Source organism: Prorops nasuta, unplaced genomic scaffold (genome assembly GCF_024137725.1).
Source record: "Prorops nasuta isolate Cenicafe-Biocafe unplaced genomic scaffold, Cenicafe_Pnas_1.2 PNAS00034, whole genome shotgun sequence".
NCBI classification, from domain to species: Eukaryota; Metazoa; Arthropoda; class Insecta; order Hymenoptera; family Bethylidae; genus Prorops; species Prorops nasuta.
Genome location: NW_027116831.1, coordinates 662884 through 734972, shown reverse-complemented (window position 1 = coordinate 734972; position 72089 = coordinate 662884). Strand labels below are relative to the sequence as shown.

At 34.4% G+C, this 72089-nt stretch overlaps 6 protein-coding genes across 6 annotated transcripts; 2 read left to right on the top strand and 4 right to left on the bottom strand.

The window, feature by feature from the left end:
- Positions 1-24956: 24956 nt before the first annotated feature.
- Positions 24957-26577, bottom strand: LOC136783625 (uncharacterized). The gene is made up of 4 exons (XM_066743881.1): positions 25429-26577; positions 25266-25319; positions 25075-25192; positions 24957-24995 (listed from the first exon to the last, which is right to left on the bottom strand). The coding sequence occupies exons 1-4, from the start codon at positions 26561-26563 to the stop codon at positions 24974-24976; spliced, it is 1329 nt and encodes a 442-aa protein (XP_066599978.1). The 5' UTR covers positions 26564-26577; the 3' UTR covers positions 24957-24973.
- A 72-nt stretch (positions 26578-26649) lies between these two features.
- Positions 26650-29538, bottom strand: LOC136783592 (uncharacterized protein DDB_G0287625-like). The gene is made up of 6 exons (XM_066743846.1): positions 29526-29538; positions 29185-29483; positions 28550-29069; positions 28213-28329; positions 26824-27411; positions 26650-26732 (listed from the first exon to the last, which is right to left on the bottom strand). The coding sequence occupies exons 1-6, from the start codon at positions 29536-29538 to the stop codon at positions 26650-26652; spliced, it is 1620 nt and encodes a 539-aa protein (XP_066599943.1).
- A 6202-nt stretch (positions 29539-35740) lies between these two features.
- On the top strand, positions 35741-36385 carry LOC136783591 (uncharacterized). The gene has a single exon (XM_066743845.1). It carries the CDS (start codon positions 35741-35743, stop codon positions 36383-36385), a length of 645 nt encoding a protein of 214 aa, XP_066599942.1.
- Positions 36386-45868: 9483 nt separating this feature from the next.
- On the top strand, positions 45869-46780 carry LOC136783590 (uncharacterized). Its single transcript, XM_066743844.1, has one exon. It carries the CDS (start codon positions 45869-45871, stop codon positions 46778-46780), a length of 912 nt encoding a protein of 303 aa, XP_066599941.1.
- Positions 46781-47314: 534 nt separating this feature from the next.
- On the bottom strand, positions 47315-48226 carry LOC136783588 (uncharacterized). Its single transcript, XM_066743843.1, has one exon. The coding sequence runs from the start codon at positions 48224-48226 to the stop codon at positions 47315-47317; it is 912 nt and encodes a 303-aa protein (XP_066599940.1).
- Positions 48227-54920: 6694 nt separating this feature from the next.
- LOC136783587 (protein FAM200A-like) lies at positions 54921-57098 on the bottom strand. The gene has a single exon (XM_066743842.1). It carries the CDS (start codon positions 57096-57098, stop codon positions 54921-54923), a length of 2178 nt encoding a protein of 725 aa, XP_066599939.1.
- Positions 57099-72089: the final 14991 nt, after the last annotated feature.

Sequence of the window (72089 nt, the reverse complement as noted above, 5' to 3'; positions counted from 1 at the left end):
CGTTTTGTAAGAGTATAATATTTAAAAAATTAAATAATTCTTTTAATTTTTCTACAGAATTTAAAGAAAATGTCCACACTTCTCATTATTTGAAACAGCAGCGCTTAACTAATAAAATAATATATATTAATATTGAAAAAATATCACAATCAACACATTAAATTTATTGATATTTGTAATGCATTCTGCATAAATGAACTTCATAATTAATGCCCCGGCTACTTGTTTAATGTTTTCAGTTTCACTATAATAAACGTTTGATTAAATTTTTCATAATTATTAAATATACTTTCAACATACAAAAATAATTAAGTAAAATGTATGTTTTAATTAATTTACATTTTCTGTTTATCAACATTTGACTTTTACCACCATCTGACCTTTCCAGACTTCACTAGTTTCATCAACTACTTGAGTTGATACTGGGGCAAGACTGGACAAGCAATTCGCAAAGCTTTGAATAAGCTACGATCAAGCATATATTCAAAGCTGACATTGTCGTTTTGCATACCACGTTTCTTTTTAGCACCAATTACTCTCAAATTTATGCTGCTAATTCTTGACAAAGGTGACATAGGAGATACATTGGTGAGTCGTCCTTATAACATTTCCTGTGCCAGAGTCCTCAAATGTTCGTTTCGCTAATTTCTATACACTGTTGAAACTGGTCGGGTTTCTGGTGCTGCAAAATGGAGTGGAAACCATTAATTTTTGGACTGAGTTTCAATTGAGAATAAACGTGCATTTTTTCATCCATACCAATGACTAGTATACTGCCTTTGGCCTAGAGTACTAGCATAGGTAACGGAGGAAAACAATCAGCAGGTACTAACTCAATTTTACAGAATTTCATCTAATGAATTTCATCCTTAAATTATGGCTGAGCAATTGGCTACGCTTTTCTGGAAATTGACTTATTCTTACTTTGCCAATCTTGCAATGCTTTCGTCTTTGCCTGTTTCAAGTAGCAGAATGCAGGAGTGAAAAGCCCAATGTTTGAGTCAACTCCAATAATCAGTTTGTGAGCGAACCTTCTTCCTTGGTTTTCTAATTCAATTGTACCAAATGTATTTAAGTCAAAGCACAAGTATTACTATTTGCTATAATACACTGGCACAGTGACTGTACAATACTATATGATAACACTATGAGTAAGCCTGAAGTCAAAATTTTACCATATGAAAATGTTCATAATTTAGTAAATTCAAAAATACCATTGAGTATACTAGTTTTCCTTAATCTTTTCAGATATTCAATTATTTACCATCTTCTCTTAATAATGTAGCCGTTAGACATAAATTACATTAGGGTTAGACAATTGTTAGTACTCGATGGAACATTTTTGCAGGAAATTATATGCACTTTAACCAAAACCATAATACGCCATTGCTGTTCCTGTAACCATTGCATTGTTTGTACAGCCTCCCAAGAACGTTGTTGTGTATGTGTGATCATGGAATATGTTGTAACTAAAATACTATATCCCATTTGTTATCTTTTGCTTAGCTAGTAAACAGATATAACATCCAGCCATCAGCAGTTGACCACATTTGAAATTGCTGCTTCCATTGCTCAACCAAAACTTTATAATTGAATAAAACCAAAACTCTGTTTTCCAGCACTACTTGGTAACACTATCCTCTTTATCTATCTTATTATAAAAAGTAGTAATATTTTCTGGAACTGCAACTGATTCCTCTGTAACTTCAGTAGAACCTTTTGGTGATTGCATTTTTCCAAGAATTGTATAGCATTTGGCACTGGTATGACTTCAAATCAGAGCTGCATACAAGGAATATATTTTATTTATAACCTGAAATAAAATCCCACAAAGTACCACCGAACATTAAAGCTTAATATATTTTTCATTACAGTATTACTTATCTGATAATCTTGCTTACTCCTTCATGTTTCTCCCTTAAATTATCAGTAGTTCTGATTATATTACACTATCATCACAACCGATTGATTGTTATAAAAATGTTAAGGTTATGCCGGTAAACCTTACAATTCAAATGACAGTTAACAGAATCGCCATATTAGTTTAGATTATATCGGTTATTTAGTCGTCAAGTTAGTAAAAATGACGTCATTTTCTTTAGCGGTGAACTTCAGCCCGAGACATACATTCTGGCTGGAGAAGATGACGAAGAAGAATCTTAATTTTTGATATATATATAGCTAACAGAGTATGAGATCTCTGGATAGCGTGAACCGATTTTGATGTTCATGGGCTCAAATAAAAGCTTGTTCCAAACCATTTCGAGAAAAGCTTTACTGAAATGACGACAGTGTAACATTTATGGAGAAAAATTGTTTTTAAAATTGATTTTAAAATTGAGACAGCCAAACTTGCTGTATAAGATACAGTAGTGCCTCAACGGCGGTATAGATACGACTATACCTACTTTTATGTACTTGCCGTCGAGACACTACCGTGTCTCTTGATTACTCGACATACAGGGTATTGAAAGCAACGATAGTCGAGTGTTGGAATCGAACGTTGAAGACCGAAATGTGGAAAGGATTTACGTCGATGGAAATTACAAGTGGAGAGCTATGCTACAACAACTGGTTGACGAATACAATGCAAGAAAACATCGTACTATAGGAATGCGTCCAGTCGATGTGAAACCTGAACATGCTAATAAGCTCATAGCAACAGTATTCAGTAATATAAAGATCGTTGGTCGTGCCAAGTTCAAAGTCGGTGATTTTGTACGATTCAGTAAATATAAGAATGTATTTGCAAAAGGCTACACACCAAATTGGACAACTGAAATATTTGAAATTATAAAAGTGCAGAAAACAAATCCTGTTATATATTTACTAAGGGATTCTAGTGGTACGGATATATATGGCGGATTCTACGAATATGAACTTGTAAAAACTGCTAATCCTAATGTATATCTAGTTGAGAAGGTATTACGTAAGAAGGGCGACAAAGCCTTTGTAAAGTGGTTAGGATTCGATAATACACATAATTCATAGATAAATAAAAACAATATTTTGTAATATACAATTTATTAATAAAGAAGCAATTATTTAATCTTCATTTAAATCTACTTTACTTAATTCTATTTCATTTATCCTATAATGACCCCATGGTAGAGTTGATACAGTACCTTGTACAATATAGCGCTTATCATCATGTGGACTGAGAGTAATTTTTTGCTGTACAATTGAATAAACATTATGCAATTTTGAACGAATTAAATTTTGATTATGGATATGAACAGTAAAATTTTGTAAGCAGTCTTTATAATCTTCAAACGTTATTTTTCTAGCGATAACGCAACTCTTAACGCCCTTAGCTTTTTTAAAAATTTTATCTTGTATTTTAAATGTATACATTTTTGATCTCAGTCCAATAAACTCAGTCATAATTCTCCAGTTATTTTCATCTTTCATCAAACCAGGGCCTTTTTTATTTACTAGAGGTAAATTATACTGGTTAATAGGCGAATAATCACTAGTATCGAATCTTGAAAGATTTTCTCTCATGATCGTGTAAATGTCATCGCATTCGATACTGTATATCAAACTATCTGTATCGGTATACAATGCTCTACATTTAATACCAAACGTTGGAAGCATATATTCATAATGGAATTTGTATAAATATGTTTTTGAAATATCTAGAATACTCATACCTACATATATAGGTTTATCAAATTTCGCCGTTAACTTTTTTAATTCTATCGCAACCAAATTTTCGTTGAATATGGCGCTACTGTGAAAATTTGGTTGGGATATCAATGCTTCTGCTCCATATCTTCCTTCCCACTTACCAACAAGCCTCACATCAACTCTATTTCTTACATTTTCCATCGTCTTACCGAACACTGCATTGTTCATTAGTTTGAAAAGGTTTTTCTCAAACTCATTTTTAGATGCAGCTCGCAAACGTGTGTTTAAGTCTATATATTTGTTTAGCCATGCCGATTGCTGAGATCTTAATCCGCGATGGATACGTTTCAGTACCATTCCATGACGAATACATTGTTGTAAAGCCTGATAATGTATAACATAACGCTCCTTATTTTCGACAGTTGCAAGTAGCTTCTTCTGTCGTGCTCCGGGCGGAGCCTCACGTACCGGACAAAATGGCAAGTCAGAGTGATTATCATGAAGTACGCTTGGATACTCCAAGTCTACCTCTAAATTAAAACCCTCAGATGAATCTATAGGTATGCTAGAGATATCAAAGTTGTTAGTATCTTCAATCCAGCGAAATCCATGAGTAGGTAGAGCTTGACACATTGCCCATCCGTATAGATTATTTACATCATAGTACATTAAATATTTGCTTGGTTTTGTTGAGTCATAATCATTCATATACCGATTGTTTGCTTTTTCATAGCGGTGAGAGCACTGACTCAAACCACCACGTATTCCGCGTTCTACGAAAAGCAACATTTCAACATCAGTGAAAAGTTCCAATTTTATTCTAGTATATTTAAGCATTGCAACCAAGTGAAGCCTGGGAGTGTAAAATAATGTGCAGGATCCAAATTATAATTTTCCATGCAGCTATCGCGAAAATTTTCAAAAACGTCTGTCAGTAATAATACGTCAGTTTTTAAATAGAGATCGCTGTACTCCCCAAGTGTTTGTATTTGAAAATTGATCCAAACCTCCTTAGCATGATTATATGCCTCTTCACTAATATCACTGTCAGTTAATTTATTATAGAATAACTCGCGAGGCGGTAAAGCATTTTCTTCCAGACGATTCAGATTATCTACGTAATCATAAGGAAAAATACCTTTTCTTATTAGTAGATTAAATTGTTCCGTATTTAAATTCGAAAATTCTGACTCTAAGTTTTTCAATTGAGATCTCTCTAAGTATGAGCTCAATTTATCTAAACTTGATGCTAGAAATTTAAATGAATCAATAAATCTGAGCTGAATATTATATTTCTGTATATATTTTGTAAATGAAATATACTTTACCTTATGTACAGGTAGCAGGTATACTGAACCCTCATACATGTTAGCGATTGCATTGAAGATGAAATGTGCATCGTAATTAGATAAATTATGAAAAATTACTGGAATAACGTGCGAATCTTTATAGTTTAAATTACAATTGTTGTGAGCGGGTCCTCTATATTTACCTGTTAAATGATCATGATCGCGAACACGTATTTGATTTGGGAGAAATGGCTTTTTACATATATGACAGTCGGGGTCATTGTTATGACGAAAATTTTCACTAATACTTAGCGTTCTCATAGGCACTACAGTCTTTAGTTTTTCGCTTGCTATGCTAGCAATTTTATCGAGTTCTCGCACAAACCATTCTATACACTCGAGTCCACGATATGATTTATAAGTTTAGAGCGATGAATCACGAACGCTTTTAAAATAATATCCTACACTAAAGGGTAAATGTTTTTGATAAATACTACTACTACCGCTCGTTTCATTCACTTTTTCTAATAAACATTCAATGTCTGCATATACAACGAATGGGGTCTTCTCACTGTTCTTGTCATTTTTAAAGGACACCCAACGGTCCTCTTCAGGTAGCAATATACGGACGTTTATATTGAGCTCACTGCAATCACGTTTATGAGATTGAAGTTTATCCTCATTGAAGAAATAGTGTAAACATCTAAGAGAAATAATCATTTTAGTATATAAACATTAAATAAAATTATATTAAAATATAAACAGTATAACATACCGATTAAAAATAAGATGAGATCGTTTTTTTCGAGTCAGTTGTTTATTTAGCAAGCGAGAAAGATTCGTGATACATAAAAAATGTGCTGCACCTTGATGTTCGAGAAGAAGAAGATTCGCATATCTCGATTTCTCACATTTTGTTAGTTGAAGAGGTGCAATAATTTTATTCTCCTGCCCTTCCTGCTCATCCACCATGGTGAAAACATTAATCGACACATCATTATCTTCTTGAAATTTAGATATCTGTCTTAATGTGGTTGGAAATGTTATACTTTTAACGTTGAAAACAGATTCAAAATGGGGGTATGAAGATTGTCGTTGTGGGTGTTTAGTTGAAATAGCCAGGTAGAGTGCAGCCGTTACAGCCCATGCAAAACATGTATTATCATCACTCTGTATGTTTATCACTACATGTTTGTTCTTAATATATTTTGGAAGGTCGATTATACAGCCTGCATGTAGTGGATTATAATGATTTATATTCACAATTAAATTTAATATTTTTTCCAAAGCCCACGCACTATCACGCTATTGAAATTCACCTAATTTGGTTAAAATTTTATCTATGACGTTTGTTTTATACCAATCACTAAAAGTATCAGTCTTGAATAAAATCACATTTTTTGTGGAAATATGTTTGATATCACTAATTTCCTTGCAAGTAAATTGTCCGTTGAATACCATATTTATCTTAACAGCGCTTACTTTACTGAATACTTTGTTCATGTAAGATTGCAGCATATCTGATGCTGCCAATAGAAATTCATGTGGTTCGATATAATTAGTGTTTACTACCATACCATTACACATTCGACTTTTAAATGATGAATCAAGATCTTTCCAAATAAGCTTTTTCACATTAATGCCCGCTCCAATTGAATTTTTATTTTTTGCCACATGGAGAAGTAACTTTCGAATACATTTTATTTCTGCAAGATTTTTCTGTACAGCATCTGGAGTTGCATTCCGGTTGGATTCTCTCAAATTTCGAATATAATCACGACACTTGCAAACCCACTCGCGATAATCATGCTGAGTTCTTAAATCGGGATTCTTAAGAGCGTGATTTGAAGAGTAATTTTTTTCTCTTGCTGCTCTGATTAATAGGCACTGTATCTGAGCAATTTCCGTAAAAATTTTCTGCCTTGCCCCTATACGTGCATTGTGGCTAGCAACTCTCAATTTTTTAATGTATTCACGACAATCACGTACCCACTCACGATATTCATCCTGACTATTTAAAACTCTATTTATAAGCGACATCGTTGTTCTTTCCGTTTAAATGATCAGCGTGAAACTAATGAAAAATCTTAGATGGAGAGTCCTTCAAATAATCAGTCTCTGAGACACTTCAGTAATATAAATATTTTACGGATCAGGTTGCGCGTTGAAGTAAAAAGAATACATTCAAGTTTAAAATATACATATATTCTAGATTTTTGATTCATACATATATTTCATATAATATACATTTCTCAGTGCGCATATACCCTCATGATTCATGCAAATAGGAAGTTGTGAATTATATAAACCATCTTCTAAATTATAATTTCCCCACACATATTCATCTACATTACAAATTTCTAAATCACAAATACTCCTTGATCAATTTAACTTTTCCACCCCTTTTACAAAAACCGTATCCTCATATACATATTTTTTTATAATATGTTTATATTTATAATATGGTGAAAAACCATCCATGCAATTTAAGCCATGATGATTGAAAAAGATTGAACTGAAAAAGAAATTCCTTATTCATTGAAAATAATAATTCGTTATTGTTTGTTATAAAATATACTTACTCTGTTTTCTTTCTCTCCTTTTCACTTAACCAAGTATGTGGAAAGGGGGGTGAAAATAAAATATGATGCACTTTACTTCTTGTAAAACTGCAAATTCTTTAACTATAAATGTCTTATCCATTAAATGGAATCCTTGAAAATCGACGAACGTTGGGATCATCATGTTAGCGTTTTTAATACTAAATTTATTACACTTTGCCTTTATTTTAAATATATTCTTTTTTTGTTTCTCTAAAGTTTTCCCCTTCTCTTCAAACCAAGTATTTCAATTCTCCCACTATCCTTAACTATTCTCTCTTTGGACCAATGGTGTTTCTAAGAGTGTCTGGTTAGTCACCTCCTACCACAGATCAAATTTTTCACATCCCTTACAACATTTAAAAAATCTTGAGGAGCGTGTAGGGTAGTCTTCAGTTCAGAAAATCTTCAGTTCAAGTTAAGCTAGTGACTCTTAAGCTACTCTGTCACAATGATACGTTTAAACGAAATTACGCATATTATTGACATTGATGGTTTTATGGTCAACAAAAAAATTATCTACAAAGAAATAGCTACAAAAAATTTGGCTAATAATTATACGCATTACGGGGCGTTTAGGATCGGGTGCCTATGAAAAATTAAATTTGAGTGATAAAAAGACAGTGAGTTTTGTGTTTAAAAATATACACGGAATTGAATACGGAAATGTTGATTGTGAAAATACAACCAACATGACGTATTTGATTTTATCAATCAAATCAACAACGACTGTGAACGGCCGATAGTGGCATACAAAGGAGGCCACATTGAACGAGATGTTCTGAATTCACTGGGGATTATCAGTATGAACTTAGAAGCATACAACTGTCCCAAATTCGATGTATTAATAAATGAATATAGAAAGTATACGCAACCATGTAGTTTGCATAAATTATTGTATACGAGAAAGAACAAGCCAATCCACTGTGGGGCCCAAGAAGTGGATATTTTCACAAAGTGGGTGCGGAAACAAATAAAAGGTAAATATTAAAAATTAAGTTCGCAATTTATTTGATATTAATAAATCTTTTATGTTTCAGAAGCTGTTATTAGCTGAATGGATTAAATATTATTGTTTATTAATATTTATATGAGATTAATTTGTATTAGTTTTTATATATATATAAGATTCATGTTCGGTTTTAATTATATGATAAATTTTATTCAAATGTATCTTTCTTTTCCCCTACTCCTATTTCCCTTAATTTATTCTGTGAAAGAAAAAAAGAAAAAAGAAAAATAATGAAAAAAGTACTTTATAATTATTACTAACTCATAAAAGAAAAAATCATCCTATTGCTCAATGTTTATGAAAAAATGTGAAATCATATTAAATGGAGGGTCCACAGTAGGAAAATAGTGGGAGGGTCTATGTTAAGTATGTGGAGGGAGAAAAGCCCCTCCGAGGGCAGGCCTAAGAAAAAATGGTACTCTGTAAGATGGTGAGGACCCCTAGCGGTGTCGCTGCCCCAGTAATTTTCGAGATCGCCACCTAGTGGAGAAAATTGAAACTTTTTCCTCCACTAAATAAAATACAAAAAAGGTCGTATGCAAGATGACCAAATAAGAATATGACCAAATAAGATTATGTCCTAAAAACGCTAAATTCACATTGGTCAAAAGTCGGTATTACAGATTGTCGATAAAATCATCCGAATGGTCAAATTTGAGGAGCTGGCAACGTTGGACTGCATGTGTGCAGTTACTGTCACTAAGTTTGTTTTGACACATGTAGAACCATAACCCCACCATGCATTTTTCCCGGCCTGAAGCAGTTCTTACGTTTCGTGACTGGAAAGAGAGGAGGGGTTTTCTTTAACATAATATTAAGCTGAGGAAACCAATGAACTAGAGTATTTAATGGAACTGTGGTTTCAGGGAATGAGGCAATTTTATTGGAGCATACTAAGTAAACACAAGCTTGATTTGAACTTTTGACTGCAAAACTTATCTACTCAATACTGTTATGTACATAGAATAAACATACATAACTCATTGCTACAATAAGCATTATATAATTAATATTATTAATATTATTATCATTTAAAGATATAATTAATAACTCTAAATCTATCATAATTATATTAAAATATCAATAGCCTCATTGTAAAGGAGAGATACTCCTAAAAGCGACAAATTCCTAAATGTAATACGAAGCGCCAGACGCAGCTCGTTCACACAGTCGCCAAGGCTAAGTCCCGACACGTGGCAAAATGCACTTCGACGGCAGTCGAATGTTCTAGAACAATGACGCATTTGACCATTGGGACCCGCAAATGTTACCATATAAGGTAATGTTTGACGCTGCACTTTGAGGGTAGGAGCCCCAAACGTGCAGCCCCAAAAATCAGTTCGAGTAAAAAGCTAGAAGGAACAAGTCGAGTCTCCTAGGACCTTCAGTCCTCTTATCTCTTAAACTTATCCAGGCAATCCTTTGTCTCTTAAAACTATAATTATCTAGCTCATAGCTCTGGTTATCAATTTGTATAAAGAAGAAACATTGTAAATCAAACGTCAATAAACTTTATTATACAAAAGAATTTCGAGTTTGTCGTGAATCAGCGATAGAACCACAACAAACTGGTGGCAGCGGTGGGATCCGTTGACTGGTGAAGATCAAACCTACATAAATCTTCATCCCAAGGAAAATCAGGAAAATTTATTTCTCCGATCGACCAACCTCTACAAGGACGAATCGACGTGGATGATCATCGATACTCAACGAGACATCCGCCAACTTCGCCTTTCTCAGCAACGGAGCGACAAACCCACAACTTCGAGGTTCACCCCGCATACTACCTCACGACTACAAGAAATCAACGACTGGAAACCAGCAGAACTTGCAGCCAGCCAACCAGTGAAAATGAGCTTTTGGTGAGTACGGTACCAATCATATCAGTAGCAATTTTATTTGTGAACATTGTAACCGCGAGCCCATAGCGTTCGTAGTACTAAATTTTTTCCATGTACCGTAATCCCGATAATTTAGACCGAACTCAATCTGAACCCAGCTTAACTCCCGCGACACATAGTGTACCTCGACCAAATCGTGTTTCAATCTCCCGAGAGATAGACAGTTGCATCTCTCAATTAGGGAATAGAACTTTGCGTACTCTTAGGGAAACCGACGAAGGAACCCCATTTCGAAACGTAAATACGCGAAGACGGAATAGACTAACTATGGCTCACCGTGGCAACGCGAATAACGACGCCCCGGAATTAGATCATAGTTACACCGCGGAACGTCCGCCTGTCAGAATAGAAGACGCACCAACAAACACGATTCCTCTTGACGAAAGCATACCTCCTAGCGCCATAGATGCTGAAATTAGAAGATTACACAACAGCATAAGGCCCCGCGAAATTAGCGCAATTGAAGAAGAAAACGCGAGACTGAGAGACGAACTCTCCAGGCTACGCCAAAATTTTAATAGGTTCCCCGCGAGGACCTCCACGGCAAGACCGGCACAAAGAACATCGTATGTGACTCCCTGCGAAAGACCTCGATACGTGCCAGATCTAGACGATGAGGAAGAAGAAGAACCTCACCACGGATATGCTTCCCTACATGTAACTCTCGGAAGAATCCCAAAATACAAAGGAGACCCAGACGAGCTAGAACCGTTTGTGAATTCTATAGTTATGGCAAATCAAAATCTACACCCGTTAGATAGAGACGAATTTCTACGGCAGGTTAGATTCACAATACTAAAAGGCAAAGCTTATACTGAAACTAAGCACAAAGTAATCGAAAACATCGAACAACTAATACGAGAATTAGAAGAAGCGTTCAAACCCCGACGGTCTACCGCGACCCTCCAAAATAGTTTAAATAGATGCCGACAAGGAAAAGATGAATCGGTACGATCCTATGCTTCCCGACTAGAAGACATATTATCAGGTTTGAAAGAAAGATGCATCACGCCAGCAAATGATCCGGCTAAAAACGAAGCCATAGAAGAATTGTTAACGCAACAAGCGAAGCATCAATTCATAAAAGGATTGAATTTTAAACTCCAAGTTATGGTAGCATCATGCGAGAGCGCAACTTTCAGAGAATCAATTGCTATCGCAATCGATCGCGAATCCTTGACTCGCTCCGACGAAGAGTACAGAACTCAACAGGGCTCGACCCATGGCAGACGTGATAACCAAGGACAACAACGATCCTCCGGACAACGGAATAATTCGCACCTCCATTGCAAACGCTGCGATAGGAAAGGACATGTAGCCGAAAAATGCTACGCGAGACTTAGCAACGCAAAACGGACTCAGAGTCACTCATCTTCTGTTAACAAGGTATCCACCTCTTGCAATTATTGTAAAAAACCAGGACACACTGTCCAAGAGTGCCGCACCCTAAAAGCAAAGCGAGAAAGAGAAGCTCAACAGAATGCAAATAATTCAGAGCAGCCAGTTAATGAAAACTTGAATCGACCAACACCTGTAGGAAATCTAACCGCTAATATGGTATTATGTACTCCCATAAAAAATCTGATCGAAGTACAAGCCGCTGAATTCATACGACCAGCAACCTTACTCTTCGATACTGGAGCCGATGTCTCCATAATTAAAATAAAAGTCCTGCGCAAGGAAACGATAGCTGACAAAACCCCGATTACGCTAACAGGAATAAGTGGAACACCTGTAAAGACGCTTGGATCAGTTTACCTACACGTAAAAGTCGGAAAATACACTATAACCCATAAATTTCAAATAGTACCAGACACCTTTTCGCTAATAGCCGACGGACTAATCGGTATGGATTTCTGGAAAAGAAACAGTTTCCATTATGAAAAGGACGTGTCCTTGACGATGCTGGGACACACCTGGCCAATGAAACAAGTAGTATCACGCACGGTATCACTATAACCGAGATCCCAAACATTAGTAGCCGCGTTAACAGATAGTAAACAAGACGGCATTGTAAACGGACACCAAATACTACCTGGAGTGTATATAGGTAACTGTGCCACTAGGCCAACCAACTCTACCTGCTGCGTCAGCATTTTGAACATCACGGAGAAAGAACTAGAGATACCCTTGCCTACAGTTGTGTTAGAAGATATTCCGAGTCCACCGACTCAGGGCGACGACCCCTCTGTACCCATAACCGTATACGCTGTCGATAACTGCGCCAGCGATCGACTCGCCCGGTTAAAGTCTCAATTAGAACTAAATCATTTAAATCAGGAAGAATTGCGTACTCTAACAGAAATCTGTGAGGAATACAATGATATATTTCACTTAGAAGGTGACAAGCTCCTCACCACTGAAGCGGTAAAACATACCATTACTTTGGTAGAAAATACCAAACCTATCTTTAAAAAAACCTATAGGTTACCTGAAAAGCATAAACAGGAAATTGATAAACAAATTTCTCAGCTAGAAGCTGACGGAATAGTACGGCCGAGCCGAAGCCAGTGGAACGCGCCACTGCTCGTGGTACCCAAGAAACCCGATGCACAAGGAAATATAAAAATGCGCATCGTCGTAGATTTTCGCAAGCTAAACGAAGCTACTATAGGTGATACCTATCCATTGCCAAACATCACCGAAATATTGGACCAACTAGGCCACTCGAAATATTTCACCACCCTTGACCTAGCCTCTGGATTTCACCAGATAGGCATGGCCGAAGAAGACAAGGAAAAAACAGCCTTCTCCACACCCCTAGGGCACTACGAATACAACCGCATGCCCTTTGGATTGAAAAACGCGCCAGCTACTTTCCAACGTTTAATGAACACCGTATTATCCGGACTCCAAGGGATTCAATGTTTCGTTTACCTTGACGACATAGTAATTCACGCCCCTACTCTAATAGAACACAATAAAAGACTGAAACAAGTGTTCATTCGACTGCGTGAAAATACTCTAAAGCTGCAACCGGAAAAATGCCGTTTCCTTCGCAAGGAAACTTGCTACCTGGGTCATATAATTACGGACAAAGGCATCTCTCCAGACCCAACTAAAGTAGAAGCTGTAAAAAATTTTCCAGCACCCAAGAGCGTAAAGGACGTATAATCCTTTTTAGGCCTAGCAGGCTATTACCGAAGGTTCATTGACCATTTTGCTGACCTGTCGAAACCCATGACGAACCTATTAAAGAAAGGAGTGAAGTTCAACTGGACCTCCCTAGAACAATCATCATTTGAAAATCTAAAGGAAAGATTGACTACTGCACCACTTTTACAGTATCCAGACTTTCATCTTCCTTTCATTCTGACCACGGACGCCTCCAATAAAGCAATAGGAGCCGTGTTATCGCAAGGCGAGGTAGGCAAAGACCTCCCCGTTGCTTACGCCAGCAGAACGCTTAACAAGGCCGAAGTAAACTACAGCACCACGGAAAAAGAATTAGCAGCTATAGTTTGGGCTGTACAAAATTTTCGACCTTACTTATATGGTACTAGATTTAACATCATCACCGATCATCAACCACTTACTTGGCTTTTCAATGTAGAAAACCCAGGCTCCAGATTGATGCGTTGGAGATTAAAGTTAGCCGAGTACGATTACGAAATTAGATACAAACCAGGTACTCAGAATACAAACGCAGATGCGCTAAGTCGTATATACGTGACCACGCGCTCCAGAGCACGGCAAGCCGCCCCAAGGCCAACCGACTCAAACGAAGATGCAACCTCAGCTAACTCCGACGCCGAGGAAGAAACAGCTGATGAGAAATCATCGACCTATACTCCCACAATGATAAATCAAATCCTTTACGAGTATCACGATACTCCATTCGGAGGATGTGAAGGCGTAAATAGAACCCTGCAAAGAATTAAAATTAAACACGTATGGCCAAATATGAAAAAGGACATCGAAGAATACATAAAAAAATGTGACAAGTGCCAGCGCAATAAAACAGGCAACGTGAAACGTGCACCAATGCAGATAACAGACACGCCAGTAGAACCCTTCGAAAAGGTCGCCCTAGATATAATAGGACCATACCCTGCGACCAAACAAGGAAACAAGTATGCCCTAACCTTCCAAGACCTTTTTACAAGATACAGCATAGCCTTACCAATTCAAGACCAGTCAGCCTCTACTGTGGCACGGCTATTCGTTGAAAGGATCATTTTTTCTTACGGGTTACCTCAAAAGGTTTTAACTGACCAGGGTACTAACTTTCTAAGTAACCTATTTAAGGACGTCTGTAAGCTATTAAAAATTGACAAAATACAGACCACGGCATACCACCCACAGTCGAATGGTGCGCTAGAAAGGTCGCACCGAACATTGGCGTCGTACTTAAAAAACTTTGTCAACGAAGATTTAGATAACTGGGACGAATGGTTACCCTACGCCATGTTCACCTATAACACTACGCCACACACAGCTACAGGCCGAACGGCTTTTTCACTGCTATTCGGACGCGAGGTTGAATTACCGACCACGCTCAAATATCCGCCGCAACCTACGTATACATTTGAAGATTACTATAACGAGCTCCGCGAAAGAATTCGCTCAACGGGTAACATAATGAAAGACCAATTAATATGGGAAAAGGAAAAATCGAAGATCTATTACGGTCACAATACACAAGAATCAAATTACGAAGTAGGAGACCAAGTACAGTTAAAGCGAGAAATGATTCGCGCTGGAAGACCGAAGAAATTGGAACCCCTATACGACGGTCCTTATACCATAACCGCAAAACTAAGCGAGTTAAATTATGAGTTAGCAGTGGGTAAAAAGAAAATCGTAACCCACGTCAATAGGCTAAAGCCGTATCACGTGTAGTTACCGACTCAACCACCCACACATACCATCCTCTCTCACCTCCTTTTCCCATCACCCTAATCAATTTCCTACTACAATTTACTCTTATAATTACTATTAAAATTAAATCAATTCTATATGCTACTACCACTAGAATTATCTAACCATAATAATAATTTTTATGAATAATCAACCCTAAAATACTTTTTATTATAATTACAAATCTAAACTTAATTCCTTCAAGCAAAAAAAAAATATATATATTTATATGTATATAATTCTCATTTCTACGGTATTTTTATAATTTTTCCCCTTTCATATTATTACTATTATTAATTTTTCTACTCTCCTTCCTTTTCACTTTACCTATCTTTTAACCTAACTAGCGAGAAAAGGTACTAGAAATAAAAATTAAACGAACACATTTTAAATAAATTGGAATTTATTCAAAACCAAAAAGAATCACCACGCCTCCACTCACAATTGTTACAACAATTTTTTTTTAAAGTATATAAACATTTGTTTTATTTTGAATACAAAAATTTTTTTTTAAACTAAATTAAACCGTGGTAACGGAGGACGTCCTTCTCCTCCAACGGCGGACCCGTCCACCCTTCAACCTGCTGGTTGGGATACCCCCAACCACGGTAGGGCTCCACCCCGGTGTACTGGAGCCACCTTATCCCAAACAGGTCGAAGACGACCCAGAAGCTATCCTCCAGGCAGTCATAATCTCACTCGTGATGCATCTGGATGCGGTCCGATTTCCGGCACATCCTCCGGAACTGCACCGCACCCACGTTGAAAATTATGACTAAATAAACAAAAGAAAAGGGATAGAAACAACGAAATTAAAATTAAGTAGAAACAAAAACTAAAACAAAAAAAAGAGAGAGACACTCACCATTATCCAGCCTTAAGAAAAGGCGACGCCCCTGGCCGTCAATCTCCCCTCGGTCATACATATCCTTTCGCTTGTAAATTTGTACAGCCATGTCACTGTCGGTTTCCGGAACTTTGAGAATAGAAATGAAATTCCCCGTACGGAAACCACTAATATATAGTCCATTCCCCACTTCGCGCAAATTCACGCAAAAACGCTGACCCAATGTCTACGAACCAGACGCACCTTCGCGACCGACTAAAATAACTCCCAGTATAAAATAAAACTTGTTAAAATTTTTTCACATTAAAACTCCACAATTAACCACACTTGCCCTTTATTATAGGTGCATGCTGACCCTTATGGTCATAACGATCCACGGAAGCTCCCAGCAAGTCCAAAACATTCCCATCAAAGGTGAACCGGGACTATTTTATGAAAAATTCGGCACGGTCAATTTTTATAAAGAAAAATGGAAATTAGTAATAATCACCGATATAATAGAATATCGTCAAAGACTCGCGCAACTAAACAAATTCCTATATGACCAAACCCTTTGCTACAAACAAGAAGGAAGAAAAATCTGTAAACACCCCGTCTTTGATACCGTCTACAAGCTAGAGACAGCCGAAAAGAACCTAGATGAAATAGATGAAATAACGTTACATCAAGAGAGAAACAGACGAGGACTAGCAAACGGAGTAGGGTCAATCGGAAAAATTTTATTCGGAATAATGGACAGTAACGACGAAGAAGAAATAAATAAACATCTACAAAGCCAAGATCAAACAGTAGAGACCAACAGAATAGCACTCTTAAAACAAATACAAATTATCGACCAAACTATAGAAACTTATAATAACACGATACAAAAAATAGATGCGAACGAAAAAATGCTGATGAAAACAGTACGTGATCTAGAAGCCCAAGCGGACGAGCGAGAAGCTCTATATAACATTAATCTTACATCCGAAGAATTAATGATAGACACGGAACACTTACTAAATTTCGTAATACAGGCGAGCCAAGGAGTAATAAATCCAAAAATTATTCGATATACAAAAATTCTCGAATACCTTAAAGATGCGATCCCTCACATCCCTCCTGGCACGCAATTCCCTTTTCCATTAGAAACACTAAATATACATTTAATTTCAAAACTAATGAAACCCACAATTTATACCAAAACCAACAAACTAATTGTAGCATTTCACATACCTCTAATAACGCCCAAAGAATTCGATCTCTTGCAAATATATCCAATTCCAATCCCTATTCAGAATTCTACAACATTACACTCCATAATAGATTTAAGACAGGAATACATAGCAATAGACAGCATTGCTGAGCACTATACAGAGTATACTGAAGACGAACTACAAAAATGTTATACGATAAAAGATAATTATTTCTGTCCAACGGATAAACCATCCAACAAAATAAAGACAATTAATCCATGCGAAATTGCATTATACTTAAAATACATAGATATAAATACGTGCGAGCATAAACTTATACATTTAGTGCAACCGATGCTAATTCCCATGAAAAACCAAGCCTCGTGGATATACTCCACACCGCGATTAGAAATTGTAGAAGTAATCTGCAAACAAAAACCTACTTATAATATAGAATTAATGGGCTCCGGAGTAATTAATTTATATAAAAATTGTATCCTAACAGCTACTGATTTTGTTTTGGAACCCGTACAAACCTCCAAGCCCAACAAACATAAACACTATATCCCGCACTATAATTTCTCTTTGAGAGCCATAGATCCTGAAAACTACGTAGCAGCAATCAACACAACCAAAATTCCCAGGCTGCATAACATCCTGAACAAGGTCAACGACCTCAACACGCTCAGCATCCAGTTAAAACAGCTGAAAAAGGATGTACAAAACGAAGACCTAGGACAACACCACACCTATCAACATATGGCCATCTCATATTCTACTACAACGTTAATCATCATAGGATTAACCATTTACATAATCTGGCGATATCTTCACAGAAGACCAAAACCTAAGCCAAGACTCAGGTCAATACAGGCATTGCCATCCAATGCCATCGTAACAGATGACGCCGCCGCCCCAGCAACGGACGACGCTGCCCCGACGCACATGATCATCGTCACACCTGAGCAAGCAGTAAACCTTCAATACAACCCCGATTATTAACCACCCACCCTCTTTTTCCAGGGGGGGAGGGGTGTTATGTACATAGAATAAACATACATAACTCATTGCTACAATAAGCATTATATAATTAATATTATTAATATTATTATCATTTAAAGATATAATTAATAACTCTAAATCTATCATAATTATATTAAAATATCAATAGCCTCATTGTAAAGGAGAGATACTCCTAAAAGCGACAAATTCCTAAATGTAATACGAAGCGCCAGACGCAGCTCGTTCACACAGTCGCCAAGGCTAAGTCCCGACACGTGGCAAAATGCACTTCGACGGCAGTCGAATGTTCTAGAACAATGACGCATTTGACCATTGGGACCCGCAAATGTTACCATATAAGGTAATGTTTGACGCTGCACTTTGAGGGTAGGAGCCCCAAACGTGCAGCCCCAAAAATCAGTTCGAGTAAAAAGCTAGAAGGAACAAGTCGAGTCTCCTAGGACCTTCAGTCCTCTTATCTCTTAAACTTATCCAGGCAATCCTTTGTCTCTTAAAACTATAATTATCTAGCTCATAGCTCTGGTTATCAATTTGTATAAAGAAGAAACATTGTAAATCAAACGTCAATAAACTTTATTATACAAAAGAATTTCGAGTTTGTCGTGAATCAGCGATAGAACCACAACAATACCTTACTGCAAACTCCATAAACTATCTCATAATGCTAACAAAGTAGCAGAGAAATGGCAGGCAAGCAGGCTAGCAGATATCATTACGCTTGCTTTGATAGTAAGCAATTTACCTCAGATCATAGAAAATATACAAAACATGAATGATAATGGATGGTTTGCAGCTCATTTGATAGACTTTATTATAGAGTGACAAGCTTAATATTCAGGATAAAAATCAAATTGAAGTTATTAAACAATTTCACAAATGCCTTCTACTTGAGTACGGCACTACATTAATATGCAATCACTCATTATCGCAACGTGGTGCTACTAACCTAATGCATTGTGAAACGTAAAGCAAAGCAAGATTAGAGATTCTTTTGCAATCACTGTCAATGGGAAGTGAATGTAGAATATATAAAATAAAAGATATTGTCAAAGATAATAACATGTATTATGTTGGTGAGTATTTTAATTGGCTTCTTCATACTGACAATTAATAAATATTTAAAGAATTTGTATTATTTTCTAGTATTTGCAATTTCCGAGGATTAAAGTGCATAAAACAAGGACGAATGGGAAATGCTCTTGCTTGGGCGTTGAAACTGCAAAATAATGGATTTATTACTTATATTGCCCATCAATTTTTGAGACTTTATGCTGATAATGGCGATTTGGAATGTCGTGATTTATTCAAGGATTTAGGAAACTGTATGCTAGCTATTTATTGAAAGACTCACATATTTATGTTGGTGAATTTTATACTTAGCCAGTACCAAAAATAACGCAAATGGAGTATATTTTGTACTGATTTATAAAACTTATTTAATTCCAGGTGAATATTCTGAATTTCATAAAAAGTATGAAAACCGAGAAATCAAGGATGCAGCGAGTCTATTGGTCAAACCTTTGGTTTCTAATTTAACATCTAATTAATTAAATATTTATAACTGGTTTCAATAAACAATTTGTATATCCAATAAAATACTAAGCTTTACTTGTCATGTTCCTAATTTTTGCCCGGTTCTTTTTTCTGATCCATTACCATTGTTGAAGGCAGGCAGAAGACGCACTTCTTTCGTTCAACGATAGTTTAAAGCTTATACGCTAAATAGAGGTATGTGTGGAAATAATTCAAAATTGGGGAAGGCAGATATTCTGAGATTAGCGGTCCCTAGAAATTTGACACGAGTATTATATATGGAAAAATGTTGAGAGTAGTAAAAAATCATTCTTTAATATGTTCAAATGTATATAATTGATTTTTAAAATGACTCCATTCACGAGCCTTGATTTTTTTATAAACATCATAATTTGTACAAATGGAAAAAGTACATCACATGACTTTGTTTGTAAAGTATCTATTGCGATAAATCTTAACTTCATGCAACATTTTCATCGTTGTCATCTGCAAAAATATAGAAAATATGAATTATTAACTATTAATCATTATTTAGTAAAACTATATATATTCGTTAAGCATTTGTATATATAAAGATTTACATCAAGTAGAATACAAAATGTTATGTTTTCGTGTTTAAACGAGAAGATTAACATTATTTAAAAATCATAAAATGTTCAAATATTATCAATTTATTGTGTATTGTATGCAAATTTTTTTACTTATAATTAGCAAATAAAGCACTGAAAGATATTTCAAATTAAATGAATATAAACCTGAATCATTTCTGTTGGGATTTATAATGTTGCTAAAAACTTCTGGTGTATAATGCAACGACTGCTCCAAAAATTCTTTGACTTTATTTTTGACGACAGGCCCGTCCTTATCCAAAAAGATATAACGATTAAAATCAATCCAAGATTTTGCAAGCCATTTAGACAATTTGTCTACAGTTTTTTCTTGCACATGAATGCCTCTTGTCAACTGATGAAATGTAATTTGATAATTTTTAATTATCTGTACAATGGTATCTGCAAAATATAATATATATATGAATCGATCGATAGCAGTACCAAATCAGAGGACAATCAGGAGATACAGGGACAATTGTCAGATAAGAGGACCGTCCCGATATTTTTTTCTATGTAAGATTAGTTACCAGTACAGGTTCTAGTTTATTTGAAAATATAGATCGTCGCATATCAGAACCAGAATCCAAAGATATAATAAGTAATAAGAGAACCGGTTCTACTAAAGTAATTAATGTAATGCCTAATATGAGAACCTATTTTCGAGTAAACAATTAATATATAATTTAAGCTATTAAAAACAAATTTCAATTTTATTTCGCAAAATCACAAACTTATAGTAGTTTTTAATAAAATTATTAAGTATATTTAAATCAGACCTTTAATTAACTATTTCTACCCAGACAGAGTTTTCGTTAAAATTTCCTATCTCGCCTCTATCCAGTGCCCTTTTGTACAATTTCAAATCGGAAGTTTTCAAATAATTGTTTTTATATAGGGAGTATCGCAAAATATTTTTCTCCTGCTCCTAGGCCTTACATATCAAACACATAACACAATTAAATGATTCAGTGACTACTTTCATATATATGTAATTATTTGTTTCTATCGTTATGTGCGTGTAAACATATGTATATCTAATTTCATAGGATGCGAAGAAGAAAGGATTAGCTGCAATAATCCTGAAACGTTTACTACAAATTCGTAAATTTAATTGCTACACAAAATATTATACAAAATTAATACCAAATTCTATCAAAATTTCTGTTGAAGTGAGATGTTTAATGCTGCACTCAACTAATAACAATAATAACAAGATTGTAATAAAGAAGAAACCTAGCTTGTTCATAAGCAAAATTCATAAAAGATTGCTTGGCTAGCGATACTGCATCACTAACGCAATTTCTACAGCAGCATTTTATATAAAATAAACTTCTTGATTTAGCACATTTTTACGGAGTGAATCGTTCTCCTTCAATCAAATTGTTTTGAAACTATGAAATTTTCTATTATAATAATTTTTTTAATTTCATAAAAAAACAATTTCATTGAGAAAAAACAGCCAACTTCATGGAAGTTATAGTTTACGCAGATCTATCGAACACCGATGGACCTGGTATCATATTGTGAGGCTCTTTAACTTAATATACTACACCATGCTATCGTCATACATATGGCCATAGTGCCGGACAGTACCATCTGTAGATTAATTTTACATAATTTTGGTAATTGACCAATGAGAGTAATTCTTAAAAACTATCCTCTTCTGATCTTATAATTGGTAATAATAATTAAACATGATAATTTACTCTTATTAATCAATAGTAAAAACATGGAAAAATACTGGGTCCATTTCAATAATATAAAGCTATATATCAGGATCATAGCTTTAAATACGGTACCAGTATTTGGCAATATGTATATTGCACGGTCCCTATATTCACCGAGATATATGTATAAGCTGATGACCGTAAAATTATTTATCATTATTAAAATTAAATATTATATAAAACATGATAGCTTAAACCATAGTATAATTAGTTTCGTAGATTGTGAAAATTTTTTCACTAACCATGATAGAAATTTAATAGAATATTATTTTCTAACGGCATTACCTTTAATAGAATGCTTCTTCTAAATTTGAATGATAAAGGGTCCTAAATGAAACACACAATTACTGTTGATTAAAAATTAGTTATTTATTTTATTGCGACCTTTATTTTATTCGTTGTATTTATGTAGAAGCGATTTGATATGCCCTGTGAAATATGAAATCATATAAGAATAGAAAGGTAAATTAAAAACTTACTTTCTCACAATTATTACCACCTTAAATTATTCTTTCTAGATAAACGACAAGGATTTCGCAATTATAACATCTCTGCTCTTATATTCATTAAAATCTACTATTAAACCTCATATGAATTTTTAACCTTAACATTATACAGCATGTACATATTAAACAATTCTTTGATTAATAAATCATTAAAACTTAGAAAAATACTGGATCCGTTTTATCAATATAAAGGTAGATATAGGCATCACTGCTTGATAAGGTTCCAATATGTGGCTATACGTATACGAAATGGTCATTATAATTACATATACATTTATATAATTAGAAAGAGCGCTGCATCTACATATTGCCACATACTGGAACCGTACTTGGTAATGGTGCCCATATCTACCTATACATTAATGGAATGGACCCAGTAATTGTTCTACTGTTTAAAATTCATCAATAACAATAATGTGTAATATATTTTTATTGAATGTAAATATGCGATTGAATAGTAGATTCTAAAGAATATGAAGAGCAGCTATTAATTGTAACAACCTTATGCCTTACTCACAGAGTATTAACAAGGGAAATAACTGTGTTTAAAAAAATAAATGTACTGACTTAAACTACTGTTCTTAATGTCACATTTTCTCAGAAATATCAAAGCGATCTACTAAAGAAAGAGAAATGATTAAAAACATCATAGTAACGATTTTCTGAAGCATTTTCGTAACATAAGCTACTTTAAATAATTATTTTTTTTAAGATATATCTTTAATTAAAATTTAGACATAACCTTGTTGAATAGAAAAAACTGAGAGTAATTTGTGTTAGAATAAAATTTACGCATGTGTGATTAGCAAAAATCTTCATTGTATACGAAGCTCATTAACATGTCATTAAGCTAGTACATTTATAGTAAGGTTTAACTGATAAAATGACTAAATGCAATATGGCCTATGGACTAAATTATACTTACATAATTATAAGGACCGGTGTTTATACGCATTGTCATATACTAGAGCCGTACTTCGTTATGGTACCCATATTCACCGTTACATTGATGAATTGGACCCGATAATATTTTAATTATTAAAAATGTTGTATTTCCGTGTTCTTTTACAGAATGAGCAAATCATATTTCAAACGGAAGAATGGAAAGAAATCAAGTAGCAAATAACATCAATAAATGTATTTAAAATACTAAGAAAAGTAAAAAAAAAAAACACGTTCTTTAAACATACAGGAAAGATTAATTACATTAAAGTATTAAAAAAGTGATGAAGAAGGACCAGTTATGCACATGTGTACATTATAAGCAATGTTTAAGACTTTAGCACGATTGCAAGTAATAACTAAAAGTTTCTTTTTCGTTTGGAATATACATTAATTTATGTATTTATTCACTTTTTGTTTATCACATGTTTAGAGTACATTCTAATATGTGTAGCCTTCATTAAATTCTTTTATTTGATATAAAAATATAAACATATATAATAAACATAAGAGGGAAAGAGCCATGTCTGCATTAAAATAAAAACTTTGAAAATAGCTATTTACTGTTAAAAATTAAACTAGAGACCTCCTTGTAATTAAGACTTTAGATTACTCAAACTTTAAGCCTATTTTTACATCGAATTTAAGGGTATATTACATTAAAGATAATTAAAAAAGTAAATAATGTTTCAAAAGTTGATAAATCTTATAATTAAATGTTCATCATTAAAAATACAAAGATAAAAATACCATTTATTAAGACGAATAATATTATAAAACATGTTGCAATTTTTAATTCTCTTTTAGGTAATGCACGGTTAATTCAGATGTGATAGGAAAAATGAATGTCTAAGTAATCTAGTCTTAAAAAAATACCTAGCCTATAAATAATCTAAAGCTTTTTGAGCCGAAATTAATCGCTGTTTGTTTGTTTAGAATCTCTTTGTTTTACAACGCAATGTCTGCTATGAGATATATTTTTTAATGTCAGTGTAAGGTTATTTAGAAATCATATAAAATTAGATTATAAATACTTTTAAGTTTTAAAATGTTAAAACTTGAAGAACTCAAATTATAAACCATATATAATTGTAATAGTTTATGAAAACTGAAAAATAACGCGCGACTACTTATTTTCTTTCTTCATTTGATTATTTATCCATGTTTTTATTGTCGTAATATTACGGTCGAAAAGATTAGGGTAACTATCTTTTAGCTCTTGAATTTCGGCAAAAGGTTGGTAGCTTTTTTGTTTGAATGTGATTTTTAAAAGTTTTTAGCGTAATCTTTTTTTCTGATTCCGTCCAGCGCTTACGGCTACATTTTCCAAACGGTGATGCTAATGAAAAAAACATCAAAATAATGTAATTTAAATATTAAATCACATTTATCAAATGTATCTCAAAATTTAGTCTTACTTGAACGTTTCTTTTTTTTTATGCTGAGAGACTGATGAGCTGGAAGTTTCCTTGTCAAAAGTAAGATCATTTTCACTTATTGCATCTGGGGTAAACACCGAGTCGTGGGTTAAATCTTCTGAAAAACACACGAGAAATCTTGTAATGGATTAAAGAATGTATGTAACTTATTGATGTTAAATAAATCTAACTTTTACGCTTTCGATTTATGGAGCAGTATTCCTTAACCTCTGTGCTTGTTTCTTCTTTAAGGTTTTATTAAATTAAAATATTATATGGATTAAAGATGGTTAGCGATGAGTAATTTTTATATTATGCATTTTGTGGTATAAATAGCAAAAAAAAACTGCTTACCCATTTCTACTGCAGTTTCGCTTTCAATATCATTTTCTACGTTTTCTTCTTCTTCATCATCTTTTCCGCGTACAATTTCCAACAGTTTAGAAATTTTTAAAATCTCCCTACTTAAAATTGGCTGTCGGTAGTGTTCTTTGTGGATTTTATCAGCATGGCCCATAAAATTCGCTAAGTCTGAAACTTTGTCGTCTCTCAAATTAAGACCTTCACATGCAGTTGCAATTTGCTTTCGCAGATTTGTCCCACGTAAGCTTAATGGATTTACTGCTCCGCACTGTTCTGAAAATTTTCTAATCAAATCACAGGCTCGCAAATAGCGATAATCTCCCTTCAATGTTCCAGGCATTCCAAATAAGTATGGATTCTTAGGGTTCACTTTTGCGGAATCGCGGTAACTTAAGAATAGTTCCAAATTTGATACTATTTGCGTATGTACTAAAACGGACACTATACGTCCAAGTTTACCCCTTATTGTAAAACGTACATACTTTTGTGCGGCTAATTTCTGCTTTTTATTTAGGGTTTTATATTCTTCACCAATAGTTTCCTCGCTAACTTTGTGATAATTTTTAAAGTCTTCAAGCAATACACGTTCTATTTCTCCTGATCTTCTGCGATTGAATATTTGCAATAATATTAAACAACATTCTGCTAAAGTTGTCCAATTAGACAGTGAAAAATTTTCCTTTAAAGAGAGAAAAGACATAGTCATTTTTTTATCCAAATAAACTTCTAATTTTTGGATATCCTTTTGAGTCGGTAATAATTTTATTTTCTGTCGTTTTTTTCTTAACTGGGTTTCCACAGCAATACGAGAGATTGAAGAATAATCTTCAGTGAGCAGCTTCAAAAAGTTTTCAGCATCCTTACGATTTTTTTTATTTTGTCTTTTAATCATTAGTGTAATACAGCGTCTACACAACTGTCTTAACAATGTACCTAAGGATGTTGCTAAGGAAGGGGTTTTAAAGCCTGTTCCGTACTCATTCAGGCCCGCTAGTGATATGATCGCACTTTTACAAGAATCGAAATATTCTGGATTGAATACTGAAAACAAATCGGTTATTTTATCGTTTATACATCTTAATTCTATGAGAAATCGACCAATTTGACGCAACCTCTGTCGAATCATATCATAAAAATGGGGATCTTGATATTTTTCACACCACTTATTTGCGATATCGATAGCAATAAATTCATCGAACCTTATAGCTCTAGTTATATTGTCGTCTCGCATTGAAGGGAAAACCCGTTTCTTAAGAACTGTACAAGCAGATTCATGAATGCGACCAGTAATCTGTCTGGATTTAGATAAAATCGTCCTTTTTTTTGCAGAATTTATATCCGCACAGTTCTTATAGTGTTGGCGAAGTGCTGACTTCGAGTAAGTACCTTTGCATCTTGGACATGCAGAAAAATCTGTGGCTTTTTTATTATCATTAGCATGTGGACGGCGAACAACCTTAAGTTCTCCAGAATTAACTGCGGCATTCGTATTATAATAAAATTGGCCTTTTTTTCGAATTTCGGCTATTAAAAACTTACGTTCAGGTCGACCTTTCGTAATACATACAAAATTTTTAACGTCGTCGATGTCACCATGTTTTCTAATTAAATGGCGACTAAGTTTGGTCTGCTGTGTATTGCAATAAATGCAATAATCCTTCTTTAGACCAGATTCAATCGCTTGCACATAGAGATTTTCATCGTTAGGTACTACAGTACTATTATTGCTTATTGGTTGCGATATATTTAAGCTGGAATTATTTAATTCTTTGGATTTGCTTTTGACTTTACTCAACTTCAAAATTGATAAATCCTCTTCTTCACTTTGATCAGATGAAATATCACTTTCAGGAATATAATTCGATTCACTTCCTGATACGTTTTCTCGCTTAGTGTTCTTAGATTCTAATGAATCACTTGAATGTCTAGAATTTTCACATAAATTACTTGAAGGCAAATTTTTACAAGAATTGCCTGAAAGCAAACTTTCACATAAATTCACTGAAGGCAAATTTGCACCCTGCGGATGGTTACATTTAAACAAAGTAGTATATTTCCTGAAATATATTTAAAAATAAATACGCAGACACCCACAAATAATTGATAGTAAAAAAACTTTAAGTAAGCCTGTTTATATTGAAAGTATATACAATGAAATTCTTTTGGCATTAAATTTACAAGATATTCGTAGTAAAATTGTTTTCTCTTTAATTTACATGTTTCTAAACAAATTATATTATTATGGTAGTCATAAAAAATTATTAAATTTATTATAACACCATCTCTAATTGATTCATTATATACAAGCTATACTTATATGCCAAAAAACGTAATTGAATTAATTACTCGTTATCATCATAGTTTATAACTGAAGAGTTTATAATTGTAGAGTTTAAAGGGAACTCATGAAGCACTAAAACAATATTTGTGTATTATACATATGGTATATTAAATGAAAATAAAATTAAACTACATGCATACTAAAGATTGAGAACACTCACTGAAATTGTTGTCATTTTCTAAAAAAATTGGAGAATGTGCTAAAAGAATTATAAGATGTCTCTGAAAATAAAATAATGATATAATAGATAGTAAGAAATAAACTTTAATGTGTACCATATTTCTAATAGCACAAAGTCTAATTAAATTATTAATTCACGTATTCAAAATTATTATTATATTGATTTGTTTGTACAGGCAAGTAAAAAGAGATGTAATGTGTACAGCAATTGCAATAAATATTTTTGGAAAATTAAAGAATATAGATTTGCTTACCTTCAATTACTATATTTGAGTTATGGTCTTCAAATTGATCATAAACTTTTTCTTGATTGTTTTGCTCCTTACTTGAAAATATATTTCCAGTAGTTTGACTCTCAACAACTCCAGAAACTAAAAAGTATTTAATTTTATAATGAAATATTTTTACTTATTATTGTAGATTCTCATACATATTTTTAGATTATAGAGAAACATTATATACAAATAATTAAAATAAACGCCATAATTATCAATTTGAATAGCCTAAGATATGTTACAGACTTGATTGAATGAATGTGCAAGTTATAATATTTAAGGCTAAGAATTATTTTTGAAAATGGTAATAACTTACATGCTGCAGAATTTAGTTCTATCAAAATTCCATCAATATCAGCATCAAAGTTTCCTTTCTTTTTTTCTGAAATATCTACAAATTGTTTTTCGCTAATATTGGTAGTAGTTTCTGTATTGAAAGAACTGTTTTCATCTTTGGTCCTTCTAGAAGCATTACTTTGTTTCCTAATTTGCTCTTTACAAACATTGATAATAGTTTCTGTATCATCAAAGTTATTTTTATCTGCAACTTTTCCAGATGAATTATTTTCTTTAACATTTTTTTCTTCACACACATTGGTAATACTTTCTGTATTACCTAGATTAGTTTTTTGTTTGGTCTTTTCAGATACATCAATTTTTTTTAGATTTTGTTCTTTGCATACATCTGTAATAGTTTCTATGCTACCATACCTATTTTCATCTTTTGCCTTGCTACAAATTTTACTTTGTATAACATTTTCCTCTTCACATACATTTGTAATTTTTTGTATTACAAAAATTATTATCATGCTTGGTTTTATTAGGAACATTACTTTCTTTAAAATTTTCATTTTCACATGTATTGGTAATACTTTTTCTATTATCTAGGTTATTTCTTTGTTCGGTGTCTTCAGATGCATCACAATTTTTTAGATTTTGCTCTTCGCATACATTTTTAATCATTTTTATGCTACCAAGCCTATTTTCATCTTTAGGCTTGCTAGAAATATCACCTCCTGTAACATTTCCCTTTTCACATATATTTGTAATAATTTCAATATTACCAAAATTATTTTTATGCTTGATTCTGTTAGAAACATTACTTTCATTAACATTTTCCTTCTTGCATATATTATTATTAGTTTCCGTATTACTATGGTAATTTATTTGTTCAGTCTTTTCAGATACATGACTATCTTTTAGATTTTGCTCTTCGTAAGCATTCTTGTCATATACAGCTCTGCTTTCTTCTAGAATTATAGGTTGAAAACTTTATTAACATACATATTAACTGGGAGGTGACATATGCAGTAATAAATTAACATGTTTATGTTATAAATATTATACAAGCGAATAAAAATTTATTAATGCAAATTCCACTTAATTAAGTAATCTTATATAAAATTAAACAAAATACATTGAACGTCTGTTATACCTTTCCTTTTTTTTCTGTATTTATCTTTCGATTATATTTCTTATAATTTTTTACACCGGTTTTGGATGATGGCTGTTGCAGTATTGGTTTTTCCAATTTTGATTGCAGCTTTTTCAATTTATTATAGCTATCTATTTGAGGTATAATTAATAGTCACAAGAAATTCATAAATTAAAGATTTCATTGAATTAATATTAAATTTGAATGAAGTTCAATCATTCTATACAGAAACATAAAATTTACATACCTTTGGTAGCTATGACTTTTCCAGCGTATCGGTTGTTGTCTTTATATTTTATGCTGCATCCAGCTTTAGTTATTTTTACATCCGCACTTTTGCAAATATAATAGGTATTATCTGAAAATAGTACCAAAGCGTACATTGTAACCTCTTTTTAAAATTCTTTTTATTCAACAACACGTGCTGCTTGCAAGAAAGATATGCTGTACCGAGTGCAGTACAATAATTTTGTCGTAGCCGTTGTGGATATAACTCGTTAATACGTTTCCAAATTACCCAGAATCCGTTTCCAACTTTCGAACTCCTAAGTCTTATAATTTCAACGGCTCCTTGAGCTATTCCTATTGGCGCATTTACCGCTACTGCGGAAAGCGTGGAAATGTTGATTGAATTTATGTGTTTAGAACTGAATTTCTAAATTTCATACTGGTACTCATAATTAACTATATATAATAAATGTAATATAGTTTTTGCATCCTTTATATAAATAGAGAAAATATAACTTAACTTCAATAATTAGTTAAATGTAGATTTAAAAAAGTTTAAATAGACGTGATGTATAACAGTAATTTCATTTTTGAAACATTTTTGAAAATGACCCCTTAAACAGCCAAACATATATAAAACACATTTTTTAATATAATTCCGCTGATATTGTATACATTATCGTTAATTTGACTTATTATTACAATTTAATCAATTGTAGATGAACGTACACTAATGTATACGTAAGTTTTATTAGATCCCCATATTTGACGATTCATATATACAGGGTGTAATGAAACGACCGCCTTTTCTCGTAACTGGAGGTTCGGGGTGACAAACTGAGTGCACGTGTAAAATTTTGCTCGAATCGTTCAAGGGGTTTAAAAGTTATTTACATTTTAAAATCACCCTTTTTCAGTCCTTTTCGAACGACTTTGACTGCACAATGGAAATTGGAGAAAGTGAAAAAACAATTGATGAACACCCCAATAGAAAGTAAAAATTATCGATCGCGCGCGATAATACTTTTGCTATTTATTCCATTAATTTGGCTATCAGTCATTTCCAATTCAATTCAGTACAGTTATTATTGACTGAATTTATGGAAAGAGCGAGAAGACGCAATGAAAAGGAAAGTATTAAAAACTAAGATGTCGCGCGAACGCACTGATAATTTAATAGGAAACGCATGAGGGCATTCTCTTTCTACTAATCAAGGTAAAGAGAATGATTCAAAATCAATACATTGATGATAGAGAAAACTAAACTTACCCATTTAATGTTCTCCAAGTTCTTTTACATCGAAGTTTTCGAAAAAGCTTCAAACTGGCTCTTCGATGATTTCCAGAAAGCACACTATCACTGTTTTTGCATTTAAGCACTCGTGAATTTAAACAAATTAGGTATTAACCTACGTTTCTTCAAAACACTGGTTAATTTGACACTTTTGAACTGTTTGAAGTAGGCTGATTAAGAGTAGTCGAAACGAATTACTTATTATTTCTCCTCTCTGTGTCTCTCTCTCTCTCTCTCTTTCTCTTCAGCATACTTCAAACCGTTCAAAAGTGTCAAATTAACCGGTGTTTTGATGAAACGTAGGTTAATACCTAATTTGCTTAAATTCGCGAGTTTTTAAATGCAAAATCAGTGATAGTGTTCTTTCTGGAAATCATCGAGGAGCCAGTTTAAAGCTTTCTTAAAAACTTTGATGTAAAAGAACTTGAAGAACATTAAATGGGTAAGTTTAGTTTTCTCTATCATCAATGTATTGATTTTGAATCATTCTCTTTAGCTTCGTTTGTAGAAAGAGAATGCCCTCATACGTTTCCTATTAAATTATCAGTGCGTTCGCGCGACATCTTAGTTTCTGATACTTTCCTTTTCATTGCGTCTTCTCGCTCTTTCCATAAATTCAGTCAATGATAATTGTACTGAATTGAATTGGAAATGTAAAGAAAAGAATTTTGCTATTTTTAAAATTAATCTGATAGCCAGATTAATGGAATAAATAGCAAAAGTATTATCGCGTGCGATCGATAACTTTTACATTCTAATTGAGGTGTTCATCAATTGTTTTTTCACTTTCTTCACTTTCCATTATGCAATCAAAGTCGTTCGAAAAGGACCGAAAAAGGGTGATTTTTAAATGTAAATAACTTTTAAACCTCTTGAACGATTCGAACGAAATTTTACACGTGCACTCAGTTTTTCACCCCGAACCTCCAGTTACGAGAAAAGGCGGTCGTTTCGGTACACTCTATATATATATATATATATATATATATATATATATATATATTGTTATGGGTTCACACCGTGACAAACTAATTCAAGTACTTTTGGTACAACTAAATTTATTCAGTCCTTGTAGAGTTATTTTACAATGTTGAGTTATAAAAATAAATTATAGTTATACAGGTTTTTAGAGGTTTTAAATAAAAAGATTATCTAATTGAAGTTAGATTGAAATTAGAGTAACTTGGGAGCTAATGCTCGGTTAAAGTCACACAGATGACTTGTTCTAGTTACTGCTGGGCCTGGACTGATCGGTCAGGAACCGAGCAGTCAAGTCGTTGCCTCAAAATGCATCGATTCTCATGACCATATATGGTATGGTTTTAGGGAATCGATCGTGCGTCAGTGGTTACTAAGTCAACCGTGCGTCAATAAGACGATTGTTCTAATAGCTGACTAAGATTTTTAGCCACGCGCGCTCTGAGGCCCTGGCAACAGAGAAGTACTCTTGCCTAAGAAAGAGGTTCAGGTTGTATACGAATGACGCCACACGGCTCTTGATTAGAATGCAACCGGAGCCTTTTTGAATTAACTAACTTTTATGAATTAAATGTTTTAGTTCTAGTTATTGGCTAGTTAATAGAGAAAAGTAGTATAAGTAGTTATATGTATATAACAATATATATATATGCACCTTTAAAGCAACTACGAATCGCCAACATAAAGGTGACTTTTTACGTGCAATATAAGTCGACTACGAATCGTCGACTTAAAGGTGACTTTCTAAATGCAGTTTCAAGTCGACTATAAATCGTCGACATAAAGGTGACTTTTTGAAAATTTTTTACGATGACTTAGAAAATGTCAACTTTAAGTTAACTTTATTGTGAGACGACTATTTCGTGACTTCAAATTGTCGACTTTTTGGCGACTAATAGTCAAGTGTGCTGTTAGAATGCTTGTTGTTGCATTATTGAAAAATATATTGCCTGCCAATCATTTTATAAGAATATAATAACAATACGAGAGGTTATGAACAGAAAATGTGATAATATTTAATTTTCCATTACCTGATAGGTCCTATAACTCTAATTGAGCGTATCTCATTTTTATTTCATTAAATTAACCAATAGTTTCCATAACTAAATGAGCGTATTTTATATTTTTTTTATTGGGATAATAGAATAAATTGTACAACATTCTACCAGTATTTTGCATATACCAAAATTATCACTAATTTCCGCCTGCGGCTCCTGCGCTCTGATCTTCTTGCCATATGGGAGGTATAAAGAGTAGAGATATTAAAGGATAAAAGATACGCTTTTTTTGAATGAGAGAGAGAATTCTGAAAAAGACATGAAACACGGTCGGAAGAATTTTTGGTCGGAAGAAATTGTGTGAAAACGACTGCTTGAAAATATAAAATTGAATATTTCATCAATAAGTTAACCGATTTCAACGTTTGTGGTCTCATTCAAAAGCTTATATCCACATTATATAATGAAAATTTCATTGAAATTTTTATTAAATTAACCGATCTGAAAATATATCAATCGGAAAAATCGTGAGGTATAGTTTGGTTCAATCTTGGCGTAAAAGTAGGTAGTGTTGCGCGGCTCGTAATTTTTAAATTACTTGCCGCATAACACTACCGTGTTACTTGATTCTGAATTTTATCCGTATAATCGCCTCGACGCTGATTTCCCGAAATCTCGCTACTCCGTACTCTATGATATGTATGTAAAGTTTTTCCACTCATATTATGCTGAAGAGAAACTATCGAAACCAATGCTCAATATCTAAACTTCTTGCAATACGGCCCGCTCTTTGTAATCGATAGTTCGCATCAGAACGAGTCAGTTAAAACCGGCACGGTCGATGTTAAGATTGAAATCGAGTGTTGGAAAAATATTCCGAGTAATACTACAGCCTATTGTTTAATTATACATGATAAAATTGTAGACTATAATCCGCTTACGAATATTATTAGAAATGTAAGTTAGATATGTAAGGTTAGAAAAAAAAATAAAGCAAATTTTAATAAATATATAAAGCATTTATTCACTCATTTATTATACAAATCACTTATTGTTTAATCTTAAATTCTAAATTATTATATTTCCCGCCTAAATATTTCATGATTAAAATATTTTGTGATGCTGCATTTATCAGCTCCGAAACTGATCCTGCGATTCAAGTAAGGCAACTATCCGGGTAGGGAGATAAAACCAATCCTCTGTTGATAGTTTCGCTATTATCCTCATTCCATATTTAGTCTTTATTTTCATCATTTCAATTATTTCATATTCTTTATTTTCCTCAAGACTGTTTAACTTAACAAATGTCTTCTCGGGGATGAAAGCGAATGCATTAACTCCAGTTAAAAATGCCATTTTATGTAAACTCTGTATTACAGAAAACTATTATTATTATTATTATTATTGAAAAATTAAAACAATATTTGAATAATATATTTCTACCTTTCTTTAGCATTTTTTTTCAAACTAATCAGTTGAATCTGAGGTATAAACTGATCTGAGTATTCTTACTGGTTGTGGCTGATGCACTAACTAAAGTTTGAACAGATTGAAGCTGGTTCACTATTGTTCGAATCCATTTATATAGGAAAAATTGTTGATGGAGGGGGTAAAATTCAATGATGGAAGGAGTAAAAAATTTTTTGTTGAAAACGTGTGCAGATTTTTAACATGTCATTAACACTGATTAGTAAGATGATATACTGCTGATTAATCAAATTATGACTCTATTAAAAGAATATGCATGAATCATTCAAGCACATTTTGATGATCTTCAGTGTGTTAGCGATCAATATATCTGTAAAGATCTATAATCTGGATAAAATATATATTAAAATTTCTTAAAAGAATATGATCTTGCTGATGATCTCAATTTCACCATACGTAGACATATCGTTATACGGTAAGGTCTAGCGTGGAGCGTATAAGAGATACTTAATTTTCATCATGTGCTGATATTTAATACGTCAAAGATGTTTGTATATCTGAAGCATGCTTCTCTTTCGCTGATATTCGATGCACCAAAAGTATTTGTACATCCAAAACATACATCGTTCATACAAATCTTTCTAATATGTATCATATTTAAGAATTAAACGACATAAGCTTGTTAATCAAATTATTCTTCTATTAAAAGCATGCGTATAAATTTAAGTTAAGGGGAATAGTGCTGCATATTTCATCAATTGGTAAATCTTGAAAAATTTATCATGAAAGGGTTGTAATAAATTTTTCGATTACGGTTAATCGTAGAAATTTGCTACACCATAGTATGTGTTATATCTTGAGCATTTTTCTCTGTCTTGAATATCTATGACGTTCATTCTCACGACGATTTTGGTTTCATCGCTTTGAAAGATGATGATGTGTTTGTTTGTCTAAACTAAGGTGTAATTCCATCAAAAGATGTAAAATATGAATGATAAGTACACACACACCCTCAGCGATTATCGTTGAAAGGGCGTCTCTTATTAAGGTAGCTATGGAGGTGGAAATATTTTATATACTTCAGTAGTTCTAGGAAGAACTTATTAGAGTTTATTTCGTACCAACATCAAAGAATATCTTGTAAAAATGAGCTATAAAATAATATATATTTTTAATGATATAAATAACTATTTAAAAATATTATATAAAAGTTTACACAATTACAACGAAGAAGAGGAAGAAGAGTATGTTAAGAACCTGACAAACATTGATGAGAATGTAGTTATGATTAGTAGCAGTGAGATTGATTGTGATCATAAACAAATTTTAGAAACAGAAGTAGATGCTGACATTTTAGAACCTTTAAATGAACTTGAGAGGGATATTGAAATTATAATCAAACTTTTATTTAGTAGTGATATGGTGGAGAATGAGAGTGTGGTTGTGATTAACAGTGAAGATGAAAGCGTGGATGAAGTTGATAGTAATGTTGAAACTATAATTGAGATTTTGAGTATGGATGAAGAAACTGGTTCTGATAATGAAGGTATCAGTGAGAATGAGAGTGTAGTTATGATTGATAGCGAAGATGAAAGCGTGGATGAGATTGATAGTGATACCGAAACTCTACTTGAGATTTTAAGTATGGATGAAGAAACTGATTCTGATAATAAAGATATGGAGGTAGTTATGGTAGAAGACATGGATGTGAAAGAGGTGGGGTCGCAGTGCAAGGACTATGAATGCATGGAAATGATTGAGGTAATGGATATGAATGTAAAGAATGTGTAAAGAGTATAGTTAAGCTAATTTAAATAATGTGTAATTTCATTTTAATGATAATAATGATCTATTATGAGTTATTTAAATATCTATGTGTTTCATTTATATCAATAAAACAATAATATTAGTGATGCAGCTTACCCAGGCTTTTTCCTTCATTGCGGAGGTTTTTATGCCTAGGTAAGTGACTGAACTATTAACTTCACGGGAATTATTCGTATATTTATTTACCTACCCGAACTCCTTAACAGGAATCCGTATACCGACATTACAGGGCGAAAACTATTTTGCATGCAGCGTCGTCATTTGTTGATGGATTGTAAAGTTATTACAGGTTTTTGGAAATGCCAGAAGCTTATCTACTCACATTAGGAAAATTAACAAAAACTGAAAAAAAATTTTTGTTTAAATAAATATATTAACATTATTGAGAAACAACAATTAAATCGCAAAATCCCCCAACGTACTTTACTAGATAATGTTCATACGTTTCCAAAAAGTCCACGTAAATGCAAATCCGTCAAGAAATGACGATGCTGCATGCAAAATAGTTTTCGCCCTGTAATAACGGTATACGGATTCCCGTTAACCTTATAAAAATCCAGTTTACCACATATAGGAAATTACTTTTACCGACTGGGACCTGACGTCAGAGGAGTGGGGGTGTCACGTCAAAAGGCCGCAAGTATCATTGTGCACCCCCGCAACCCTTTCGCCCCTACTTGCTGCGAGCTCACGTAGAGGCTCCGATTCCCCCACCACCACTTAGCATTTCTTGACTCCCCCCACTACCTCACAACCAGGGTGATCCGAGTGGGTAGGAGTGGGAGAGGCTATAGAATCGGCATAGCTAGTCTACTGTCCTATCATGAATAAGGATAAGGTGGTGCCTGAGCCTATTAGGATATCAATTTTTCGTGGTATACGAAATTCTGGGTCGGCCAGATTTATGTTTTTCGGAATTTTGATTAAATTACGAGGAATAGCTTTGGTTGCTATTAAATCTGAAATAGTAGGAACAATTAAATATGCTATTGTCTTCGTATAATTGTTATGCATGGACTGAATCCTGACTTGTGTTATTCCCTTAGCAGCTGTAAACACATCATCAATTGCATTGATATATTTTGAATACGGTTATATAGGTAACTTTAGGTTATTAGCTAAAAATTCAGATATGAAATTGACGGTCGTGCCTCTATCAAGCAACGTGTGGCAACGTATTTTGGCCTGTCCCGTGTTTACATAGATTGAAGCGCTAGTCAACGATGGTGACTATATTGCGTTGGCTACACTGTGACCGGCATGAGTTTTGAAGACTGATCTGACTAGTTATGTTTGATTTTTTGTTTCGTCAGATTTAGTCTTAAACTTTTTAGACTTCACTACGGTGAATCAATGTATTGTGACGCTTTTGGCATATCATAAAACCTGACAAACGGCATGGCTTTCTCCTGTGGAATTGTAAACAATTAAAGCACACACGGGCCTCTTTTACCGCTTCGATCGGAAATCGTCATTTTCCTGAATGTACTTCATTTGTACAGGGGATGAACTTCTTTGCTGTATACCGTGCAATTACGACTTGTATTCGTCATAAAGGATTTATTGGGATATTGCGAATGCTTTTTTCTTGTTCGAATATTACCACCTGTCGTATCTAGTTCCGCTGATCTAATTCTATCGCATCGCGATGCACAAATTGCTAGTATGTAAAGGAACTCATACATCTTGTCTAATGTGGTAATTCTTCCCTTTCCAATGAATTTTCCCATTCCTTTAGAGTCTTCTTCGGTAATTTAGATTCTAATATGTAGATACCTATCTCAGGTGTCACGTTAACACTTAACGCGCTCAATAATGCCACGTGTTGTTGCATCTCATCAGCTAATTTCGAAAACTCACTTGTGAATTCCTCCTCTATTTGCGGTAGTTCAAACATCAAAGAAATATGACGCGATATTATTAATTGTTTGAACTCATAAGAACGCTCTAACAGTTCCCATGCTTTCGTATATTTATTATAACGTAAGGGTCCGGTCCCCTGTACTTCTACAATCTAGTATAGTTTATTTTAGCAATAAGTAGAATAGTTAGAAATAAGAAAATATAAAAAATACGTTGAATTGACTGTTTCGACACCGGGACTTCAGGTTATTCGGCAAAGCATGAAGCTCGAGATCATTGCTCATTGCTGACACCCGGAATTCCCGGCTGGTTGCATCAATGCTCGGACGATCATCGACCCGACCTAGCGAGACGCATTTATAATACGGCCCGAAGGCCCGATCTTCAGTTATCCTGTGCATCTCACTGCCGCGAGTCGCATCCGGACATTACATACCTGAACGGAGCAGATAACTCAACATTATTCTTCGCCCGACCAACGAAGTGCTTGTAGTTTCAGTATTAGATTAATTGTAATTCGTATCAACGCAACCTTCGAAATAAAGCAACTTACGATTTTACAAACTACATCTTACGACGACTACTGCAATTCCTGAAATCTACCAGCTTCATACGCCGACTACTGCAAACCATTCAACCGTCTGAACTGTAAGGCACAAACTTGAGATACATTTGCTAGTCACACAAATCAAAGCTCTAACGAAGGGGCATTTTCCCTTCTATTTTGAATACCACGAATTCCACTGACCTTGTCGATCTTTTGCTGCTAGAAGTTCAACGATTCCATTGTATCGTAGGCGCCGTCAAAGCAATTCAGCAGTGTCTCTCCTGACCTAATTATAACAGTAGGCCATTTGAACCACGCTGCTTTGCCGACGCAGCGTCTAACGTAACATTATATCTAATATTGTGAATATACCGACTTCTTTCGTAGCCTCCCCAATCAACGCAGCCTCCAAATAATGAAGTTTATCCGTATGTGCTAAATCATCCCGTGTATTAATCATGCTATGAAATATAAGTTTTTAAACGAAAACCAGCTTTCATATTTATCATCCAACGTCGAAAGTTTTACTTCGGGTAGTTTAACACGATCGCGACGTCGACAAATTTAGGTTTCAAAACACTTCGCAGTGTACGGAATAAAATCAAGCGTCCGTGCGTATACATGGCCAACGCGTGCTTAACTGATTAAATATGAATAAACGCTATATTATATTATGTTTCGCTTTTTTGAATATTTGGATTCGTAACCCACACCGAGAGATGGGCACGCAAGTTCATAAGCAATCACAAGGGTGACCCACCGGTGGGTCACAACGTCGCAAACGTGTTAATATGTCTATCTCTACCATTATTCTCAGGATTCGATTGCCTACTACTTATACAAGGATCGCTTGAGCTTTCGGTAAAATTGAGAACATTCGCTGAAATCAACAGATTGTCAACCCTAGCTGCTACTCATTAATATTTATCTTATATGATCGCATACTCGGTATGATGTAATTCTGACGGATCTGAAACTAATAGTTTAATAGTTCGTCGTTCGCGTCTTCAAATATGTGAAACAATTCTTCTCAACGTCTCATTAACAGTCTAAGTGAAGGAAGATCCTTTTTTCTCTCTTCTTGAGTATCTTCTCTCTAGATGTTTCATTTGGGATTTTAGTGTTTCCCTTTTCTGTTTGATTAATTGAATTCTTGCAGCCATTTTCTTCAGTTTAATAATCCGAATTTATAATAATTGAGCATATGAATAGTTTTGTACTTAGTGTACTGCATGGTTACCGTTAAACTATCGTATCTTCATGCAAAATGTATGCTTCAAATTAAAAACATAATAAATTTAGTATAATAATGCTGTATAAATAAGTGTATTTTTTATTGCAGCTATTTCTTAATCGTTTATGACGAGTTAATGAAAGAATTGTAGCCAATCTTTAAAAGGCTGTTTTGCTTTTGGTACACTAAGTGAGCGCTGTAGTGCAGGTGGTAAGGCTGCCGTGTGTCACGCGGCAGGCTTGGATTCGAGTCTTGGCGAAGCTTAAAATTTTTTAATTTTTTTTCATTATAAGGATTTTTTTTTTAATAACCGTTAACTTATTGGACTCAGTAATAAATACAAAAAATGTATTTGATAGCAGATTAATATAAAAACATTGAGTTTATTGTACCTCAACTTATTATTTGATATAATAAGAACGCATTTTATGTATTTATTACCAAATCTAATTAATGGCTACATATAAGCATTTTATAAAAATTAAAAACTAAATGAGGAAAAGGATTTTGATTTGCTTTGAGTTTTTTGGTAAACGCTACATCACTTCACACGGATAACATAAAAATATATTGGTTAACAGTAATCGCTCTTCTTCTAAAGCTGAAGTTGACCGAAATTCTGAAAGCTCTAAAATGATGAGTTTATTGAAATTGAGTTTTACCCTATAATATTGAAAAATCTGACTATGCAAATATTCAGAGGCAAATAACTCAATTTCTCGTATTTCTCGGATGTTTCTTCGGACATAACTGAAATTGCAAAAAATTCAAACCGGAAGCGCCTACGATACTCCAATTTTGTAGAAAATCAATTTGAAATTGGACAATTTTAGTCATTTCTGGTCATTATTTTGTAGTATAGCTTTGAATCCTAACTTTTGATTCCAACATAGTTTGTTGATAATTAATAGCATCTATTTGTTCAGTCGGGCATATTATACCAGACTATAACCGAAGAAACATCCGAGAAGCATGAGAAATTAAGTTATTTGCTTCTCAATGCAGAGATAAAGTCAGATTTTTCAATCTCATAATGTAAAACTCAATTTCAATAAACTTTTATTTTAAGAACATTCTGAAGCAATAATTATTTAGTAATCAACAATTATATATGAATTTGCAAATTTTCAAGGCGGAAGTACCTTCTACACTCAAACTTTGCATAAAAAAAGTTTGAAAGTAGTGAGTTTGAGCTATATCTTGACATTATTTCACATTGTGACATTAAGACCTAATTTTATTTCCTATTATTATTTTTGCATATATTTTAGGATATTTTAGTTCGCTTAGGTGTTCCATACTGGAAAGTAACCGAAGAAATTTCCGAGCAACCTCACATTTTCAGTTATTAGGCTCTCATCATAGAAATTAGGTCAGATTTTTGCATATGATAGTATATATTAATGAATTTTATAATATTTACAAGTCCAAATTGTTATCGGTGCAGTGATATTGCAAGAGAATGGTAGAGTTTTTACCTAATTTTTAACCATTTTTTCATATTAATCACACACACACACTCAATCTTTAATGTATTTTCGTATAATTTTTGTTTGTTTGATGAATTTTAAATGTCACACTTCAGTGATCGTTTTGTGCAATATAACAAGGGTTTTTTCCTTTCAATTACTGTCACGGATAATATTATTTATTTATTACTTTTACTTTATTTTATAATAATTTTTTACCATTTTCAGAATAATTGTTAAATTGTAATAACATTAAAATATTTACATGAATTAGAATTGTCAAAAAGTAAATTTTTTTCCCCTTGCATCGAGTCGGCCGATACCGTGGAAAAGGAGTTTGGCGTGGCTCGTTGGCTAAACTTGGGAGAAATAGAGAGCGAAAGAGAGGTCCTAGAAAAGTATATTCTTCTCTCTCGTACTCATACCTTACCGGAGCTAACCGAACTTCAACGACGAAAGCCGAGACACGCACTTATCGATGTAGCTGTGTGCGTGACCAGCGAACGGCGACAGTAGTGGGGTTGGCTCACCAAGGTACCGCTGGCACTGTGTGCGTGCTAGCTAGTAGCGGCGTGGTGGGGATACCAAATTCCCACGAGTTAACATTGCGACGTGTTTTCCAACGATTTTTAGTCGCTGTGAACCGTCCGGTTCTTTTTGACTGAGAGGGATTAAAATAATATTGACAAGCTCAATACTCGGTTATATATACAGTTTATTATATACTAAGAAATATGTACACGGTATATTACAAAGTTTATACAATTACTTAAACTATTCGATAAGGCTGAAGTTAGCCCACACTTTTAGCCCACAGTTGCGGGCGCTGGTTGAGAACCACTGTAAACATCTGATTTCTCTGAAAATACGTTTTTTTCGTATTTTCAGTAAATCAAGGGTTTCATTTAGATATAAATCAATCAATTACATTGATTTATATTTAAAAAATTAACTTTATTTATGCTTTTAACAAAAAGCTAATAGAAGTTTCGGTCGATCTTTAGTTTCGGTATTTCAAACAGGAAGAAATATTTTCAATCTCATTTAGCCATACTATCTTCAAGCCCATTAAATGCTGAATAAAATAGTATATGTTTCATGAGGGTTCGCGACTCCCTTAACATATTTTTTTAATAAAGATATAACACTAACTACCAAATCTCACGTTCTTCGAGTTTGGGCTAAGTTTTTCCAAATGCAGGAAATTCGTTTGATGTTTTTAGACTGCACAGCCTTAAAGCCTATTAAATGCAGAATAAAACAGTATAGGTTTCATGAGGGTTCGCGACTCCCTTAACATATTTTTTTAACAAAGAAATAAGACTTTGTTATTACCAATTCTCACGTTCTTCGAGTTTGGGCTAAGTTTTTCCAAATGCTCATTTGATTTTTTTCAATTGCACAATCTTAAAGCCCATTATTTTATGCAGGTAGTGAAATGATTTTCATGAGTGTTCGCGACTCCATTAATGTGGTTTTTTAATTATATAATTTGAGGAACAATAATAAAATATGGTTTTTAACATAACTTTTTTTATTCTTTTTATATTTTATTTACTTTTTTTTATTTTTAGCTTAATTTATTAAGTAGAGAGGACAATGCTGCCCTTGAGAGACGAGCAGTATTCTATCGTAGTTTGGAAATCTTTAGGCGGTGTTTTCATTATGTTTAATTTTTTGAGAGTTTTACTTTTAATAGAACCTTCAAGATTGATTAGTTCTTCTCTCTGCTTCGTTCGTTTTTCGCGCTTTAAAGGGTGATCATCTTGTTCGTAGATATAACACGCTAGTCTTTTACGAAAATTATCCATATCTTCGTCTGTAAAATTTATACAGCTGCCTGAGCATATGATGTATATCCACCAGCAGACATGGACACCACAATTTAAACTTATATGCCCATTTTGTCTGTATTGTAGTGGGACATCGACAGGTATATATAGTTCCCACTCATTCCAGTCAATCTGAATTTCTTCAAGATTAAATATTTCTTCTGTGAAGATACGCATATTATTAATTAGCGTAGGTGGTAGTTTTGAATGTAGGGAATCGATATAAACGAGGCAACGATTTGTTATATCTACTACGAGTAGCGTCCAATGTTTTCTTGCTTCACAAAAGACGGGTGCTAGCCATATTGGAATTTTTGGTAAGTTTTTATTACTTATCCAATTCTGATATCCCTTAGAAATGCTGCCACCAATTATTTTACAAACAAGAAAAGTATCAAATATCATTATTTGATCTTCTTTCAATCCAAGTGTGTCTTGACATAGTATTGAAAACGAATTTATAACGGAATCGTCAATACACGCCTCGTATGAAAGTGAGTTGAAACTTGTTTCATCAACTAAAATGTTGCCTATGTTCTTCTTCAAGTTCGGAAATCCTGGTGGATATGTAGAAGATGGCGATATTAATTGAATCCCTAAATAGATATTATTCATTTCTCCTCTGTACTTTTCTTCTGCTCTGGATGAGATTTCTTCCTTATGAGAATATCCATCAATCTCTTCTATCTTATCAAACTTTATTTCTTCAAACGATTTTTTAACAGAAGCTATGTCCTTTTTAGTTTTAAAATAATTATTTTCATCAAATCGCCGTTTTCTTCTTCTAATCCAGGTTTCTTCAGCCAATTCGATGTTTTCTCGAAGATTTTTCCTTCTGTATTTTTTTTGACGATACAGTTTATAACTCCTTTCTTTTAAACGTGCATTTAATAAGTCGCCGACCTGATGCACAAATCTGGGTAATAAAATTTTTGTTTTACCTAAGAACATATCTTTTTTTATAATTTTGAAATAATTTTCAATAGGAGCATTAGAATCTCTCGTAATTTTTAATATTTGGCATATAATTCCAGACCATAATGGAAAGTATGGGAATAAATGCCGCATACAATACTTAATTAATTTATCGTTGAAATAAGGGTTGGTGTTTCCAGTAAAACATTTCAATTTTGATAAATCATCAGTTAAATTTTGAAAAAAGGAAAGGAAAGGAGACTGTTGGACAGAAGTAGATTCCTGTTCGATTAATTTTTCAACTTCCGTAATATTTACATAGTCAGGATCGTCGGGATCTGTCATATCAATTTGATCGTCAAGGTAATCCGGATCGTCAGGATTTATGAAATCGACAGTACTATCAATAGACAACTCTGAGTTCATGAAAAAATTCAAACTAACATTTAAGGGGGTCCCTCCGTGTGACATGTCAAAAAATCGATTTTTTTTTATTACATAAATGTATTCCTAAATATGGATAGATTATGCTGGTAAAATATTTTTCTAATATTCCAAGTCGTTGGAAAGTTATAGCGGTTATAAGCGAGAAGTGTAATAGGAGCTCGGAGCGCGGCTTGGGTGTCGGCGCGGGGGGGGGGGGGATTCCGGGTTTATTTTGACACTTCTTGTTTATATCTGAGACTTTTCAAAACGACTGTTGAGTGAGATTTAGAAGTTAAGCTTACTTGCTTAGTTTGAAAATTATATATTTTTGCGATGTGTGACAGGAAAGGAAGCAGAACCACTAATATTCATCCGGGTCGGGCTAAAAAACGAAAGTTTATTACGAATCGTTATACACTGGAAGCTGATAAAGAATATGCATCAACTTCAGCTAAGAAACTTAAAAGCAACATGAACATGAACGTACCACTTGCTTCTTGTTTTGCATACTGTATTTTGGAGTTTTCTTCTGTGTTTTCTGCCATCTCTGCAAATGTCATTTGCAAGATATGCAAAAGTGAAGTGTCTTTCACGCAATCCAACTTGCGAGGCTTAGGTTTTAAAATTATACACTCGTGCAAATGTCAAAGACAACAGTTTATCGACTCGTGCCCATTGATTCAGAATGCATACGAAATTAATCGCCGTTTTGTGTTTGTGATGCGCTTATTAGGTATTGGTCAAGAAGGAATTAAACTTTTTTGCAGTCTTATGGACATATGTGGTGGTGTTGGTAGTTCTACATATTATGCACTCTTGGAAAATATTTATATAGCTGCATCTGCAGTTTATGATGCTGCGTTGAAATTTGCTGTAACGCAAGAGCAAAATGCAAATGAAAAAGCTGGAAAAGCACCGGATGAACTAACTGTTTCAGGCGATGGTACCTGGAAGAAGCGAGGCTTCTCTTCTTTATTTGGTGTCTCTACGTTGATAGGAAAATATACAGGAAAAGTTGTAGATACAATGGTGATGAGCAGTTTTTGCGGTGGATGTAATTACTGGACAAAAAAGAAAACTACTGATCCAATGGCATACGATTTATGGTACGAAGAACACCAAGATCAATGTGACGTGAATCATTCTGGCAGCTCCGGTAAAATGGAAATAAATGCCATCACGGAAATGTTTTCACGATCTCTAAATAAATATGGTGTTAAATATCTAACGTATATAGGAGACGGAGATAGTAAAACATTCAATGGAATAGTAAATGCTGCACCATATGGAGAAAGCACAGTAGTTAAAAAAGAATGCGTTGGACACGTAGAAAAAAGAATGGGAACGCGTCTCCGTAATGCAAAAAAGTTTAACAAAGGAATCGGTGGAAAAGGCACAGGCAAACTGACTGACAAGATCATCAATGATATGACAAAATACTACGGACTAACAATTCGTAGACATTCAAATTGTGTTGAAGAAATGCAGAAAGCAGTTTGGGCTACTTTCTATCATAAATGTTCATCAGATCAAAATCCTCAGCATCAAAATTGTCCTAAAGGTAATGGCAGTTGGTGTAAATATCGCCAGGCTGAAGCCAAGGGCGAACTTAGCCAATTTCGTCACAATAAACCACCTTTAGCGCCACAAGTCCAAGCAGTTGTAAAGCCTGTGTACGAAGATTTGTCAAGAACAGATTTGTTAACCCGATGTGTAGGAGCAGAGACGCAAAATAATAATGAATCTCTGAATTCATTGATCTGGACTATTGCTCCAAAGCATCTTCATTCTGGTCCCAAAATCATTGAAATTGCAACATTTTTGGCAGCAATTATTTTTAACGAAGGATTTGAAGGAATCACAAAAATATTGTCAACATTGGGCTGCTCAATTGGCCGCATTGCGAATGCTTACGTTCAACATCGAGACGAAGCACGTATGGCTCGGTCCGAACGGCGCTTGAGTAATGTAGCTAAAGAAGCAAGAATCGCAGCAAGAATGGAACAGGCAGCCTTAAAGGAATTTCAAGAACTTGAGGAAGGAGTTTTATATGGACCAGGAATTGCAGATTAATGGTCAGTAACGATTATTCATAGTCTGAATGGTATTCTAACTTTTAAACGCGTTTTTCTCGAAACTATATTTTTCAATCTAGTCTCCATGATATCTTGAAAACGGGTTGACCAATTGCTTTGAAATTTTAACTGTAGCTTCATCACATGTATAGTTTCCGTATGAACTAAAATCAATAACAAATTCCAAGCCGTTTTTTTTTAAATAAAAAATTAATAAAAAAAAATCGAAAAATTTAATTTTTTTTTTCAAAAGCATGACAATTTTTCAATTTTTAATATTTTTGATCGATTGTGGTTCATACGATAGCGGCAATTCTACTGATTATAACGCCGTTTTTTTTTATCATTTTAGACAAGCCGATCAGCCGCAATCGTGGAGACCATCCTGCTCCGTTTTTTCTACATGGGTTCATTTGAACTGATGCCACGTATTTATTATTGAAGTTTTTGCTTCAAAAAAAAATTTACATACTCCTCAAATAGTAATAAATTTGATATAAAAACTTAGAGTGTGTATCTTTTCACAATTTTATTATATTCGATCCCAAAAAAAAGCCAAAATATTGACCGTCACACGGAGGGACCCCCTTAAGGCTGCCTGTTCCATTCTTGCTGCGATTCTTGCTTCTTTAGCTACATTACTCAAGCGCCGTTCGGACCGAGCCATACGTGCTTCGTCTCGATGTTGAACGTAAGCATTCGCAATGCGGCCAATTGAGCAGCCCAATGTTGACAATATTTTTGTGATTCCTTCAAATCCTTCATTAAAAATAATTGCTGCCAAAAATGTTGCAATTTCAATGATTTTGGGACCAGAATGAAGATGCTTTGGAGCAATAGTCCAGATCAATGAATTCAGAGATTCATTATTATTTTGCGTCTCTGCTCCTACACATCGGGTTAACAAATCTGTTCTTGACAAATCTTCGTACACAGGCTTTACAACTGCTTGGACTTGTGGCGCTAAAGGTGGTTTATTGTGACGAAATTGGCTAAGTTCGCCCTTGGCTTCAGCCTGGCGATATTTACACCAACTGCCATTACCTTTAGGACAATTTTGATGCTGAGGATTTTGATCTGATGAACATTTATGATAGAAAGTAGCCCAAACTGCTTTCTGCATTTCTTCAACACAATTTGAATGTCTACGAATTGTTAGTCCGTAGTATTTTGTCATATCATTGATGATCTTGTCAGTCAGTTTGCCTGTGCCTTTTCCACCGATTCCTTTGTTAAACTTTTTTGCATTACGGAGACGCGTTCCCATTCTTTTTTCTACGTGTCCAACGCATTCTTTTTTAACTACTGTGCTTTCTCCATATGGTGCAGCATTTACTATTCCATTGAATGTTTTACTATCTCCGTCTCCTATATACGTTAGATATTTAACACCATATTTATTTAGAGATCGTGAAAACATTTCCGTGATGGCATTTATTTCCATTTTACCGGAGCTGCCAGAATGATTCACGTCACATTGATCTTGGTGTTCTTCGTACCATAAATCGTATGCCATTGGATCAGTAGTTTTCTTTTTTTTCCAGTAATTACATCCACCGCAAAAACTGCTCATCACCATTGTATCTACAACTTTTCCTGTATATTTTCCTATCAACGTAGAGACACCAAATAAAGAAGAGAAGCCTCGCTTCTTCCAGGTACCATCGCCTGAAACAGTTAGTTCATCCGGTGCTTTTCCAGCTTTTTCATTTGCATTTTGCTCTTGCGTTACAGCAAATTTCAACGCAGCATCATAAACTGCAGATGCAGCTATATAAATATTTTCCAAGAGTGCATAATATGTAGAACTACCAACACCACCACATATGTCCATAAGACTGCAAAAAAGTTTAATTCCTTCTTGACCAATACCTAATAAGCGCATCACAAACACAAAACGGCGATTAATTTCGTATGCATTCTGAATCAATGGGCACGAGTCGATAAACTGTTGTCTTTGACATTTGCACGAGTGTATAATTTTAAAACCTAAGCCTCGCAAGTTGGATTGCGTGAAAGACACTTCACTTTTGCATATCTTGCAAATGACATTTGCAGAGATGGCAGAAAACACAGAAGAAAACTCCAAAATACAGTATGCAAAACAAGAAGCAAGTGGTACGTTCATGTTCATGTTGCTTTTAAGTTTCTTAGCTGAAGTTGATGCATATTCTTTATCAGCTTCCAGTGTATAACGATTCGTAATAAACTTTCGTTTTTTAGCCCGACCCGGATGAATATTAGTGGTTCTGCTTCCTTTCCTGTCACACATCGCAAAAATATATAATTTTCAAACTAAGCAAGTAAGCTTAACTTCTAAATCTCACTCAACAGTCGTTTTGAAAAGTCTCAGATATAAACAAGAAGTGTCAAAATAAACCCGGTATCCCCCCCCCCCCCCCCGCGCCGACACCCAAGCCGCGCTCCGAGCTCCTATTACACTTCTCGCTTATAACCGCTATAACTTTCCAACGACTTGGAATATTAGAAAAATATTTTACCAGCATAATCTATCCATATTTAGGAATACATTTATGTAATAAAAAAAAATCGATTTTTTGACATGTCACACGGAGGGACCCCCTTAAATGTTAGTTTGAATTTTTTCATGAACTCAGAGTTGTCTATTGATAGTACTGTCGATTTCATAAATCCTGACGATCCGGATTACCTTGACGATCAAATTGATATGACAGATCCCGACGATCCTGACTATGTAAATATTACGGAAGTTGAAAAATTAATCGAACAGGAATCTACTTCTGTCCAACAGTCTCCTTTCCTTTCCTTTTTTCAAAATTTAACTGATGATTTATCAAAATTGAAATGTTTTACTGGAAACACCAACCCTTATTTCAACGATAAATTAATTAAGTATTGTATGCGGCATTTATTCCCATACTTTCCATTATGGTCTGGAATTATATGCCAAATATTAAAAATTACGAGAGATTCTAATGCTCCTATTGAAAATTATTTCAAAATTATAAAAAAAGATATGTTCTTAGGTAAAACAAAAATTTTATTACCCAGATTTGTGCATCAGGTCGGCGACTTATTAAATGCACGTTTAAAAGAAAGGAGTTATAAACTGTATCGTCAAAAAAAATACAGAAGGAAAAATCTTCGAGAAAACATCGAATTGGCTGAAGAAACCTGGATTAGAAGAAGAAAACGGCGATTTGATGAAAATAATTATTTTAAAACTAAAAAGGACATAGCTTCTGTTAAAAAATCGTTTGAAGAAATAAAGTTTGATAAGATAGAAGAGATTGATGGATATTCTCATAAGGAAGAAATCTCATCCAGAGCAGAAGAAAAGTACAGAGGAGAAATGAATAATATCAATTTAGGGATTCAATTAATATCGCCATCTTCTACATATCCACCAGGATTTCCGAACTTGAAGAAGAACATAGGCAACATTTTAGTTGATGAAACAAGTTTCAACTCACTTTCATACGAGGCGTGTATTGACGATTCCGTTATAAATTCGTTTTCAATACTATGTCAAGACACACTTGGATTGAAAGAAGATCAAATAATGATATTTGATACTTTTCTTGTTTGTAAAATAATTGGTGGCAGCATTTCTAAGGGATATCAGAATTGAATAAGTAATAAAAACTTACCAAAAATTCCAATATGGCTAGCACCCGTCTTTTGTGAAGCAAGAAAACATTGGACGCTACTCGTAGTAGATATAACAAATCGTTGCCTCGTTTATATCGATTCCCTACATTCAAAACTACCACCTACGCTAATTAATAATATGCGTATCTTCACAGAAGAAATATTTAATCTTGAAGAAATTCAGATTGACTGGAATGAGTGGGAACTATATATACCTGTCGATGTCCCACTACAATACAGACAAAATGGGCATATAAGTTTAAATTGTGGTGTCCATGTCTGCTGGTGGATATACATCATATGCTCAGGCAGCTGTATAAATTTTACAGACGAAGATATGGATAATTTTCGTAAAGGACTAGCGTGTTATATCTACGAACAAGATGATCACCCTTTAAAGCGCGAAAAACGAACGAAGCAGAGAGAAGAACTAATCAATCTTGAAGGTTCTATTAAAAGTAAAACTCTCAAAAAATTAAACATAATGAAAACACCGCCTAAAGATTTCCAAACTACGATAGAATACTGCTCGTCCCTCAAGGGCAGCATTGTCCTCTCTACTTAATAAATTAAGCTAAAAATAAAAAAAAGTAAATAAAATATAAAAAGAATAAAAAAAGTTATGTTAAAAACCATATTTTATTATTGTTCCTCAAATTATATAATTAAAAAACCACATTAATGGAGTCGCGAACACTCATGAAACCTATACTGTTTTATTCAGCATTTAATAGGCTTTAAGGCTATGCAGTCTAAAAACATCAAACGAATTTCCTGCATTTCGAAAAACTTAGCCCAAACTCGAAGAACGTGAGATTTGGTAGTTAGTACTATATCTTTGTTAAAAAAATATGTTAAGGGAGTCGCGAACCCTCATGAAACCTATACTGTTTTATTCAGCATTTAATAGGCTTTAAGGCTATGCAGTCTAAAAACATCTTACGAATTTCCTGCATTTGGAAAAACTTAGCCCAAACTCGAAGAACGTGAGATTTGGTAATAACAAAGTCTTATTTCTTTGTTAGAAAAATATGTTAAGGGAGTCGCGAACCCTCATGAAATCTATACTGTTTTATTTTGCATTTAATAGGCTTTAAGGATATGCAGTCTAAAATCATCAAACGAATTTCCTGCATTTGGAAAAACTTAGCCCAAACTCGAAGAACGTGAGATTTGGTAATAACAAAGTCTTATTTCTTTGTTAAAAAAATATGTTAAGGGAGTCGCGAACCCTCATGAAACCTATACTGTTTTATTCTGCATTTAATAGGCTTTAAGGCTATGCAGTCTAAAAACATCAAACGAATTTCCTGCATTTGGAAAAACTTAGCCCAAACTCGAAGAACGTGAGATTTGGTAGTTAGTGCTATATCTTTGTTAAAAAAATATGTTAAGGGAGTCGCGAACCCTCATGAAACATATACTATTTTATTCAGCATTTAATGGGCTTTAAGATAGTATGGCTAAATGAGATTGAAAATATTTCTTCCTGTTTGAAATACCGAAACTAAAGATCGACCGAAACTTCTACTAGCTTTTTGTTAAAAGCATAAATAAAGTTAATTTTTTAAATATAAATCAATGTAATTGATTGATTTATATCTAAATGAAGCCCTTGATTTACTGAAAATAAGAAAAAAACGTATTTTCAGAGAAATCAGATGTTTACAGTGGTTCTCAACCAGCGCCCGCAACTGTGGGCTAAAAGTGTGGGCTAACTTCAGCCTCATAACTATTCGTGTGGGTGTGTGGTCTGCCGCTGCAGGAGTGTACTTACATACTATGGTTCGGGTCTTATATATTCGCCTGCGGGTGGCGCGTCGGTCGATAGCCTCACGGCGACGCTGCGGTAGGCGGCGCGGCGCGGCGATCGGTGGCCACACGGAGGGGCCCTCGGTAGACGGCAAGATGGCGGCTTATGCCATAATCTCTAAATAAATGCCGGCGGTCCGGGGAACTCTTGGACACGATGTTAGTACAGCGGGGCGGTGTTCGGACGGTGCGGAGAACTCCTGCACCAGGACTGCTCGGAGAACTCCTGAGCGGGGATAAGAGCAGAGATGTTAACTTGTGGGAATTCGGTATCCCCACCACGCCGCCACTAGCTTGCACGCACACAGTGCCAGCGGTACATCGGTGAGCCAACCCCACTACTGTCGCCGCTCGCTGGTCACGCACACAGCTACATCGATACGTGCGTGTCTCGGCTTTCGCCGTTGAAGTTCGGTTAGCTCCGGTGAGGTATGAGTACGAGAGGGATGAATATACTTTTCTCGGACCTCTCTTTCGCTCTCTATTTCACCTAAGTTTAGCCAACGAGCCACGCGAAACTCCTTTTCCAAGGGTGTCGGCCGGCTCGATGCGCTCGTAAGAGAAATTTATTTTTTGACAATTATAATACAGGAAAATTATTAAATGTTACTATAATTTAACAATTATCCTCAAAATTGTAAAAAATTTTTGTATATAAAAAATTATTATGAGATGAAATAAAACTAACAAAGAAATAATATTATCCGTGTAACTAATTGAAAGAAAAAACCCTTATTATATTGCACAAAATGATCACTGAAGTGTGACATTTAAAATTAATTAAATAAAAAATTATACGAGAATACATGAGATTGATTAATTTGAAAAAATGGTTAAAAATGAGGTAAAAACTCGACCATTTTCTTGCAACATCACTGTACCGATGGTGATTTGGATTTGCAAATATCACAAAATTGTCCAAAATTCATCAATTTCCTATGAAATGCAAAAATCTGACATAATTTCTATGATGAGAGCCTAATAAATGAAAATGTGGGGCGGCTAGGATGTTTCTTCGGTTACTTTCTTGTATGGTACACCTATAAGCGAATGAAATCTCCTAAAAAATATGCCAAAATAATGGCAGGAAATAAAATTGCGCCTTAATATTACAATGTAAAATACAATGTCAAGAAATAGCTCAAACTATAAACTTTCAAACTTGTTTCATGCAAAATTTTAGTGTAGGAGGTACTTCCGCCTTGAAAATTTTGCAAATTCATGTATAATTGTTGATAAATAAATAATTATTGATCCAGAATGCACTTAAAATAAAGGATTATTAAAATTGAGTTTTACACTATGAGCTTTAAAAATCTGACTTTATTTCTATATTGAGAGGCAAATAATTCCGTTGGTCAAGCTTCTTGGCTCTTTTTTCGGCCATAATCTGGTGTAAAATGTCCGAATGAACAAATAGATAGATGCTATAAATGAAAACCAAATCACGTTGGAATCAAAAGTTGGCTTTCATAGCTATGTTGCAAAATCAAGCCTAGAAATGGCTAAAATTGTCCATTTTCAAACTCATTTTCTACAAAATTGGAGTGTCGTAGCCGCTTCCGGTTGGATTTTTTTGCTATTTCAGGTATAGTTGTCAGTAATAATAATAAAAATACCCTCTGAAAGCTCTGAAATGGTAAGTTTATTGAAATTCAATTTTACCCTATGAGAATCAAAAATCTGACTTTAAGCACATATTGAGAGGCAAATAACTCAATTTCTCTTGCTTCTCGGCTCTTTTTTCGACCATAATCTGGTGTAAAATGTCCGAATGAACAAATACATGCTATAAATGATCACAAAATCACCTTGGAACCAAAAGTTGACTTTCATAGCTATGTTGCAAAATCAAGCCTAGAAATGGCTAAAATTGTCCATATTCAAACACATTTAATGGGAAAGTGGAGTGTCGTAGCCGCTTCCGGTTGGATTTTTTTGCTATTTCAGGTATAATTGTCAGTAATAATAATAAAAATACCCTCTGAAAGCTCTGAAATGGTAAGTTTATTGAAATTCAATTTTACCCTATGAGAATCAAAAGTCTCTCTGAATCTCCATTCTCAGCGAATAAAGCTTGTTGAATTTCTCTTCGTGTTCCATGAAATATTTCCTATTGGAAAAATGAAAACAATTTTGAATTGTAAATTGTTGTAGTGTTTTTTTTTTTTTTTTTTTTTAAGGGAAAAATGCATCCTGGCACACTTAGTATTACGGAAACATACATTTCTTCCTATTGTGTTCTTTCATTACACAAAAAGTTATAAAACAGTTGTGTAATGTAAGTTCAATTGTTGGAATGAATATATATTTTAGCCGTATACTAAATAGTGTGGGACTCACCATCTCCATGCTTGTGTCGAATTAATATACTTATTAAGTTCGAACTACATGGTTCTTCTGACAGCGCCTACCCACTAAAAAACCCTCCTTTCGCGGTTTACGTATTTTTTCGGTCAATTTTACGTATTTTCTTTGAACTGTCGAATCCGTCAGACACTATTCTCATTTGTCGAATCCGTCAGACATTTTTTCACTTGATTTTATAATTGTCGAATCCGTCAGACATTTTTTCACTTGATTTTATAATTGTCGAATCCGTCAGACATTTTTTCACTTGATTTTATAATTGTCGAATCCGTCAGACATAGTTTCACTCGATTTTATAATTGTCGAATCCGTCAGACATTCCTTCAATTATCGTAAAGTACTTCGTCATCAAAATCACCATCAATATCATCATCGTCATTTGTGTATCCATGAATTGTAAGAGTTACCTTATTTTCGACGTAACTTCTTGCGTATAAATTATCTTTTTCAGTTAATTTTATGTGTTTTTTACTTATTGGCATTATAATGCTATCATGATTTGTACATTTCAAATAATTTTTAATGACGCAAATTGCATTTAAAGTAGCAGAACTTATACGATTCCTTTTTTTCGTTTTGACATCAGGAATGATTGAAAAGCACCGTTCTGCTTCTGCATTCGAATGTGGAAGTGACCGTACTATACACGATAGTAATTTCAACAAAGGATATTTTTCCTTCCTTTCACATTTAGTTTGCGAAATTTTTATCCACATGTCATCGAAGGAAAGTCTAGACCATTTATATTTCTGATCTGCTGACTCATCGTTAAATAAAGAAAACCATTCTTTTTTTAGCTCTATGTCATTTTTTATACCAAATGTATTGCCAATTTTTAATAATGCTGCAGCCGATGATTCTCTAACTGAGTTAAAAAGTGAGTTCTCGTTATCAAGAACTGTAAAATTTTTATAAAACTCATCATGTATTGGGAAACGGTTACGAATTTCGTCAGCAGCTTTTATTAAAAGTTTTAAACAATTCTTTTTAATATCATGAACTTGCATTTGCGTTAACGTTTCTTTACTCTTTTGGTCTTGCAGATATTCTTCACAATCATATCCTACGTTTATATCTTCAAACGGAATAATATTAATATCCTTGGAAAAATTAATATCACAGAAATTTGCTTGAGCTATGCAAAACTTCAATAATGCAGGTTTCATGAAATTTCTTAAAATAAAAATTAAAATTTCAACCGATTTTGGCTGCAATAAATGCAGTTTTGTTTCGCGTGCTTGAAACTCGGCATTAAAAGTATTGAACTTATTTAAAATAAAATGCAGAAAATACAAATACGCTTTAGTTTCAGCGTTCTGCATACATTGGTGCAATTCATAGGCTTGCATATTATTTTCTGAGGATTGTTCTAATAGAAAGTTATTTAGAACATCCCAATATTCTAATACACGATCAATACATTTATAGCGAGTAAGCCATCGAGTTTCGGCATGCTTCAACAAATTTGTTATTTTTCCTGCAAAACACCTTTGAAATTCCCGAAATATTGCCGTCCGTTTAGGGCTTCCGCTCACGAAATTAACAATTTTCTTCACAAATTCTTCCGGGAATGAAGGTAGCTCTTTACAAGCAGCGGAAGCAACGAGTGACGATAAATGACATATGCATGGAAACGTTATTATATTTGCATTCTTTTCTAATATTTTCGTTCGAAAAGACGAATTTCTACCGATCATAACAGATGCATTGTCACAGGCTGTTGCTAATATTTGGCTTAATGGTATTTGTTTTTTTACCATTTCATTATTAAACGCGGAAAATAACTTTTCGGCCGAACAATCTCTTGCGTCAAGATTTATTAATTGCAATAGACGTGTTTGAATTTGCAATGACGCAGGTTCAATATACCGAACCATTATTGAAAACCATTTTTCATTTGTTAAATCCGAAGTCTCATCAACAAATACCGAGAATTTTGTATTTTGTAACGTTTCCGTGAGACTTTGTGTTTCTTCGCGACAAACCACATTAGTTATAATTTTTGATAATTTAACACGTCCTAATGTTATGGCTTGTAGTACTTCCGGTTCCTTGCCTATCTGTTTAAACATATTAACCATTGCGGAGCTTGCTATATACGGGATATTATGTTCTACAAAAAACGTTGACAATCTTATTTCCGCTATTTTAACGCGTTCAAGAAAATCAAATTCTTTTTCCTTCGAAAATTCTGCGGAATTAGATGAGCTACTGGAGCCTTGCGGAATATGCCGATTTGAAAATTGAACAGCATTTTGCACGTGAATGCTGGAGGACTCATGTTTCTGAATTTCCGAATAACCGCAATTTAAAACTTTATCGCAAATTAAACAGTGAAACTTACTACTGTCATCAGGTATCGGCTTTGCCCACTTCATCCAAGATGGGTTCAAATCATACCAATGATATTGAAATTTCTTTTTGTGGCTGCTTTTTCTCTTTTGCGGATTGGAAGACATTCTAGTCTTTTTTGATACCGGGCTATTTTCACTGGAAGACATTTTCCACTCTTCCTATCACTTTAATCACTTTATATCACGAAACTGTCAATTAATCCGAACTTGACAAATTAATAGCTTTAAGGCAAATGCCCAAGATACAAAGGCTTCATCTACTTTTATACATTTATTAAATTGTGTACAAATAAAGGCAGAAATGGGGTAAGGTTCAACGATTTGTAATGTAGGGTTGATGACCTGACGGATAATTAATTAGTTGGCATTAAAAAAAACTGATAGTTTCACTGGGAATCGAACCTGTGACAACAGGATCAGCATTCTTATGCGCTATCCACTCACCCACTACACGACTTCCCCAGAAAATTAAAAATTTCCGATATAAATAGCCAACAAGCTATTAGTAATAAATTGAATTAATAAATAATTCAATTAATAACAAATTCTTTTAGTCTAACTGCCAAATAATATTTTATTAAAGCATATAAAATATTTACGCATTATCGCTTAGATTATATAGACGATAAAGTTTTAACTATCCAATGGAGCCTTGTGGTGTAGTGGGTAAGGCGTCAGACCTCTGTACCGTAGGACGTGGGTTCGAATCCCACTGCAGTAGTCATTTTTTTCGTAAAGATTTTCATGAAATAATTAAAATATTATTAAATGTAAGTAATACTTAATTTATTTCAGTATCGGAAATTAGAAATTTAATTTATATCGCGTTAACGGGATCCCTCACACGTGCTTTACCGACAGTACAAGTCAATAAACAATTAGTTTAATAAAATTCGAATGCGAAGCAAATTGCAAAAACGGGCTTCTTTATGACAAGGTGCCAATTCTAACGAGTCAATCAAGCTTAAAGAAACTCAAATCGGATGAAGAACAACGCTGTACCACTGTCCCGCGTTCTTGAAATGGAAATAACCAAACGTAACCTCTCTTCAAGAACACGGCACAATGGTACAGCATTATTTTTCAACTAATTTGAGTGCTTTTAAGTTCGTTTGACTCGTTAGGACTGGCACATTATCCTACAAATGCCCGATTGTTAAATTTGCTTCGCATTTGAATTATATTAACTTAATTGTTTATTGACTTGTACTGTCGGTAAAGCACGCGTGAGGGATCCCGTTAACGGGATCCCTCAAGCCCTCTGTAGCCAACATTACGGAATGAAAAACGAGGGAGAATTGTCCAGCGCTATTTTTCAACCGATTTCAATGTTTTTGGGCTTATTAGAATCGTTAGGACTCGCCTTTCGTCATAAATAAAGCCGTATTTTCTAAAAAATGTAAAAAAATAAAATTGTTTAAAAATTCGCATTAATAATATTTAAACGCAAAATAAATCGAAAAATCGGGCTTCTTTATGACGAGGTGCCAGACCTAACGATTCCAACAAGCCCAAAAAGATTGAAATCGGTTGAGAAATAGAGCCGTACCATTGTCCCGCGTTTCTGAGGTGGGCGAAAACCAAAAATTTGTAGGAAGGCAGCTAGGCTTCCGCCCCTCTCTTGGCTCACGCTAACGTGTTCCCCCACTCCAGCATCCAAACTTACTGCGAAGCTTTCCTCATATTTACGCTATTCCCCTATCTGTAGCTATACACATATAAATACCGTTAAAATAATGTTGAGAACATTTCATTTCGCCGATATAATGAAATTGCTAAAAATGCAATTATCATTTTGAAATAAAATTGTAGAAAAGGAGATTTCGTAATGCTTGAAATATAGGGCATACGGCGAAACGCGGGACAATGGTACAGTCGTATTTTTCAAAAGAATTTGATGAGACTAATAATAATTAAAGCCATTCTTCATGTAGATTGTCCTAAAGAGCTCGCATTTTCGATAAAGCTTATAGTTTTTCAGCTATGAACGATTGAAGTTGCACGGCGCACAAATACATATTTCTTCTCTCGCGTAGATTAGCTGTTGTGCACGTCCATCTTCAATCGTTCATAATTAGAAAACTATAAGCTTTATCGAAAATGTGAGCTCTTTAGGACAATCTACATGAAGAATGGTTTTAGTTATGACTAGTCTCATCAAATTCTATTGAGAAATACGCCTGTACCATTGTCCAGCGTTTTAACGTAATTTCTGGTCTTCAAGCGTCCTGACTCGTTCATGCTGCAATTTATTTCGAGCAAAGTAAAAATGCATCAACAAGTTGGGTGGCATCATTGAATAGAGCGTGAAAAGGGGAGACGCTTTTATATTTTCATAATTTTGCAACGCTTCTTTTGGTCATTACAACGTGAACTGTAAAAAGATGCATACTCGAAGTAAATAAAATTAGCTTCCCCTCTCCCCTCTGCAGCTTGTTGCCTCGTCCAGCGTATGTACACCAGCATAGTAGGCCTACTTACATACGGGTGCGACTGTGTTAGTGACTCGTGAGTGTACTGTAAACAAACACACATTGCGTTTACCATGTATGTATGTGCGTCTTATTTTCAATCGCGAAATTGCCCTTCTAAATTTATTGCATTGCACCTTCTACGACAAGCTTTATAAGATTAAGAAATACTCATAGCAGCATGTACATTATCGAGAACTTCTAATGTAATTTTTCAATGTGCAATCGTACTTTTATTTGTTCCGAAATAAATTGCAGAATGAACGAGTCAGGACGATTGAAGAGGTGAAATTACGGCAAAACGCGGGACAATGGTACAGGCGTATTTCTCAATAGAATTTGATGAGACTAGTCATAACTAAAGCCATTCTTCATGTAGATTGTCCTAAAGAGCTCGCATTTTCGATAAAGCTTATAGTTTTCTAATTATGAACGATTGAAGATGGACGTGCACAACAGCTGATCTACGCGAGAGAAGAAATATGTATTTGTGCGCCGTGCAACTTCAATCGTTCATAGCTGAAAAACTATAAGCTTTATCGAAAATGCGAGCTCTTTAGGACAATCTACATGAAGAATGGCTTTAATTATTATTAGTCTCATCAAATTCTTTTGAAAAATACGACTGTACCATTGTCCCGCGTTTCGCCGTATGCCCTATATTTCAAGCATTACGAAATCTCCTTTTCTACAATTTTATTTCAAAATGATAATTGCATTTTTAGCAATTTCATTATATCGGTGAAATGAAATGTTCTCAACATTATTTTAACGGTATTTATATGTGTATAGCTACAGATAGGGGAATAGCGTAAATATGAGGAAAGCTTCGCAGTAAGTTTGGATGCTGGAGTGGGGGAACACGTTAGCGTGAGCCACGAGAGGGGCGGAAGCCTAGCTGCCTTCCTACAAATTTTTGGTTTTCGTCCACCTCAGAAACGCGGGACAATGGTACGGCTCTATTTCTCAACCGATTTCAATGTTTTTGGGCTTGTTGGAATCGTTAGGTCTGGCACCTCGTCATAAAGAAGCCCGATTTTTCGATTTGTTTTGCGTTTAAATATTATTAATGCGAATTTTTAAACAATTTTATTTTTTTACGTTTTTTAGAAAATACGGCTTTATTTATGACGAAAGGCGAGTCCTAACGATTCCAATAAGCCCAAAAACATTGAAATCGGTTGAAAAATAGCGCTGGACAATTCTCCCTCGTTTTTCGTTCCGTAATGTTGGCTACAGAGGGCTTGAGGGATCCCGTTAAGAAGAATTCCAAATCGGTTCCTTCTCGATTTAAAAGTTACGGTTACTGTAATGTAGAAGAACTTGTATATAATACACAGGGTATACAGTAAATAATAAAGATGGCAAATAGAATAAAGCAACTAATCATGTGAAATAATATCTCCAACAATAATAGGTTCTCATGTAACAATTGTGTTAGAAAACCAATAGGACACCTTGTATATTTAATTTGAAAAGTATTGTGGTGATTTGGTGAAGACGAACTTCGTTGGTACCTCACTCGTATCTTGAATCTCGACGGATTAACTTCGAAAGCAGAAGCAAAGGAAGGATAATGTAAGTACTTTCAACAGTATTCAATAAATTTTTGACATTTCTCTCACTTTACTTTCTCCATTATAATTGTCTCATTTATCGAATACAAAAACCTTTTCCTTCATATAATAATTTCAATTCTTTTTGTTTGTTACAGAATCATGGCCGAACCTATGCCCAATGGGAATGGTGAGTGGAAACGAACTTTTTAGTAAAGTCTATTTTGCAAATAATAAATTTTATTAATGATTATCTGTTACAGAAACTACGAAGGATCTCCTGCGGATTATAAAGGAGCGGGTGGAGGAGAACGGGGTTCTCCTCCACCAAATTAAGGAGCGGCTGGAGCGGCTGGAGCAGCAGCAGCCACAGCAGCAGCAACTGCAGCCGCAGCAGCAACTGCAGCCGCAGCAACAACAGCAGCTGCAGCAGCAGCAGCTGCAGCAGCAACAACAGCAGCCGCAGCAGCAGCAACTGCAACAACAGCAGCCGCAGCAGCAGCAACTGCAACCGCAGCAGCCGCAGCAACAGCAGCAACAACAAGTGGCAGTGCAAGCGTTCGTGCCTGCCACTCAGGCGGCGAGACCCGGCTATATACGTAAGCATTAACCATCTTAAATTTATAGTTCAACATTCAAAAATTTCCATTTAAAAACCATTGCATTGAATAGTTATTAGAAGCATTAGATTATTTATTACAATGGTATGGAAATATAAGAATGTTTTCTATTTTTTTGTTACAGCCTGAGCTTCTAGTAGGGGCAGCAGCCGGACACATTATTATAGCCGGGTCAGGGAAGAATACCCTAGCCGGGGAAGGCCCCGTCAACGTCCTACGGGATATTTTATTTATTATGAATAAATGTAAAAAAAAAAATAAAAAAAATTAAATGAATTTCTAAAATGTATTTATTTCATGAACCCTCTTACCCCTATATTATTTCACAGAAGGAGCACACTTATAGATCTCAAGAATGCAGATAAGAAGGTTTGATGAGCTCCATTATAGTCATTTAAGAATATAATTTACCAGCATAGCCATGAGACCCAACATTTGATCGTAGCCTGAATTGATTACTATAAATAACATCTATTTGTTCATTCGGACATTTTACACCAGATTGTGGCCGAAAAAAGAGCCGAGAAGCAAGAGAAACTGAGTTATTTGCCTCTCAATATGTGCTTAAAGTCAGATTTTTGATTCTCATAGGGTAAAATTGAATTTCAATAAACTTACCATTTCAGAGCTTTCAGAAGGTATTTTTATTATTATTACTGACAACTATACCTGAAATAGCAAAAAAATCCAACCGGAAGCGGCGAAGACACTCCACTTTCCCATTAAATGTGTTTGAAAATGGACAATTTTAGCCATTTCTAGGCTTGATTTTGCAACATAGCTATGAAAGTCAACTTTTGATTCCAATATGATTTTGTGATCATTTATAGCATGTATTTGTTCATTCGGACATTTTACACCAGATTATGGTCGAAAAAAGAGCCGAGAAGCAAGAGAAATTGAGTTATTTGCCTCTCAATATGTGCTTAAAGTCAGATTTTTGATTCTCATAGGGTAAAATTGAATTTCAATAAACTTACCATTTCAGAGCTTTCAGAGGGTATTTTTATTATTATTACTGACAACTATACCTGAAATAGCAAAAAAATCCAACCGGAAGCGGCTACGACACTCCAATTTTGTAGAAAATGAGTTTGAAAATGGACAATTTTAGCCATTTCTAGGCTTGATTTTGCAACATAGCTATGAAAATCAACTTTTGGTTCCAAGGTGATTTAATGATCATTTATAGTATGTATTTGTTCATTCGGACATTTTACACTAGATTATGGTCGAAAAAAGAGCCGAGAAGCAAGAGAAATTGAGTTATTTGCCTCTCAATATGTGCTTAAAGTCAGATTTTTTATTCTCATAGTGTAAAACTCAATTGCATGAATATTTCAATTCCAATGCAATCAGAGGGTATTTTTATTATTATTACTGACAACTATACCTGAAATAGCAAAAAAATCCAACCGGAAGCGGCTACGACACTCCAATTTTGTAGAAAATGAGTTTGAAAGTGGACAATTTTAGCCATTTCTAGGCTTGATTTTGCAACATAGCTATGAAAATCAACTTTTGGTTCCAAGGTGATTTAATGATCATTTATAGTATGTATTTGTTCATTCGGACATTTTACACTAGATTATGGTCGAAAAAAGAGCCGAGAAGCAAGAGAAATTGAGTTATTTGCCTCTCAATATGTGCTTAAAGTCAGATTTTTTATTCTCATAGTGTAAAACTCAATTGCATGAATATTTCAATTCCAATGCAATCAGAGGGTATTTTTATTATTATTACTGACAACTATACCTGAAATAGCAAAAAAATCCAACCGGAAGCGGCTACGACACTCCAATTTTGTAGAAAATGAGTTTGAAAATGGACAATTTTAGCCATTTCTAGGCTTGATTTTGCAACATAGCTATGAAAGCCAACTTTCGATTCCAACGTGATTTGGTTATCATTTATAGCATCTATTTGTTCATTCGGACATTTTACACCAGATTATGGCCGAAAAAAGAGCCAAGAAGCTTGACCAACGGAATTATTTGCCTCTCAATATAGAAATAAAGTCAGATTTTTAAAGCTCATAGTGTAAAACTCAATTTTAATAATCCTTTATTTTAAGTGCATTCTGGATCAATAATTATTTATTTATCAACAATTATACATGAATTTGCAAAATTTTCAAGGCGGAAGTACCTCCTACACTAAAATTTTGCATGAAACAAGTTTGAAAGTTGTTAGTTTGAGCTATTTCTTGACATTGTATTTTACATTGTAATATTAAGGCGCAATTTTATTTCCTGCCATTATTTTGGCATATTTTTTAGGAGATTTCATTCGCTTATAGGTGTACCATACAAGAAAGTAACCGAAGAAACATCCTAGCCGCCCCACATTTTCATTTATTAGGCTCTCATCATAGAAATTATGTCAGATTTTTGCATTTCATAGGAAATTGATGAATTTTGGACAATTTTGTGATATTTGCAAATCCAAATCACCATCGGTACAGTGATGTTGCAAGAAAATGGTCGAGTTTTTACCTCATTTTTAACCATTTTTTCAAATTAATCAATCTCATGTATTCTCGTATAATTTTTTATTTAATTAATTTTAAATGTCACACTTCAGTGATCATTTTGTGCAATATAATAAGGGTTTTTTCTTTCAATTAGTTACACGGATAATATTATTTCTTTGTTAGTTTTATTTCATCTCATAATAATTTTTTATATACAAAAATTTTTTACAATTTTGAGGATAATTGTTAAATTATAGTAACATTTAATAATTTTCCTGTATTATAATTGTCAAAAAATAAATTTCTCTTACGAGCGCATCGAGCCGGCCGACACCCTTGGAAAAGGAGTTTCGCGTGGCTCGTTGGCTAAACTTAGGTGAAATAGAGAGCGAAAGAGAGGTCCGAGAAAAGTATATTCATCCCTCTCGTACTCATACCTCACCGGAGCTAACCGAACTTCAACGGCGAAAGCCGAGACACGCACGTATCGATGTAGCTGTGTGCGTGACCAGCGAGCGGCGACAGTAGTGGGGTTGGCTCACCGATGTACCGCTGGCACTGTGTGCGTGCAAGCTAGTGGCGGCGTGGTGGGGATACCGAATTCCCACAAGTTAACATCTCTGGATAAGAGTACGCGGAGAACTCCTGCGTGGTCGGAATAGGACTTGTATCCGGAGAGCTCCTGGATACGGGACGGACTCCTCTACTCGGCTCGGTCTCGGCCTTATACACCCGTCCGAGGCCCGGAGACGGCGACGGTGGCGCTCCGAGCGGCCAGTCTGGCGGGTAGGGAAGCATACTCCGAGCCCGCTATACTCCGCACGCTGTACAGTGCAGACCGCGGTATCGGCACATGCACTGTAGACTTCCCCCACTATGCGGTATCGTATATGGAGTAGCGGCGGAGCAAACGTCTCGTTACAACATCTCTGCCTATAGGTAATAATACTTCAGCATGGCATGTTACCGTCAAGGCCATAATATCTGTATCCAGGCCTCATAGTTGGACTTGGCAAATAAACCGATATGATTGACATATCGAAAACATAGTTGCGAACGGTCTTCGCCCATAAGGCCTATGCTGTAGTGATGGCGATATTGTATCGATATTTGTCGGTATCGATATTTTCATGACGATACCATCGATTTTTGTATCGATACTTTACTTTTCGATATAGGACAGTATCGATACAAATGCTCCAATCGATACATATGTACATCAGAGCGGTTTTGAAATAATCGGATTTTGGATTCGAATTGTTTTAGCTGCAGTGATGCAATTGACATGAAACGTCTAACAAAAAATCCCTATATTCTTATCCTAAACTTTTCTTGTTAACCACAATTCGATTTCCAATGGAGATTGAGAAGTTGATGGAAGGTTTAGGCTTGCTCGTAGCTAAAGACTAACTAGATTGGTTTATCATGCTTTTAAATTAATTTAATGGATGATGAGAAATAATGGAAATTCATTCAAGGTAATATGATTATATATTTTTAATAGAAATATGCGCTGCAATATAATTAAATAAGTATAATAATAACTAAATAAAATTAATAATCATAAAAATAATAAGATTTAAACAAGGGAAGTAAAATATAAGTTCAAATTAGTTGATAAATTAAAATGTTATTGCTATAATATTTAACCATGAGAAATAAATTATATTTTTATTAATTTCATTTAGTTATAATTATACTTAGTTAATTATATTATTTTACATATTTCTTACTTTTTTAAAAATTGTTTATCATTTTACCTTCAGGAAATTTCTACTATTTCTCTCTTCGGTTCGAATTTAAAAACACAATAAACCTTTTTAGCTATTTTATAGAGCCACTTATAAGCCTAAGCCTCCATCAACTTTTCAATCTCAATCCAAGATCCTCATGTGATAATCGCGGCATGTTTATGATGAGAATCTAGTGATTTTTGGGCTAGGCCTTCGGTTTTGGTTGCATCACTGCAGCTAGATTAATCGGAATATTCCAATTACAAATCGGAAACTCTCAGAATTATGTTATTTGACAAAAAGACACTTACTATACATTATCCGTCTGAAAAAATCAGAAACATTAATTTTCTTCCATAGCTCCTTACAAATATTATTTTGTTTCGTCTGATCTTCTTCAGTTATATTTAATTTTTAACTTAAATGTAATATGATAAATTTGCGGCAGTTAAAACTTAAAATTGTCATAGTCCAATAACATGAAAATTTTTATAAAGTGCCGTTAGAGAAAATCCTGTATTCGTAGTTCGTCTAGAAATATGGGAATACGGGCTTTAGTTGCTAGTAGAAATATATATATATTGAATAATAATACAATTCAATATTCTACTGAATCGATAAGCATCGATATATCAGATATCGATACATTGATTTCGATATTTCACACGTATCGATACTTCCGTTTTTGATACGTATCGATACGAAATATCGATACTTTTTTAAAATATCGCCATCACTACTATGCTGTAGGTTCCAACCGAGACATAGTCACGTACCGTATATTCCATAAATTCGAAATTTCGGATTTATACGGATTTTTGAAGTGATTGGTGCGATCCACCCAGATCTGATCTTAGCCAATGACAATCCTAGAAGACCTTGAGTAAGGGATAGATTTCGCGACTTCGACCTCGACGGAAGCTGATCTATCGTTCGTCACTCGTAGTTTGGTCTTGGAAGAGTCCAGGTGTGAACTCTGTTCGCGACTCGTAATTTGGTGCTCATAGAGGACAGTCCTCTATCCTGCCTGCTCACCTTCGCCTTCGTCGTCGCCTGCCTGCTTGCCGTCGTCGTCGCCTGCCTGCTTGCCGTCGTCGTCGCCTGCCTGCTTGCCGTCGTCGTCGCCGCCTTCCTGCTCTTCTATTATGGTCAATTTTGGCTAAAAAGGTTAGCGTGAATTTCGACTTGACCATCGTCAGAGAACGATAAGATGAATAGACTATTTTCGCGAGTAAAATGAGAAAGACTGTAGCATAACTCAGATAAGTGCAGGTCAAATCTGAGAATATTCAAATATTGAGAGCAATAGAGCAGAATTTTGTATTATACTCTATATACGGAATTAAGATTATGAGCTATTTGTTAGAGTTCGTTAACGTGTATATATTTGGTTACGAAAAATATGACGATTTTGTAAATATCTTTTAACTTCAGATTTTAAGCTACCGTTTACCGTGTCGCACAATTATGCTTTCCAGCCTATTGTAACTATTCGTTTTGGTCGGGAGTTCGTGTCATTCGAATAAGCGAATTAGGCTCGAAGATAATAAACATAGAGTCTTGCGTTTAGTCGGGTTTAGGTATCGCAGATCGGGGGGACCGAAGATGAATTCTCCCCAAAAGGAACTACTTCGTTCGTCCCCTATCTTTTCGGTTTTTATAGTTTTCCGTAGGAGATAGAATCCCGAAGGTGAATTCTCCCCGAAAGGAGCTACTTCCTTCGGCTCATCCCTCCGAAGTATAGTTTTCGTTATAGCTTTTCGCATAAGGTTCGCAGAAGAAACACCTGCCTTGAGAAGGGCCTTGATTAATTTTCGGAAAGTATAGTTGGTTATTTCATCCCAATGAAACTTAGGAGAATACTCGCGGCTCCGATAAAGCCTCCAAAATAGACATAAATTAAATATAGATTTCGAATATATCGTCTTGAAGCATATGTAGAGAGTATAGTTAATACGGGAAAATATATGATAAATCTGTCTTGACGAATTTACAGTATTTGAATCAATTACCCGATTCGCCAAACATTCTTTACGATCCAGAAAGAATCCACGCACTCTCCACTTCTGCGTCCTAAACTTTATAAAACTGAGCTACTTGATGCCTTGCGAATTATTCGAATCGTTTCAGTATAGTATTTCAGTATTTTGCGATTCTTATAGTATAGTTGGTTCCCTGGGGAACCTAGCGCCCAACCTTTCGATTTGCCGAATTTTGTTTAGTTATAGAATTCAGTTAATGAAGGGTAAGCCAAAATTTTTGTAGTGTCGCAATAATAAGTGATATTTTTTTTATTTTATTATTCACACACATAAAGTACATTATTAGATTAGTAATAATAATCATAGATTTATTTTCATTAAAAATATAATTTTTAATCACCAATCATTCATCTTCTCCCTCTTCTATACTTCTTGGTTCACCTGCTTTCTATAAAAACCAAATTTTCTTTTTAATCTTTTAACATTTTGTTAAAATTCAAATTCATGTAAAAATGTTTACTTCTTAATAATTTTCTTTTTCATTGCTTCTGACTTTTTTTTGCTGTTAGCAGTCATCGGCACGGTTTCCTTGTGATTATTCTCAATTCTTTCAAACTTAAATTTCCCCAATTCAATCACTGTAATGTATAATTTAGACAGTTTTGATTATTCCTCAAAATAATTTTATCTTTCCGGATGGTTGATTATTTCAGCTGATTTTCGATCATTCAGGAACCAACTGTTTTTATTGTCTATATCCATCACAATTTTTAATCCAAAAAGAGCATTAAATTTTCTAAATTGTGAGACTTGATATAATTGATTCGGAATTATTTTAAATAACGATATAGAGTTTAAATATATAACAACTTGCTCCAAATCTTGGTTGATTTCATTTAAAAGACATATCGTTTGAAGATTTTTTATTCAGGCTGATAATCGCTTAATAACAGAAAAAGTTAAAATAACTCTATTAAAACGAATCCCCTTTTTATATGATTCTCCCCAACACCATCCTTTAGTCATTTTTTAGATAAGTTAAAACTTGAGTTGACACGCGCCACGCTACAGAAATTAGTAAAGTTGTTGAAAAAGCTCTAGATGATTAGCTGATACAATTCAAAGTTGGAGTCTTTGTCAATTATTAGATACATTGCTGAGTTCTTAGAAAATAGCAAATTGCATGAGCTGAATTTATCACTTCTAGTTAGCAGACTCTTAAGGCTTTTAATGAGTTGCTTGAGCAGTGTCGCTGAGTTTGCAAAAAGTACCAAATGCGTCAAACTAAACTCAACGCTTTTGACGAACTAGTTGACCCATGCCGGTGAGCTGAGTTCTCCTAAAAGCAACAGGATAGAAACGCTTACTTATCTAAAAGATAAGCAGCTAACTGAAATCAAGATTCACTATTTCCAAAACAAAAATGACAGTTCACAAGAAACAGGGAAGAAGTGAAGTGAAAATCTACAAAAATTGTTAAAGTTTATGATGGCGCAGAAAGAACTGTTACCACTATTGGTAAACTCATCTGATGTTGACCCTGTAAGTTTACATTATTTTGTATATGTACATAAACGACTTTATTATTCATATTTATCTATATCTTCTATCGATTTTCAGCGAGACACTGAAGCTAATACTAACAACATCACTATTCCTGAATTAAAATCTCGGGGTAGAGATGTTTGTGAACCTTATTGTGCAGAATTTGAAGGATATATACCTCCAGCATATTCTTGACACATTTACATCACAAGTACATATATGCGCGGAAATTTCTTGGCCATTATCACCGAAGCGCATATGTGCCCGTTTCTTTATTTATGCAATATTATTTTTATTTTCAATATTTTTTTAAACATTTTCATTTAAATACAAACGAAATAAATATTAGTGATAAGAACGAATTTTCCTCTTTTATGTGTGATGCAAATGGGTTAATACTGTTACTATGATGTAAGATTGAATACTTTCAAACCATGGATACAGATGAAAGAAAGACTAGATGAAGCTGGGTTTTATTATACCGGAAAGGATGAAGAAACTGTATACTTCCACTATAATGGAGGTTTGAAAGAATGGAAACTTGACGACGATATATGGGAAGAGCATGCAAAATGATTCTCTAAATGTGTTTTCATTGTGAAGGGGCAGAATTTGTAAATAAAATTACTGAACAAAATTAATCTGTGTATTGTTAAATAAGTTTTAAATATATGAGTATTATAATATTCAACGTGCTCTCTCTCTCTTTCTTTCTCTTGCACCAAGTTGGGTCGGTGGGGTAGATACGGTGGAGCGGAGATGGTGGTGGTGGCGGTGGCAGTGGCTTCAGCAAGTCCCAAGGTAACGCACACAAGTAGGGACCGAAAGACGAATCTAGCTAAGCCGATCGAAGAGCTTGCTGGGGAGTGGTAGATGTGGGTATAGGGGCTGCCTTCGTTGAACTGACACTGTCTCATGGATTTAAACAAAGTCAAAGGCAAACGCATGGATGCGGACAAACACACGGTCAAACACAATTACCTGAGCAAAAGGACTCGGGCAGCGCTCTCTGGCTCTGTGCGTTCTCTCACCACTCCTCACCACCCTTTCCCATTTCATGCCCGCGAAAACAAACTCCGTTCTTATGTCTGACGGACGAGCACGCGTGTCAAGGTGAAAGGGATTCAGCGAGCATTCAGCTGACTGCTTTCTCTCTCTCTCTCTCTCTCTCTCTCTCTCTCTCTCTCGCCTATGTCTAACATCATCGTCGGTGTGGTAAGCGGAATCCATGACAGACGGGACTAGCGATGGTGGAGCCTCTGGGGGTGTATTAACGGGCAGGGATAAAACGCCACACGCTACCTGCGTCAATTACGCGACTGTCTGTCTAGGGGGGAGACACTCTCATAGGCGTAGTGGGGCAGCGTTATAGTTCCTCAAAAAATCTCAGAGTTCCTAGGTGGCGCTGGTGTCGCTACTTTGACGACGCCGATATCCTGCCATTTTCCGACCGCCATATTTCTTGCTGCTTGAAAGAGTTGAAAGTCTTTTACCGTAAATGTGTATAAAAATACTCTTAAAGTAAAGTTAGGGCCGTACCATTAAACGGAACTTAAGCTTAGCACGGTCTCAAACTCTGTCTTAATTAAGTTCGTTTTCTGTCTTAAGCTAATGCTAAGCCCTGTTCTGAAATCACGCGAAAAGCTGGTTTAGTTGATGCTTAGCTCAGATTGAGTAGGCAACCTATTTTAAGACAAACCAAGAAACAAAACCAATAAATTGTATACTTCTCTTTCATGTCATTGTGTGTACTATAACCTGTCATAACATAACCCAAAATTCCTTAACACAAACTGATAAAATAATTTTAGTACATTTTATTGTATATTACAAATATATTCACTGAATAAATATATGATAAAATAGAATTATTGTTTGTTTACATTGTTTATATCACAGGTTATAATAACACTTTTTAAAACATTGCAAATTTAAATAAAGTGTCAAATGATGTATATTTATTAATTAAGAAAAAAGCACAAACAATAAAGTACAATCTAAAGATTCACTGACTGGAACTAAGTTCCGTTTAATGGTACGGGCCTTATTTCGACAGTAATTTTAAATACTGAAAGATGTTTGAAAGTTGTTTTTAAGTGTCAGGAGCTACAAGGGCAATTATATAATAATAACTTCAACCTGATTTTCTTTTTTTTGAAGTAAGTAAAGTTCAATGTTATCGAAGGTGTTAGGTTAATTTCAGCATAACGAAATATTAAAAAATGATTTAATTTCTATTTCTTGTTGTATACAGAATTTAGAACCAATGGACGTGACAAAATCAACTAGGATGTCTAAGAAAATGCCCTAAAACTATTTATGCATTGTGCCAGGATGATCAAACAAAAGCAAGGAGCGAGAACACTTCATTTCAATGAATGTAATTGGACTAAAATGGGTCAAACAAATTAGAAACCAGGTTTGTAAAATCTATCTTTGAATGGTTTAAATAAATATAAAGTATTTTATAAACATTTTGATAAAAATGATGTGATGATGGATTCTTCTGTTTGTAGGCTAAAGAAAAACACTGTGCCACCTTGAAATTTACCATCAGCGCAAGCTTATGAGGATTTGGAAGAAATTATCAATGACCCTCTTGCACTGCGAAGGGATAAAAGTGAAGTTCATCAGGTTTTTAGTAAATGTAGGATGTAAGTGATATAATTTAAAACCTATTTGAAAAGATATTCCATCAATTTGCTTTAAAACAAAAATTATCGAAAGTAGTAAATAGTTTAATTACATATTTCTTTAG

Coding starts and splice junctions, on each gene's coding strand:
- LOC136783625 (XM_066743881.1), bottom strand. CDS start 26,563: ATGATTCGACAGAGGTTGCGTCAAATTGGTCGATTTCTCATAGAATTA. Junction 25,320..25,428: donor CGAAACTGCAGTAGAAATGG/GTAAGCAGTTTT, acceptor AAAACCTTAAAG/AAGAAACAAGCACAGAGGTT. Junction 24,996..25,074: donor AAAAAAAAAGAAACGTTCAA/GTAAGACTAAAT, acceptor TTTTTTCATTAG/CATCACCGTTTGGAAAATGT.
- LOC136783588 (XM_066743843.1), bottom strand. CDS start 48,226: ATGGAAATAAATGCCATCACGGAAATGTTTTCACGATCTCTAAATAAA.
- LOC136783591 (XM_066743845.1), top strand. CDS start 35,741: ATGAGCTATAAAATAATATATATTTTTAATGATATAAATAACTATTTA.
- LOC136783590 (XM_066743844.1), top strand. CDS start 45,869: ATGGAAATAAATGCCATCACGGAAATGTTTTCACGATCTCTAAATAAA.
- LOC136783592 (XM_066743846.1), bottom strand. Junction 29,070..29,184: donor GCATAAAAATGATTAAAAAT/GTATGCGAAGAG, acceptor AAAATTTTAAAG/AAAGTAATGTTCCTAATAAA. Junction 27,412..28,212: donor CTCAAATATAGTAATTGAAG/GTAAGCAAATCT, acceptor GTTTGCTTTCAG/GCAATTCTTGTAAAAATTTG.
- LOC136783587 (XM_066743842.1), bottom strand. CDS start 57,098: ATGTCTTCCAGTGAAAATAGCCCGGTATCAAAAAAGACTAGAATGTCT.